Here is a 72,089-nt window from a genome sequence, read left to right on the forward strand (position 1 = left end):
CATGGATTGGAAGGATCAACATTGTAAATGTGTCCATTACAGATTCAATGCAATCCACATCAAAATTCCAACCCAGTTCTTCATTGAGTTGGAAAGATCAATGTGCAATTTCATCTGGAACAACAAAAGACCTAGAATAGTGAAATCCATCCTCAACAACAACAAAAAAACATCTACAGGAATCACTATCCCTGACCTTAAGCTATATTACAATGCAATTGTGCTAAAATCTGCATGATACTGGTACAGAGATAGGCATGTGGATCAATGGAATAGAATAGAAGATCCAGAAATGAGCCCTCACATATATGGACACCTGATTTTTGACAAAGGAGCTGTAGACATTCAGTGGAAAAAGGACAGCCTATTCAACAAATGGTGCTGGTCCAACTGACACTTAACATGCAGAAGAATGAAAATATATCCTGTCTTATCTTCTTTTACAAAGCTCAAGTGCAAGTGGATCAAAGTTCTCCACATTAAACCAGATACATTGAAACTATTAGATGAGAAAGTAGGGAATACCTTAGAACACATAGGCACAGGAGAAAACTTCCTGGACAGAACACCAATGGCTTGTGCCCTAAGGTCAAAGATTGACAAATGGGACTTAATGAGATTGCAAAGTTTCTGTAAGGCTAAGGACACTCTCAAGGAAACAAAATGTCATCCAACAGAGTGGGAAAAGATCTTTACCAACCCCACATCAGATAGAGGCCTAATATCTAAGGTATACAAAGAACTCAAGAAGCTAGACACCCAAGAACCAAAAAACCCTATTAAAAATGGGGTACAGAGCTAAACAAATGGTTCTCATTGGAGGACTATCGAATGGCTGAGAAGTATCTAAAGAAGTGCTGGACATCACTAGCCATCAGGGAAATGCAAATCAAAACAATCCTGAGATTCTACCTCACACCAATCAGATTGGCCAAGATCCAAAATTCAGATGACAGCAGATGCTTGTGAGGATGTGGAGAAAGAGGAACACTTCTCCTCTGTTGGTGGGATTGTGTAGACTGTTATAACTACTCTGGAAATCAGTCTGGCGATTCCTCAGAAAATTGGACCTAATTCATATTTTTTGTTCATTGCCTTAATTACTTTTCTTATTCTGTGAAGAAACATTTTGTTTAAGGTAATGTATATATAAAAATCAAAGCATTTAATTTGGGGCTGGCTTATAGTTTCAGAGAGTGAGTCAATGTCCATCATGTCGGGGGAGTTTGGCAGCAGACAGGCAGGTATGATAGTAGGACAGTAGTTGAGAGCTTACATCTAATGTAGAAGAGAGAGAGAGAGAGAGAGAGAGAGAGAGAGAGAGAGAGAGAGAGAGAGAGAGAGAGAGAGAGAGAGAGAGGGAGGGAGGGAGGGAGGAGGAGGGATATGGAGACTCAGAAAGATACAGAGATACAGAGACACAGAGACAGACAGAGAGGCACAGGGAAAGACACACAGAGAGACAGAGAATGCTAACCTGGAATAACATGGAATTTTGAAACTTTTGACAGTAGCAATTCTGAATTAATATTTTTGAGATGGCTGGGGGGTCTGCATTTCTCAACTAAGGGGTGATTCCTATTCACTGGGTATAAACTTTACACATCCTCTGTCCCCTTTGTTGGGTATTTTGGCTAATGCCATCCCTGTTGGGTCCTGAAACCTTTCAGGTCTCTGGCATGGGTCACATTCTAGTGGCTACCACTTCCCCACCCCCCAGTACTATACACCTCCATTCAGTCTCAGACCCTATATACTTCTCCCTGTCTCTTCCTGCATCTGATTCAGTGTCCTCTTTTCCCTTCCTCTCCTTTCTCTCTTCTAGATCCCTCCCTTCATCTACTTCCTATGCTTATTTTCTTTCCCCTTCTAAGTAGGACTGAAGCATGCACATTTTATCTTCCTTCTTGAGTTACATATAATCTGTAAGTTGTATCAAGAGTATTCTGAGTCTTTTGGGGGGGGATGGGGCCAATACCCACTTATCAGTGAGTACATACTATGTATGTTCTTTTGTGATTGGGTTAGCTCACTCGGGATATTTTCTAGTTCCATCTATTTGCTTGCAAATATCATGAAGTCATTTTTTATTGGATATTCTCTGCATTTACATTTCAGATGTTATCCCCCTCTTCCAGTCCCATTCCCCCTCCCATTGCCTCCATGAAGGTGCTCTCTCCCCCAATCACCCTCTCACACCTCAGCACCTTGGTGTTACCCTATGCTGGGAAAATGAGCCTTTGCTGAACCAAAGGGCTCTCCTCTCATTGATGCCAGAGAATGGTATCCTCTGCTGCATATGCACCTGGAGCCATGGGTCTCTCCATTCGAACTCATTGGTTGGTGTTTTAGTCCCTGGAAGCTGTGGTGGGTTTGGTTAGGAGATAATTTTGTTCTTCCCAGGGGGTTACAGACCCTTTCAGCTCCTTCAGTCCTTTCTCTAGCTCCCTCATTAGGATCCCTACGTTCAATTTGATTGTTAGCTGCAAGCATCCTCCTCTGTTAATCTTAGAGCATGACCCATTGGTGTTCTGTTCAAGAAATTCCCCCTTGTGCCAATGTGTTTAAAGTTCTTTCCCACTTTCTCTTCTTTTACATTCAGTGTATCTAATTTTATGTGGAAGTCTTTGATTGACTTGGACTTAAGCTTTGTACAAGGACATAAGAATGGATCAATTTGCATTCTTTGTCATGCTGATTGCCAGTTGAACCAGCATCATTTTTTGAAAACAGTTTCTACTAGATGATTTTGGTTTCTTTGTCAAAGTTCAAGTGACAAGGGGTATGAGTTCAGTTCTGGGACTTCAATTCTATTTCATTGGTTTACCTACCCGTCTCTGTACAGATGCCATGCAGTTTCTATTACTATTGATCTATAGTAGAGCTTGAGATCAGGAATGGTGACATCCCCAGAAGTTCTATTGTTGAGAATGTTCTTTGGTATCCTGGGCTTTTTGTTATTCCAGATATATTCAATTCAATCTCTATCAAAATCTGATTCCCAAATTTTTAAAGCCCAAAGAGAACAACATATTGGGATAGTGTAAGAAATATTTTTATTTGACCACCATCTACTTTCTGAGCAACAGGCGTTCAGAAACAGTCTATGAAATTTCAGGACCAACTTTGGAAGTTGCAGGTTCACTTCTAAAACATTATTATCCTAAGCTGTGCAGTCAACATCCACTTAGACACAGCAGGTATTTTTTTTTCATTTTTATTGAATATTCACTATATTTACATTGCAAATGTTATCCCCTTTCCTTCCACTCCCATACCCCCTCCCCTTGCTTCCATAAAGGTGCTTTCTTTCCCAACCACTCTCTCCCACTTCAGCGCCTTGGCATTCCCTTACACTTGGAAAACAAGTCCTCACTGGACCAAAGGCCTCTCCTCCAATTGATGCCAGACAATGTTATTCTCTGCTACATATGCAACTGGAGCCATATGTCACTCCTTGTGTACTCATTGGTTTGTGTTTTAGTCCCTGGGAGCTGTGGAGGGTTTGGTTGGTTGATATTGTTGTTCTTCCCGTGGGATTGCAAACCATTTCAAGCTCCTTCAGTCCTTTCTTTAGTTCCTTCATTGGGATCCCTGTTTTCATCCCGATGGCTGGCTGCAAGCATCCTCATCTGTCCAGCCCCATTGTTTTCTCTCCAGGCTTTGTCTTGCTGTTCCTTTCCCTGCATGGAAACTATGTGTGCCTCTTGTTTCTGGGCAGAACTGAGCGTAACTGAATTGCTGCCTTGTTCTTGTGTCGCTCCCCTCGGCACATCTCTGACTGACTGATTTACTGATATGGTCTTCACAGTGGCTGTCCTGGGGCCCATAAAGACTTTTAAAGGAGGGGATTATGGAGAAGGAATGGCCCAGCCATTTCCATGAGAATTTCTCTATACTCAGGAGAGGCTCTGAATTTCCTAGGATGACAGGATCAGGCAGACACAAGTTGTGGCTTTCTAGACCATAGCATTTAAGAGTCCCCAGGTCTAGCAGGGAAGTACTGAGTGGGAGCAGATTGGCCACAAGATTGCAAGCCATTGGTAGAGGCCCTCAAACAACAACACATAAGTATGATGTTTGTCTTTCAGGAGGCATAGGAAAGGGAAAAAACGGAGTTATTAAAACAATGGGTATCACAGGCAACAATAATTAAAGAATTCAGAGAGGAAAACCTTCTTCCCATAAGGTTTCAGAAAATATGATATTGCTTGGAATTTGAATGTCAGTTTTAAAACTTAAATTAACTTAACTTTAAATTAAAAATTTTAACAATAGTTTTCAATGTAAAAATCATTCCAGTGAAACAAAGCTGTAAAAATCTGTTAGGGAGCCAATGAAATGATTTCCCGTTTCAATTTTGAACTAGGCATTTCAGAGTTCTAATACAATACAAAAGCAATTTGTGTGTTGTGCTTTCACTAAATCATATTTTTAAAAATTAGATAAGGAATTTTTTCTATGTATCTCAATATGTCTTCTAACTCATGATTGTCCTGCCTCGGTTTCTCAACTGCTAGTGTTACAGGCATTGCAGTAATGTGCCTGCCTGACATTGCATGCCTTTTGTTTCATTACTTTATATTTTTATTTCTTTATTGAGATATAAGAACATTTTCTCTTTTGTTGTATATTTTAAAATGTAAACAAATGCTTGGTCATCCCTACAATGAAAGATCTGCTGAATTGGCCCAGTGGATAACTCTACCTATAGAATCCAATCGACTGTAGTTTTAAACTCATGGTGGAGGTCCCATGGCAGGTGTGATAAAAGCATCCATGGGAAACACTCATCCAGTTTGCATTTTGTTTTAACTCCACTTTCCATTTGACTTAATTTTACCCCTTTCTCTTTGGTAATCATATAACAATCGCTGTCCTCTGCAACCTTCCAGTTAAGCAAATTTGGACCTCTGGCCATATTATAAAAGGGTCCGGGGTTCATGTGGTAGAGGTGTATTGAAGAAAAGGTGACAGTCCTCAGGTGCTGTTCTTGGTGCTAGCATTTTATGTGAACAGAATGGCAGAAGCCAGTTTGTCTCCACAGGCCTGACTGGTTCACGATTCTTTCGCCTCTGCCATCTGACCTTTATTTTCTAATTTGTTGAATAGTTTTTCCTTCAGCTATGCTAATTCCACTAAGTAAGCTGATTCTTTTGTAGGCAAACTCTGATTACATTTTTTCCAGTTCTTTGCTTTTTCCCTTTGGTCTAGGAAACATCACTCCAAGACGGTTGGAGTCTGGAACAAGTACAGTCATGGGAAATTTGCTGGTAAGGACTGTAGCTATCATGGGGTGTTTTTCCATCTGCCCATATGTTTTAGGCACATTTCTCTGTTGGTTCTCTCTATGTCTCTGTCTCACACATACTTTCTCCTTCACTCTTTTTCTTGTATTGCTCAAAAAAAAAAAAAAAAAAAAAAAAAAGAGAGGATTTTTATGTGTTCAGTGCTTCCCCAGGCTCCAAATCAAGTGCCAACCCTGAGCAGAAACAATGTGATCACTGCCATTAGGAGGCTTGAGGTTGAAGTCATTCCTGCCCCCAGGAAACCTGACTTTCAGGAGTTGTGATAATTCATTGTTCATTCTGCAATAGAAATGACAGATTGCTTGCCCTGCATACATAAGACCCTAGCATTGCAAAAATAGGAGCGCACACTCACAGGCTCTAAAAGGAAAGGCTTGGTCTGGAATTTAAGAACCATTCAGAATAGTAATGGGTCTCCTTGAAATGTGATTGCTGGGATTGATAGTATTTTCCTTCCTGATTGTTTAAGATATTGCTTGGGGATACACATCTAGTTCACTGACCTGTTAGAGAGACCTCTGTTGTCCTTCAAACAGGAATCCCCCTGATCTCTGGAATAGCTTAGAAACAGTAATCAGCTGAAAGATTTGCTTCTGATTTTCTGGTCAGGTAGGAATCCATCAGCATCGTGTAGGGAGAATATAATGTGTGAACTGTTTTCAGGACAAGCAAGGGGCTTTTCATTAGGGTTCCCAGAGAACACAAAAGAAATCCCCTTGCAGGGGAGTACATCAGCTTAGCCTGGAGTTCTTCAACAATATTCAGTCAGGCACAAATACAGGTTTACCATTACATAAAATAGTAAATCATAAGGAAAATATACTTATATTCTTTCCAAATTAAGTGCCCATGGCTTCTGAGGAAGTACAACCAGTGCAGACATTTATTTTGTGAAAGTTCAAAATAAAATTTCAGTTATAAAAACAAAAAATAAATAAATAAACCAGAATAAATGCAAGGTTAATGTCTAACAAGACATACTGTATGTAATTAAACTCAATTTTATCAATTCTAACATTCATTAATGGTTTCAAAGCCTGAGGAGCTATGAAGTTCTTTAAGAAGCAATCAATAACCTATTACAATTGTGACACACACTCTGAACCTAATTACCAGCAGCAGAATACTTGTGGCCCATTTAATAAGATAGAGGTATTATTAGAGGTGAGAAGGAGCATGAGGGTTAATCAACATTGACTTGTATTTCACCCAAATCTACACATTAATTTTTTTCTTTATAATACATCTAGGAAAATGCTAATTAGAGCTGCTCATTACACATTTTTCTTCTTTCTAAAATTGAACTTCAGGCTTGTTCTTTCAGAAAACTTGGCTTTTGAAGTGCTCTGAAGAGTGGAATCTTTAATGCTCTGGTATCTTACAAGATTTTGATAGGAAGGTTCTCTTTTTAAGCGGCTTAATGAATTATAGTTAGTGTTTTTTCTTTCACTGGTCTTTAATTTGGGGCTGATGGCATCTTTTTCTCCTCCTCCAGGCATTTTTACCTCTATCTTGGTATTGGCTTGAACATCCTACATCCATTCTCCTGCCTACATGTCTTTCTAGGGGAAAACAAAACTAAAACAAAAAACAAACAAAACAACAACAAAACAGATACTAAACCAGACCACACCATATATGTAATACATACATTATATATATATATATATACATATACACATATATACATACACACACACACACACACATATATATATATATATATATATATATATATATATATACATATATGTATAATCACCATGCATCACTTGTGTGTTCACCACAAGACTCCTGAGACTAGATCAGATGTAAGTATCTCATCTGAGAGGTACAAGGAACCTCAGGTAAAAAGGAAGGAAGTAAATGTTGAAAAGAAATGTTCTTAGTTTTCATCCTGAGTGTCTGGTAGAGGAATCCTAAAACTGTTGTAATTTCCACAGTATTTGAGTCCATTTTCAACTTTTTGACAGGCTACCATAGACTGGATAAATTATAAAATTTCTAAGTTCATTCTTCTCTTCATCCTGGGGATCAACTTTCGGTCCTCGTCCTAAACAACAAATGCTGCCCCATCTCCCCAGCGTTTGTCTCCCCTCCCCAGTACCATTACACTGGCAGTAAACTTTCAACATGATCTTAAAAAGAATCAACATTGAAATTATAATACTTAGCACACTATTTTGTTATTCATCCTGAATGCTATGGAATCATATCAGAATTTTTATTATAAAAAAGCTGGGTGGATCACTTCATGTTTGGGCTAGTCACCAAAACCATGAAATGATTAGTATATTAGCATTTTCATCACCAGGTTCTGACCTTTGGAAAGGACAAAGGTGAGGCTAGTGGACACAGTGAGCAACTGGAAGAATGCTGTGCCCAGGACGGGCATGGATGTTTTGGTTCCTCTTCCTCTACACCTCTGTGTATCTCTCTTATCTTCCCATCTGGCAGTGGCTTAGTGTATCCTTTGTTTCACCCCATTGTAAAGGTTTGGGTTAAATAATGTTTCCAAATTCAAAGTAGCATGCTTAATCCAGAAGCCTCTTCTATTTGCTGCGTGACTATCACATTACATAGTAAGAACTCTTTCAAAAACCAGGGAAACTGAGTCTGCAGTAGGAGTCATTGGTCAGAGCAATCAAAAACAATAGTGAAAAACTATCTTGATGTTTGCTGACTGCCTTGAAATACTAAGAGGCTCAAGCAAACATCGAACTGAAAGATACAATCTTTCACACTGAAAGAGTAAAGAATTTATTTCAACCAAGATTTATTGAACACCTATTAGGCAAAAACAGAAAACAACAACAACACAAACAACTGAACAATGTAGGATGGATATAAGATCAATGTAAGATGAATGTGTAAAGGGTATGAAGTTTCAAAATACAAGAAAAACCAAATTATGTTAATTTCCTACAAGATTCAAAATAATACAGAGGCTGATGTTTTTTTTGATTAGCAGCCACAGGACCATTGCATATAAAATAAGTTCAGAATATACTGATGGTCCTTAAGAAGAAAAAAGAAACCAACCAACCAACCAACCAACAAACAAACAAACAAATCTGAATTAAAAGTGTTTGAAATTAGTACTGAATCAAAACAAAGCAAATTTATAGATTTAAAATGATCCACAAAATTTCATATTTGGCTGCATATGTGCAAAAAACACTGTATACTCATCTCTATGTAGATTGCAAAAGCAAGCATATGACTGTAGGGATAAATACCAGCAGTCCCAAAGACAAACAAAGGCAAATCTCATGTTAAAGGAGCTAAATCTACTTTTTTCTCACTCTTAACTCAATCTGGAAATCTGACCTCACACATGCTGATTTTCCCCCTAAAATAACACTGCTAGGGAGAAAACTGAGATCACAGAGGAGCCTCCTGGGTTATATTCAAGATAATCAGCTGAATTCTTTATGGAGTCCTTCTGTTTCTTCATTAAAATAATAGCCTTTATTTGGAGTCTTTCAGTCCTTGGAGACAATTTATGGCTTTAACATTGAACTCAAAGACTAGCGATTTAAGACAAGAAAAAGTCGGAGGACCCCTGGGTTGCAGTAAGGTGTCAAACCTAATGCAAAATAGGAACAAAATTAATTCTTCTCTCTGTCGCCAAGGTTTGCTCACATACCCTCTTGGCAAGCATGAATTCAAACACATGAATACACATAAGTATACACCCCTCGCCCAATCTAGTCTCAGGATGCCACAGGATTCTGATCGTTGTGTCCTAGCAAAAGTCAAAAAATGACTCAGTTCTGTAATGCTTTTTGGTGTTCTTGGTGAACCTTTAGGAATTTCTAGGAACTGTTGCTAGCTCCTTTTCTCCTTTCTTCACATTATAGTGCGGTTGTTGGCTCCTTCTCTTCTTATTTCACATTATTATATTCTATAACCTGTCCTGCCAAAACCTTGCCAGTTGTATTTTTCTAGTTTGCTTCAAACTCTTTTATTCAGCTACTAATAATCAAGGTAAATCTTAAATGTCTGCCAGAGTGGGCATTGCTAGGAATATAAGATTCTAAGAGAAGCCTAAAGACTTTAAGTATTAAAGGGAGTATAGCATGAAATGTTAGAAGATGACAGGCTTTGGATGCCTTCCCATACCTGCTCTTCTTGCATCTGTCCACACCAGCATGATTTTAAGTCAATTGCCAATACTGAAAGAATTCTGAGCTTTGTACACTCAGTCACCCCAGTAGCAAATCAAAACTGACAATGGGTAATTGCACAAAAGACTAACAGGAACTGGCATATAAGTTCTAGTTGTCTGGCTCCTAGGTATCATAATTCTAGGATGTATATTCTTCCTTTGTTTTTGGTTTCTGCCACTAAACTAAGTTCCAGTGGCTCATGGCACATCCATTTCTATTGGTGGACTGTCTCTGTCCTATTTTTTAGACCAGCCAATTAGCCAAACTATGGCCACTAACTAGATACCTTAAAATCTAACTACCCTAAGTAGTAGAAGCCAAGTTTGCTGCCTGAGAATTCATTGCCATATGATTGCCACCTGCCATCCCACCCTGACTCTCTTCACTTTGGAAACTCAATCACAAAAAAAAAAAAAAAAAAAAAAAAAAAAAAATAGAATTTCAGGAACTCCTGGATTCTGGTTGGCTGAATTTAAATCAGAGAATTACACAAGATGAGGGATGTTAGGGTGTGTGCTTTCCTCTCTCTCTCTTCTTTTCCTCTGCTCTCCTCTTCTCTCCTTTTTTCCTCTCCTTCTCCTCCCCTTTATTTGTGCAGGTATATGCCACATACTCTTCTTGACCATTGCCTCAGATGTCTCTTAGTCATAGATATGATTTTGCTTCCATTTCATTTTCCCATTAGTTTTTATTTCTCAAGGGACTGCAACCTTACTTTGGATTCCACTGGTGAGTTATAAATGTCAGGCTATTTGCTTAACCAGGCTATTTGTCTTGGGCAGCTATTTTCTCTGTATTGAAATATTCCTTCCTGGAAGAGTATGTGAAGGTTAAGGGAGTAAATGAAACTTGCAAGATTTAGGAAGTAAACAAAAGTTACAAACCCCAGGAAATTCATGGGGAACCATCTGATGGGTTTGCAAGTTCTGTAGGGGGCTCTAGGGATGTCCCTATAAGTCACTAGACACTGGGAGGTGAAGTTCTTATCATGTAGGGGTCTTTGGGTAGACTGTGTTCTGGTAAGCAGCCCTTAAGTGTCCTCTATAAGTAGGTTAGTAAACTCACTGTTCCACTGTCTAGATACTGGTGAAATGATTTATTTGGTCTGGTTCTGGTGCACTAACTATAGTAAGTAGATGTCTCTTCATGTCTCCTCAGGATAAGTGACACAACACTAGCTTTTTCTCCTCAGAACTGAGTTAGAAATGAATAAATGATGACCACTGCCTTGAATTGTTCTCTGAATGTATTTGTTGCCCCAAATCTCACTCCCACTATACCCGTGTTTCTATGAGGCAGTCATTTATTTTTACTGTATCATGATGATTAGATCAGCTCAGCGGTCTGCTTCCTTAGCCATAAGAATTTGTATACTTGGTTAGTTATCTATTCATTCTCTCACCGTTCTGTAGGAATTACTCTGTCCTAAGTACAATTTCAGAATAGAGAACCCTTTTCAGATGCGTACTTTAGTTTGTTTGCTACTACACTGAAAGTGAGTTATCTATCACCTAGGTTCAGCTCTTCTTCTTCAATGATTCCCATAATCCTGTCCACAATTTACTAATTTTAACACACCCTCTTCTTACTTTTGTCTTTGTGTACTCCATCTAATCTTGATGAGCACACCCTGTTGTATTTTCATATTTTCAAATTCTACATCTTATGTAGAAATTAGGGTTAATCATAGATTTTACATCTTTACTGGAACCACAAAATTATAAATGTTCATTAACTAGAAAAATGCTATTGGATACCTACAATGCATCAGGCATAGTGAGATATAGTGAACAAAAAACGACTAGTCTACCATATTTATGAAGCTTATAATTTACTTGGAATAATGCGTAGAATAGCAAGTTGATTTCCCTTTTTTCTTGGATTATATATTTGAGGTTCATCTACCCCCTAATGTTTATCTGTAGACCTCAAGCCTCAAGTCAATATTCACAGAATTTTGATGTCTGTTCTCAGCCATGCAGAGAGCAATGAAGAGTTGGAGTTGCCCAAGTTGCACATTTCCAGCTATGATTGAGGAAGACTGTACTATGCCTTCTTTTAACAGCTCTCAGATAGCAAGTGAAATTTTATGTCTTGCTTTATGTCATATTTTCTACATTTTGTGCTTTTGGGGGGCAATTTTGCAGTTTAAAATGACCCCCAGGTATAGTCCTGAACTGTTGCTACATTTTTTTAAGTGCAGGAATGCTGTGGGGTAACATATGGAGAAACTGTATGTGCTGAAATCTGTTTCACTCAGCAATGAGTTATAGAACTCCTGGCAATGATCTCAATGCTAATGAATCAATAAGTTATATTAAAGAAGTGATCTTTAAACATACACATAAAACAAGGTTATGAGCTGAGTTTAGCAACCTAACATGGGTTCCTCCTAGGAGTGTAATAAGAATGTATAACAGGAGATTAAAGAAAGGTTTGACCTCAGAATGGCACTTTAGCTGTGCTGTGAAGAGATGTCAGGATTAGTAGAGTGAGAGTGGGAGGGAGGGACATAATAAGTGAAAGGAAGAGTCAAAGGATGTCATCAGGGTCAGCATCATAGGTATCAAGGTAGGAGGTGCTAGCAATTACCAATGAGGCTACAAGGGAAAGACGGCAAGTTAGATTTAAGACTGGGCCTTGAATAGTTACTGCTTTTGGTGACAACAGTACAGTGATTTGCTCTCTACAGAGAATAAGATGGTGTTGGAATGAGTGCATAATATTGTGGGAACCAAAAGAGAACCTTCCAGGAGGAGCTACGTGCTTAACCAGAGTCTCACTGGCTAACAAAAAGTCACGTGGCTTTTAAAAGAATTCTTTTTGATTTAGAAGCATGTTTGTCCTTGGTGACTCTTTGGAGTACCTCTCCTAAGAAATTTAATTTACTTTTAACAGTGCTGACTATAATTTTAGTTTGACTCTTTTAGTTATAGCTGACATTATTCTTAAGCTTATGTATGTATTGCGCACTTTGTGATTTAGCAATGTTACTTTTGGTGTAACTCAATCTTAGGGGAAGTTAGATGAGGTCACTAAAATTACTGAAATAGTGGGTTATCATCACTACCTCTTCATCTCATCATTTTACTGTTTCAAGTTTGTGAAGGAAATAAAAAAAGCCACAACATTATTATCATTTTTGTTTCAGAAAGGGTCATGTTACATAGCCCACAGTGACCTTGAAGTTGTGATAGTTTTCTTGTCCAACCTCTAGAATGGTAGGATTATAGCCATAAGTTACTACCCTGGCTTGAAACACATTATTGCCAATTATTCTAAGTATGATAACGATTATTTTCATGATCTCGAGGTTTTCAGAGTTTATACATTTCTGAAGGTACAAACTGAAACATTAACAGAAATCATTGCTTTTTCCCATACATGTTTCAAAATAATCTGAATGAGAAGGCAGTAGATATGAATAAAATTAGTCTGTGCCTGTCACACATTGGTATTTAATACTGTAATGATGGGCAGATGATCCTTTGTCTCATCTTGCTTACTTTTTATACATATTCTATAACGGCAACCAAGATAAAAGCATGTTTTCTAGTGAAGCTTTGAGTTTTTTTTACCAGTTCTTAAAGGTGCATTGGCTTCATATTAGCTGTTTTAAAGACTCAAATTTTTTTCTATGATTTTATATTTAGCTAGAAATTGTGTTGACTAGCTTTATGTGAACTTGACATAAGCTAAAATCATTTTGGAGGAAAGAAACCCATTGAGAAAATACCCCCAACAGAGTAGCTTGTGGCCAAACTTTTGGTGCATTTTCTTGGTTGACAGTTGATGTGACCCAACTCACTGTAAGTGGTTCCATCCCTGAGAGGTGGTCCTGGGTACTATTAGGAAACAGGCTGAGCAAGCCATAAAGAGGAGGTCAATTAACAGTACTCCTCCAGGCAATGGTGTATAGGTCAATTCTTGTCTCCAGGTTCCTGCTCTGACATCTCTGGATTATGAACTGAAGTCCATAGATGAAATAAACCTTTCCCTCCCCAAGTTGCTTTTGGTCATGGGGTCTCATTACAGCAACTGAGACTCTAAGACAATATTGGACACAAATGGTCATGGATATGGAAGGAAGGTTATATTAAACTATATTCTAAAACCTATATGTGAGAAATAATTTCCCCAATTTCAATTTACTGAATAATTACCTACTGGCATTCATCATCCTCCTATAGGCTTAGAAGCATTTGTGAGATGACAATTAATTAGCATAATAGCTTTATAAAAATGCATGTTGCTTTTAATTGCTATGGCCCATTTTCCTTGTTTAATACAAACTTGGAAGCTCTTCATGTATCAGAAATCTTTCTGAATTTGCCCTTGCATGGTTTCACAGACATTTCCCCCTGGAGACATGGTAATTTTGCAACTTTTAAATATTCAACACAACTCTAATTATAAATGGTTCTCTTTCAAAAGTGGTAGCCAGACTCTTGGCTCAAACCACCTCTCGGTTCACTTGTAGGGATGACGGTATAATGAGAGATGATCAGCACTGGATTCGTTCATTTCTTTCTTCTTCTTTTTATTGAGAACTGAGGTGTAATTTTAATAAATCCATCTTTATGTTACTTGGTTTTTTTCCTTACAGGTTTTCTAAAATCATTTTTATTAGCTATTCTCTGTATTTACATTTTAAATTTTATTCCATTTTCTTATACTCCTATGCCCCTCCCCTTATTTCTATGAAGATGCTCCCATTTACAACCACCCACCCTCACCTAAGCACCTTGGCATTCCCCTATACTAGTCCAAAAGTCTTTTCTCCCATTGATGACAGACAATGCCATCCTCTACTACATATGCAACTGGACCCAGGGGTCTCTCCATGTGTGCTCATCTGAGGCTCTGCCTGAGTCATACTGATATAGATGAGGATACTTGCAGCCAATCATTGGACTGACCAGAGTGACCCCAGTGGAGGACCTAGAGAACGGATTGAAGGAGCTAAAAGGGTTTTCAACCCCATGGGCAGATCAACAATATCAACTAGCCAAACCCTGCAGAGCTCTGAGAAACTAAAACACTTTCATTTCTTTTAATTAGAATTTCTTCTGCCTTAACATCTGGCTCATTCCTGACAGCGGTTATTGCTATTAAGAAACCCATAGAAAGAACAAGAATACCAACCAACCCCAAGAGCTCCCAGGGACTAAACTACCAACCAAAGAGTACACATGGAGCCACCCATGGCTCCAGCTGCATATATAGCAGAGGATGGCCTTGTGAGACATCAGTGGGAGAAGAGGCCCTTGGTCCTGTAAAGGCTTGATACCCCAGTGTAGGGGAATGCCAGGGCAGGGAGGCAGCAGTGGGTGGGTAGGGGGAGCACCCTAATAGAAACAAGGGGAGGGGGGGATGGGATCAGAGGTTTTCAGAGGGGAAACTGGGAAAGAGGATAACAATTGAAATGTAAATAAATAAAATATGTCATTTTAAAATAAGAGAGTATGAAAAAACAAAACAAACAACAACAAAAGAACACTTTCAACTTTGAATATCATCTGTGGGAATATCCTGGTCAATCTAGGATACCCTGAACAGGCAGAGGAAAAAAACTTGTACCCAAGTTCTCCCACATTTTCCATTACACTGGAGGCTGATAAGAAAATGAGAATATGTGTTTGTCAGAATGGAGAAGAATATAAAAAAGGAAAGAAGACAGTGGCCCTAGCCTAGGAAGGCACTGGGAAGGTTTCAGAGGGTGACCATATGGAGCCATAAATCAGTGACTACCCAGGCAACAAAGTTAGCAGTCTACATCTGGCCTTTGGCTCACCAGTTATTTATTGAGCACCTGCTGTGAGCACAACCCAGCCATTGCCACTGTGAAATTCAAAAGACTCCAGGGACTTTGCCCTGCAATCCATTGTAGTCAGAGGCAGACATCTATGGTTTAATGACCTGCTGGACGACAAGCACTCATCTCTCTGGTTCCCCCTCATATCCAATTGCTTGGCACTAGAGTTAGCTGTCAACAGTAACCTTCAAAAGCTGGTTTGCTATAGGACGGATGGTTTAGTGCTGCTCTCAGTTCTCATCAGAGAATTTCCTTTGTGCAGTGGACAAGGTTAGTACAGAGACTCACAAGTGGTCAAAGCATAGAGGAGTGACTGTCGTATGCTCAGCCATGAATAGGGCATATATATTATATCTCCTTTCCTCAAGGCTCAAGGAATATTGAAAAATATTTTTGAAAGTGGATGGGACAGTAGGGGTTGGATACAGTAGAAGTGGGAGAGGAGAAGAATGAGGAATAATTAATACTGAAATAGTTTTGTATATATGTATGACATTTTCAAGAAAATGAATAAAATACTTAAAAGCATGATTAGGTGAATGAATGCAACAAATGTGGCTGTAGTTATGCACCTGCTTAATGCCAAAAGGAACTCAATCAATTTAAACCTAGAACAGAACAGTTTTGAAGGCTGAAATGTCCAAGAGCATCTTATAAGAGCACTTCTGCATTATTATTCCAAAACGAAAGCCAGACAGGCAAGAGAGAGTAAGTGCTCAAGAGTGAGAGAGCACAAGATGGAGTCCTCGGTCTTGAGCCTTGCACAACCAGCAGAGCCTTTCCACACCACATCCCAAATGTTACAACTCTGAATTTTGGAGGTCAAGTTTCCAGCACATTAACTCTGGAGGACACATTCAAAGCAAATCTCCAAGGAAAGTAAAGGCTAGGCAGTAAACAGCCATAGGTGGAAGATATAAGAAAATGTTTATTCCCTAGAGTCCCCTGAGAGCAGGAACATGACCCTTTTGATATATTGGTTTCAAACATGTAGGTTCATGTACTGTGCAATAATACATTTCAGTACCTTGAGATGCCCAGTTTCCAGTGCCATGTTACAGCATTATTTGAATATATATTCATATAAATATATTATTGTTTTTAGAACTATATAAAGGGAAGTTCAAAAAGCTAATGTTTTGAGCCACTAACTACAGGATAACAAAATATTCTTTTAGGCTAACACTGAAATGATTTAGAAATTGCCACACTAGTTAACTCAAGCTTCTTTCCATTAAGTGCAAGGTTCCCTATGAAGTGCTAAAGTGACTTGAATGGAAAGAAAAATATTAATAATTTAGAACATCACCTGTCATTGTCCAGTTGATGCTGCTGAGTTCATCTGAAGTGTGCACAGGAGTTTTATATCGCTAGCAATAGAGCAGTTGTTTAACTCATTTTACAGCTCAAGAAACAAGAGTCAGGAAAATTATGAACTGTGTGACTTGCCCTTAGTCACATAGCAAGTGAATCATAGGGTTAGCATTCTAAGTGGGGTTTCCTTGGGATGCCTTCTAAAAGATGCTAGCATTTCAGTAAATAGAGTAGGAAGTGCTTATGAGCTGTGAGAGTAAACATGATTATTTACATTACACATATTTCTAAGCATAACAGAGACACACATACACACAGAGAGAGAGAGAAGGAGAGAGAGAGAGAGAGAGAGAGAGAGAGAGAGAGAGAGAGAGAGAGAGAGAGAGAGAGAGAGAAGAAGGGAGAGACGAGAGAGAGAAACACACACAGACATAGAGACAAAGAAACACACAGAGACAGAGACAGAGAGACACACAGAGACAGAGTCAGAGAGATGCACAGAGTCAGAGACAGAGGGAAGATTGGAGGAAGGGAGAGAGGAAGGATACAGAAAGGGAGAGATTTCTGAAGGTGTGATTAAGAAATGATATGCCTGGCACAACAGCATTTTCCTGGACAAGAGTTCAAGGTGGATCTTCAGTTTCCTGCAAGGTCACCTTTTCTCCATCTTAGCTTTTCCTGCTTCCAAGAATAGATTTACCACAGCAGATGCTATCATTTGAACTGTACAGCATGTCCTGCTAAGATGCTACTCCACTTCTTCCACAGCCTCCTCTTATATGTGTGGTGGGTACTGTATAGATTAGTAATTGTATCAGTCATACTTAAAAGCCATCTTTTCTGAGATTTTCATTAAGGAATCTAAGTAAATAATAATTATTTTTTAAAGCTATCCAATGTTACCAACAAATGGTAATAATAAATAATAGGATCTACAATTTTTAAAATGGCCAAATATTAAGTACAATGCTATCAACAAAACAAACAAAAATTGTCTAGAATATTATATAGAACAATAGCAAAAAGAATGATAATCAAGTCTGCAGTGATGTCAAGAATGTACAGAATCAAGCAGGTGTATTGGTCTATAGCCTGCTTCCGGAAGCTGAGTTGTGGTATATGCAACAAGAATTGTAGCTTTATACGAGCAGTCTGAACCTTATAGGATCCAACTGACTGTGGTGAAACACATGCCTCAGGATTTTCTTGACAGGTAAGAGGATTTTGTCATTAATAAAGTAAGCAAATGATTTAGTGCTGTGGAAACTTGTCTTACTTGCAGTACAACATTCTGGGTTTTGTTCTGTTCTGTAGAGCATTAGGGATTCTATTCTCTTTTGGACCCAGTATAAAAGACCTCATCGATTAAAGGAGAACTTTTTGTTTAAAAAAATAATCAGAAGGGTTGGAGAGATTTTGTACACTGATCAATGGTTAAGGGTGTAACTACTCTTCCAGAAGACCTAGCTTCAATAGCTAGGATCAGTATGGTGGCTCACAACTGTCTGTAGCTCCAGTTTTAAGAAACCGAACAGTGTCTTCTGGTCTTGATAGTTTGGATATAGGCATTTGGTTAACAGGTATACATGCACAGAGAACACTTAGGCATATATGGTAACAACAACATAAAAGTGAGAAATCTCTTTCGAGTGCCAACTCTTGACTAACTGTATATAGAGACTTCAGCATCCTCCAGGGTCTAGACGTCAAATCAAGCACATGAGTATTTGAATGTGCTTACGTGCGAAGAATCTTATTCAAACATTATGTTATGCATCTGAGAACCCTTACTCAAAACAACATTATGACAATGGTCAATGAGAGGTGGGCCATTTAGGAAGCTCTAAAGGTAGATGACTATGCAAACAGGCCTAGGGATCACATTCACAAGGTCTCTTTCTAACCCAGGAAACCTTGTGTATATTAATCGTTTATTCCTTGGTGAATGAGTATTTTAGTTTGTGAACCTGCTTATTTATAATTTGATTATGATGTAAGTACCATCAAATTCAATGTTTTTATCTTTTAAATATAGATTACATGGTAAGTTCATGATAATTTCCTGAATTTTACAAATATATATATGGAGTTACTCATGTATTTCAATAAAATACAAAGCAGCTAATGATGTATCATCAGTTTTTAGAAAAGTGACATTCCATTCTCTTGATTTCTTTTCCTTTCTAGTCCGGAGTTTAATGCTTTTTCATTTTCTACTTGCTTGTACTTCCTGTGATCATATAGATGTCTGGGTTGGTAAACTTTATAAGCAGATTCAGATATACTCACATAGTTTGGTCCTGAGATCCAGGATACAAGAATAAGTAAAAAAAATATTTGATAACATAAAATCCTAGCATATTATCTAAAAAATTTACCAGGAGCCTTTGATCAGAGAATCATGGTGTGTTTGCCCAGCCCTTGGAAAAACTGATGTGTGTTAGGATTTTCACCTAGTGCTAACCATAGTAAGGTGAGGGGGTGAGTCTTGCCATCCTCCCTGCTTGCAAACCCTTGACTCTGCCTCTTCAGGCAGCCTCTCTAAGCCAGTTTTCAATACACATTTCTCTGTGTCTATCCATGCATACATTTAAAAGTAATCCTGTTTTAACTAACATCGCTGGTACTTTTACGTGTTATTATTAAACAGTGCTTCAGCTGTCAGCATGATGTCCTTCTCCATATGCTTCCCTGACCCTTCTGACATGCTGGCTTTCCCAGGGCCCATGAAAGACAGAGGGGGTCTGGGTTTGTAGGAAGAAGTGCCTGACGGACACAACATGGTGCAATTCTAAAGGGCATTGCTTCTCCCTTCATGCTTTTCAGACTCCCCTCTGCTGAGGAAGGAAGATGCCCTTCTATACTTCTTTGTACTTTGGGGCACGGAGCCTCCAATCTCCACTCTCATAACCCCATGCTGAAATTGCAGCTTATTCCATTTTCTTTTTGTAGCAAAATGATAGTCAGTGGGCTGACATTTTCTATCTAAGTGGGAAAGCCATCCTGCTGATTAAGCTTATAAAAATTCCTTCACTTATATAAAGCTTACACTCCACACTGTTCTATTCACCAAAGCTCACAACAACCTGCTCAGTATTCATTAACCAACTACCAAAGAGAAGGGTTATTGTCAACCATCCTACCAGGCATCATTGAGCACTTACATAGTGAACACTGGGCATTTGAGGATAGGCTCGTTGCTATTATGATTATTTGTTGAGTTAGTCATTAGTTATTTCTATTTTACATATGAGGATTAGAGTAAAAGGATTAAATGAATTTGCCCCAAGTCATCTAAATAGTGAATTAATGCAGCAAAACTGTCAAACTTGATTTTTTGATTCTAACTATAGTGTAGTCCCTTCTTCTACTCTAATTTGTTGCTGAGTTATATTTTTCAATCTTACCACTTCTGTTTTAAAAGAATTGTATTAAATTTCTGCATTAATAGAACTAATACAATAATTATATGTTGAATAACTGAAGGTTCTCATGTGCTAACATAATCAATAATCATGAATGTGAATTTGTTAACAATAAAGTTTAGATGTAGCCATTAATAATCAAGAATGGGAAGGAATGGCTTGAAGGAATGTAGCAGCTGTGGTGGCTAAGGTCACGAGTGCAGTGGTCCTATCATGTCTGGAAGACAGTTTTGTTCTCCTCCACCTCTTCCTTTCACAAACATTCTGACATATCTCTGTCCCCAGAGCCTAGGGGACTGGGTTTTGTATAAGTGATCATTTTGGAGCAAGCACTCCACATCCAGTTACCTAGTCTCTGAACTTAGTCTGCTTGTCAATTTCTGATGAGGTCTACACGTGTTTGCACACATACTCCTTCTCAAAAAATGTACCTAGAAACTTCAGAGCCCTTGAGTTCCTACCTTCCTTAGCCTGCATGTACTCTCACCTCTGAGAAATGCTATCATTTCCACCCACCCCTGGTAACCATAAAAGTTATTTTTTATGTAAGTGTATCCTCATCATATCCAGGAATAAAAAGATAGAAAGGCTATCGGACCTGAACTGGTTTGGAGTATATGATAGTTTGTATATGCTTGGCACAGGGAGTGGCACTATTAGGAGGTGTGGCCCTGTTGAAGTAGGTGTGTAATTGTGTGTGGGAGCTTAAGACCCTCACCCTAGCTGCATGAAAGTAAGTATTCAACAAGCGGCCTTCAGATGAAGATATAGAAATCTCACCTCCTCCTGGACCACACCTGCCAGGCTGCTGCTATGCTCCTGTATTGATGATAATGGACTGAGCCTCTGAACCTGAAAGCCAGCACCAATTAAATGTAGTCCTTTTCAAGGCTTGCAATGGTCATGGTATCTGTGCATAGCAGTAAAAGCCTAATTAAGACAGGGTACATGTGCAGTAAGGCAAAACTGTGTCCTTCATTAACTTTTATGTTAGAATTTTCTGTTTAGTATCTGATGTCCATCCAGAGTTGGCCATGTGTATGAACATAGTCAGATGCAATATGGAATAGGGCAGACTCAGTATAAAATGATTATATTCTGAAACTAGAATAGAGACACACTCATACTATAGCCTTTGTAGCTGTGGTCATTTGAATAAGAGTGATGACTTTGGGCTCTATAATTGAATGCTTAGTAACTAAGCAGTAGAACTCTTTGGAAGAATTAGAAGGATTAGGAGTCATGGCGTTTTTCACTAGACCTTTCTTTGAGGTTCTAAAATTCCATTGCAAGCCTAGGATCTCTCTTTATCTTAGTGGATGGATCAGGATGTAGTTTTTAGCCACTGTTCCATCACCTGCCTGCATGCTACTTATGACCCTTGCCATGAAGATATTAGATTATACCTCTGAAACTATAAAGAAACCCTCAATTAAATGCTATCTTTTATGTAAAAGTTGCCTTGGACATGGTGTCTCTTCAGAACAATAGAAAAGTGACTAAGACAGTAATCAACTCCTTCTCTTAAAGCCCATAAAATGAAGTTCTGAGAACGCAATGGCCCATCATGTAGCCTCATATATGTAGCCTAAAGTCAATGTTGACCTGTATCCCTCTTTAATGTGTAGTATGTCTTTGCTCCAAATAAAGGCATTTTACTTCTTTTCTAAATCTGTGAAAGTCTTTACTTTCGGATCTTTAGATAAGAGTCTAAGAGCCTGGAAACACTCACCCTAGACCCCAACTACCAGACACAAATTCTCTTCTTCTAAAGTTTTTATTATGTCTCAATAGCACCAAGCTGAAACCCAAGAATCTACTACATGCCTTTTGGAGGAAACTTATCAAAACACTTAGTAACTATTACTATATTTTCAAATAATAACTAATAAAATAGAGAAAAGTTTAACTTATAATATAATGATATGATATAGCTTCAATATGTCACTCGAAAGCTTTTAGAAATATTTTTATTTAAACCATATGCTGATGGTATTTCAGAGCACACACCTCTTTGAGATGTCATTAATGTTAGATGAGTTCATGACTATAGGCCCTCATGGTGATCTTAGCTTCTCAAGAAGAGAACAAAGTGTCTGAAGTCACATATGTCCCTCATCATGTAATGCCTTCAGCCATCATGGCAGACCAAGAAGGCCCTCATCATGTGATGACATCTTGATATTGGGCCTCCTAGCTCCTAGGACTGTGAAAAACACATTGCTAACACACAAGGTTGTAGACATTCAGTCATACCAACAAAAAGTTTACTAAGACCATATGCAGTCATAAGTATTAATAAGTTTCTGGTTTAAAATCAAGTTATTAATAATGGTTATGTCTTTGGGATGTAGAATTTAAGGTCACCTCAATATAACTCATTATATATATTCATATTTTCAAAATTTTTCATAAAAACTATGTGTTACACCTTTATTTTTAGAAGACAAATAAGGATTTGTCTTTTAATTAAAGGTATTATTTTATGAATGTATCAAAATGTTTAACTAACAAAACGTAATCATTAAGATTTCTTTTCTCTGTGTGTGAGCCTTATTTATCTAATATTATACAACTTACCATATTTCTACTGTGAACTTGCCATCTGATATTTATATTTTTACATTCTAATTGACATTTCTGTGGTATTAATAATAGTTAAATATTATTGCATACATTTTCTGGACATTATTATCTCTACTAAATTTGTGATATGATTCTATTGCATAAAATATTTTTCTATCGGTTTCTTTCACTATTCTTGTACCTCATAATATATTAATTATATAATAGGTGACTTTATGAAATAGCTCAGAAATATCAGCATGCAGATCTCATTTTTTGATATAGACTATGACATTTATGTTTGTGTTGTTTCTATAGTTTTAAATATATACATACATATGTTACTACTCTGTCTTATACACACACATATGTATATATGCACACGTGCACACACACATACAGATACACACACAGAATTCTTTCTGCAAGTGCCGTGCTAAATAATTTCAATCAAGATTCAGATCATCTTATGCTATTTGTGAAACATGAGTTTGAACCCAGTGAGTATCCCAGATTCTAGAACTATGGGAAGCCCACAAGTGATGATATCCAAAAGACTCATATTTCTGTTCTTAGGATTGTGGTTACTGGACATACAATGCTTAAGTGACTCAAAAAAAAAAGACAAAAAATAAAACAAAAAAATAATATTCATCCAGTAAGTGGTTGTTTGATGGAGGAATGTGAATAAAATATCCCATTTAGCCTGCAGTACTAAGGGGCTCTGTACCTGATGGGTTCTGTCTGGGAGAACACATACCAATTGTGTTCTCCTGAAGATTTCCACAGGCCATCTTTTCTTTGACCCAGTATAGTATCTTAAAATGCAAAGCCCAGAAGTAGTAACACCTGAAGATGACATCATCATCATTATCATCATCATCATCTTATTGTTGCTATTTTGTGCTATGGTACTATTGCTTCTATTGGGCAGAGACCTAGAAATCTTCTAAATAGCATGTAAATTTTAGGACAGCACTAGTAACAAATTGTTTGAGCCCAAATCTCAATTTTGTCGAGGTTGAAAGTCCCTGACCTAAAATGATAGATAACTTCTTTTATTTTAAAAGAGTCATTTAGAGGAGAGAACAATAGATGTATTTGAGAGACATTACTCATCTGCCATTGTTGCTATGAGCCTCCAACTAAAATGGCCAATAAGGAGAGAGGGGGAAGGTGGGGGAGAAGGAGACAGACAGAGAGAGAGAAAGAGAGAGAGAGAGAGAGAGAGAGAGAGAGAGAGAGAGAGAGAGAGTGAGAGAGAGAGAGAGAGAGAGAGAGAGAGAGTTTGCTATTTTCTGTGTTCAGCAGTTGTGCCCAGAGAACAGGTTTCTGTGCTTATTAGACTATCAAATTCTATAGGATCCCAGAGACTCTGTGTCTACCTGACTATATGCTATGAAGCCAGCAACCCCATTGTTCTGAGATATTTGTAGGTTAAGTAAGTTATAGCAAGGAGGTAGTGGAAACTCTAGCATCTGCTTCTTTGACTTTAAAGTGAATGCAAGACATCTGATCCTTTTGTAAAAATGCAGGTTCAAATTCTGCAGGCTTGGGCAGAATGGCAGCTTTTCTTACAAATGACAGGCTCCCACATGAAGTCAGGGCTGCTGGTCCTGATGAAACAGTGAACAGTGAGGGCAAACTAGATCATCTGCTCCCTTGATGTTAAGAGCATCAACAAGTTCACAAACTTGGTCCAAAGAGCACCGACTACACAGCAGGTACGCCCATCTTCCTTATCTTCCTGACTACTTACCATGTGTGAAGGTTGAAGATCCTTACTCCTAATAGTGAGCCCTAGGTCTGGGGCATTTTATTTTACAGACTTGTGAATCACAGCATCAATCTAGAGGGGTGAGCATTCTGACAGAACAGAGCGGGCTAGTTTTATAACTGGAAATGCAGGTCCTTTCCCTCTTTCCTCATTGGCTGAGTCATAAGGAGAGTACAAGTCATCTGGCTCTTACATGCCCTCCACTACTAATGCCTCTTGCTTAGGAAAGATGGTTCCTGAACTTATTCCTACATTTTACATCTTGTTTACTTTAAAGCTTATCAGGATTATGACCATGTTACATCTGCAGACAAGTTTGGCTACTCCTACTACTACTTTCCTACTCTAACTTTTAGATTGGAGTGAACTGTATACCTAAACAATCAGATCCCGGCAGGACAGGGGACCAACATTTTCTGATCATGTCTATGTAGACCTTAGCTGGCTCCAAGCATTGTGGGAAGTAGACCATTATCTTTTACCTCTTATGAGCAGCTTCTTGTTTTATCAGAGTCCCATTTTCTCCATTGTTTTAATGGAGTCCTAGTCTTTGTTTCCTTCATGTGCCTGGGATAAAGCTAGAAGGCAATCATTGGTGCTAAAGCAATTGAAATTGCAAATCTGTATTCACACAGAAATGCCCCATAGTGCGGAACAGAGAGGTTGGTTATTTGCTCAGTACAACTGGCTTATAGCTTAGTTTGGATTGATCAGTTGACTGACTTGTTTATAATCTTAGAACTGCACTTCACCATTCTTTGGTTCCTGACCACAAGTGGACATATAGAACGAGAAGCAGCTTCTTTTACTATCTTTCCATTTACTTGGATCGAATAAAATACAGCAATGGAATAAATGCAACTAGCTTCAAAAACTAGGCCAAAGATGTAGGTGAACCTCAGTGGTAGAGCACTTCTCTAATCTGTCCGAAGCCCTTGGTTCAATCCCCAGCACTACCACCAAATTGCTAAATTTGCTAAAAATACTCCCACTCAGAGAATTTAGAATCACTTTTCCTACTTTTGTGATTTGGTTCTAGTTTCCCTAGAGAGGCACAGTTTTCATACTGGAGAGACTATGGGCTAGCTTGTGAGCTGAATCTTCCATCCCCCTAAATATCTCCATGCATTTCTCTTGGTTGAATTTCTAACTGCCCCCTGGGGCTGTGGAATGTGACTGTGTTTGGAGGCAGAATCTTTCCAGAAGTAACTAGCTTATTTCCTAGTAAAGAAGACAGATGTCTTCATGAGAGGGAGCTCAGGAGCCTGGCCACATGGAAACACAAAAAAGTAAGTCATCTGTATGGCAAATAGAAAGCCCTTAGAAAAATCAAGCCCACTGACTCTTTGATGTCAGCTTTCAAGTTTCAATAATTGTTAGATTCATTCTCAGCTGGTTAAGCCACCAAGTCTGTGGTATTTTGTTCTGGCAGACCTTGGAATCTGATACAGATGGGCCATTTTAAGTGTTTCAGTGTGGAAAGCCACAGAACATAAAATATACATCTGGTCCTCTGACTTCAAGATCCTGAGGGTAATTTCAGCAAATAAAACTGGCTCTAGAAAGGCTTTGTGCATTCATTAACTGCTCCTCTAGGACTTTCCATGGAATCTAAGAAAGACAGCTAAACTCATATCAACTTAAAGAGAATAGTTTGAGCGAGCTGTAATAAACGTACAGAGCTTAGGTTCTAGAGGAATTCTCTTCCTGCATTCTCAGAGAACAACAGCCTTAACCTTCTGTGGACAGCATCTGACACTTCTGTGTGTGCTAAACCTTGAGACACTGTGCCCTGGTTGTTTGGAAATTTCTAACTTACACCAAATATGTGTTGTGTTGCTGATGGTGTTACAAAACAGAGACTTTAGGCTACGAATGCTTTGTGTTTTCTCGCCCAAGTTGAACAGATGAGACCTAACAGCTCTTTGTTACTCTCCCGGGATAGTGGTTTGTTAGACTCTGGGGCATCTCCCTAACACAATGCATCATGCTTGGCTTCTGCTTTCCATTTTAGGATAGTCCTCCAGGAAGGAGCATGTATATGCCGCTTGTACCTGTGTGAGATTACAAGTCCAGGACAGGGCTCTTGCTGGGGCCAGTTCACATGGGTGCACGGGTTGGCACTGTCATCTCCTGGTGCTGTAACTTTAGAAAAGTTAAATACATTTTAATCTTCCTATGCTTTAACTTCCTTACCTTTGCAAAAAGATAATCCTAATATTCTCAGCAATGAGCATGAAAGAGTAAGTACATGGCAAGCTAATCTAATGATACTTGGTAGAGTAGAAGGCTGTCAGTGAATGTTACCAGTGTAAATGGAATAGACAAGGCATTACATATGAGTTCCCCCCCACCATGTATTACAAGAAACAAAACTAACTAAGAAGACCTTGTCATGTAAACATTGCAGACTATTTGTTACCTTGGAAATGATAAAACCTCTGTTTGAGGGTTTCTATGTGGCAGACATGGTGCTAAGCAAATCTTCTGTTTTATTTTACTGAAACTTCATAACAATGCTATGGGATCAGCTTACAGACAAATCAAGGTAAGAGAGTTTGCACTGCAGTAGCAAAGCCCATGAAACTCTCAGGGGTGCATGTAATGAGGATGGACTCACCCAAAGGAGGCATAAACAAAATTCTAAGCTACAGAGGTCTGTCTGTATTAGCCAGGATAAATCAGATTGCATTGTATTAGGAGAAACACCAAAGACATACAATGAGATGTCAAGTAATAATAATGGTAGAGCCCAAAATACCAAGGAATGCCAGCAATTCCTTAAGCTAGGAAGGGTGAGCATGGCTATCTTCCTAAAGGCTCTGAAGAAAGCATGGACCTGAAAATACCAAATATGATGTGATAGCATTTTGAAAGAGGCTTAGCTGACCTCTTTAGCTGTGAGTGGTTGGTAGCACCATCTGCTGGTTCATTGTCTGGGGCTGAATCATAAGAAGACAGTGTGCAGCACATGAATACTATTCTCTCTAGGCTTCCTGATTGTGGATACTGTATAGCATTCCAACAGATAAGCCTTCCCATCAAATGATAATATACCTGCAGCCTGTGATTCAAAATAAATAGTTTTCTTAGTTTTTTTTAATCCAAATTTTTACTATGACAATAAAGAAAGTAATGCATATAGCATCTCTAGGAAACAAATGCAAATTCATCACAGAATCATGTGTTTTGAATTTTCATTTTTGCATTTTTGCTAGCCCATATGTTCCTTTAAATAAGTTTGGCCCTTCTCGGGGACTTTCTCCTTTCAGAAGTTGTGTATGACAGCTGTGCACTATGTCATGTACCTTGTAGCTGGAGTAACCTGTGCAGAAATTAATGCTGAACAGGCACTAGGTGGATGCTTTTGATGGAGCATGCTGCAGTTATGCTTAATTCCTTGTTGTGGTTTTCTCTTGTTTTGTCATCTAAACTTGGGCATCTTTACTTCCTAACAGGATAGCCTACTTATTTCAGACATTGAGAGTTCCCGAGACAGAAGGGAGCATGCAAAGCCAAGAGGAAAAATGTTTACTGCCATGGCGATGAAAATGAAGTGTTCATTATCTTATTCCACTTGGCTTCAGACTGGATAGAGTCAGTGTCCCATGTAAACCAGCTTTAATATCATTTCCTCAAAGACTTGAGAACCATCGTGGGGATTTAGAAGAAATAAATAGGAAATATACAACAGGGGAAATACAGGCAGAGAAGGATACAGAGTGAATGGAAGTACTCTAGTTCGTACAGGGCAATGTTCTCTATATCTTTTTGTTGGGAATACAATGAACTTTAAGCTCTTAGTTTAGGGCAGAAAGAGTTCATGTACAATGTTCTAGCATCAGGAGCTTTGAATGATCTACTGGTCATCTTTGTACAGCGTTGACTTCTTTGACCCTTATCTCAACCATTTCCAGTCATTCATTTAAGAATTAGCCTTTACCACTAGGATCCAGTTCTTCAGATTTGTTCTTCTCAAAATACAGTGAATATGTTTTTTTTTTTTTTTTGGAAGGCCAGAGACTTGAGCCTCCAGGTCTCTTGGTCAGTTTGGGAAGAAGAAGTCTGTGTTTGTCTAGTGGTTAGGAGACAGTTGGCAGACTGGAGCTGCTGGAGCCCACAGGAAGACCATGAAGAAAGAGCCTGGGACTAGACCAATGTAAAGAAGATTAGAGATAACATTTGGAAATAGAGTGTCCTATTACAGCTCTAGCATTTTGGCATTCTCAGAGCTAACATAACACTGAAGTTTTAAAATGATGAGGGAATAGCCCCATCAAGCTAGTGTTTAAATTTTTTCAGTTCTGAGCTAGGCTGAAAAATACGAGTTACATGTATTTCAGCTGATGTTGTGATACATGTGTACATTGAGAAATATTCCTGAGACCCAAATTTCTTCCTAGGTACTATTCCTTTTTGATATGGTAAGAGCACTCAAGGTCTCTTTCCACACTCCAAGAAGACAATAAACCATGTAGTCACCAAAATGGCCACTAAGTCTTCAGAAACTATTAATCCTATAAATCTGAATCTTTGTACCCCTGACCAAAATGTCTTATTTTCTGTAGTCCAATTCAGCTGCGGCAGGTGCACCTACTCTAGATGCTACATGAAGTAGCAACAAGCAGTACTTGCATTTCTCATTTATTCTATTTAACATAATATCTTCCATGATATTAAGACATCCTCATTCCTCTGCATTGTCACAATAATAAGTAATTTCTTTTTTTATTGCCTAAATAATATCCCCTCTGTGAGAATGTATGTTTGTAAATATGTATGCATGTATGTACTGCATTTATTTCAATCATTCATCTATAAATACTTATTTCCTGAACTTTTGATTGGTACTACTCTGATATGTCGAAGATGCTAACCCAGAAACCTATTGCCCATCCACATGCCATCTTTTGACAAATGTCTCTGTAAGTCTTTAGCCATGTATGGGAATATAACTGGATTCAGATTGTTTATATTACATGGAGTGACAAGCATCTTCCTCTGTCTTTTCTCTAACAAGAATGACAGAAATAGACTAGGGACCAACAAGTTTTCCTCTTTCTGAGTATATTAGACAAAACAAGCAAAAAAGAAATTTTTATTTTGTATCATTTAGAAAGTAAATTTTATTTTAAAAATAAAACATGCCTGAGAGCTTCTTTCTAACCTCTAGCAATTCTCAGTCCAGCTAGGGAGAGAGGCTGAGGATGTATAAAACAAAGCTTAGCTCTTATTATCCAGGGCAGAATTCTTTACCGCAGTGGGCATTGGTTTTCACCTTTTGATAAGAATGGCAGTTGACCCACAAAGCTTGTGTTTCTACAATGTTCGGCAGGCTTTTCCATCTGGGGTGAAGACTGGTGATCACCTTACCATGTTAATTAGATTTTCCAAGCCTAAGGCATAACAGAAATTAACAGAATGGTGAATTACAGTCCCTCTCATGGCCTTGTCCACAGAAATATATTTCCTTGAGGACAGATTGCTTACAATTTTGGCTTTGGGGCACTGGAATGAATCATTAGTTGCTAACATCATTTAAGAAACATTCAACAAAACCTTGAGAGGCAAAAGGAATGGCTTCATTTGGGCAAGTTAATACAATATACTAGGAGCTTTTAGTTTGGCTCCATATATAAAATAGCTACCATTTATTATATGTCACAATATGTATGCCATGCACTACATAATGTTTTTTACATGGGTCATTCTACTTAATTCTCATAGCAACTAACATTCTCCTAAGTAGATTCAAAATGTAAATGTGTTTGCCTAAAGTGATGGAGCTAACAAATGTAGCAGATTTGATTGGCAGTCAGTTCTAGAACCCAAGAGATTGCATTATTTACACTGCCTTCCCAGGAAGGGGGAGGAGCATGTAATTGAAGAAATGAGTAAAGAGCATTGCTGTGCAGAATCTGTGCACTTTCCAGACATGTAGGTTCACAGGCAGCTTGCTTTGCTTTGGAGCAGAGCAGAGAATTTCTGTTCTGTTATAATGGTCATGGAAAAGAACATGGCATGGAGAGACTTTGCAAAGGTGCATTATAGGATTTATATGCTCAGTGAAAAGAAGAAGAAAAAAATTATAATGTATGAGAGTCCATTTAAAACCCAGCTATGAAATGCCAACATCTAAAATAATAGCTGTCAGGCATGATTCCTCCTGGTCTGCAAGAGTGTATTCCCCAAATATAGTGAGGTTTTTGTAGCAGAAAGATTTGTCAAGGAATGAACTGTTTACATGCACATTTATAATAACCTCATACATCTGTTTAATGTATTTTAAAAAGTTTTAAAGACTATTCACCACAATTATGCCTAGGCATGTATACAAAAGGAAGATCAATGTTAAATTTACAAATAAATACCTGTCTCCTCCTTCATTTTATCATTTACATAAGAAAAATGAGAAATCAAAACATAAAAAAAGCTGCAAAGTGAAGTTATGCTGAAAGTGTGAAGAAAGTTTCATAGGCCCTTCTCTATCTTTTTCCTTCAAGATAAAAGCTATTTAAGCTCTCTCTCTCTCTCTCAGTTGCATTTTCATGGTGACCCACATTGTACTTATTATTTTTGAAGACAGATGCTGCACTAGATGAATAGGAAGGAGAAAAGATTGGTTTTCATCAGCCTGCAGGCTGGGATAAGGATATTACACAGAACATCCATTCAGTACCAGGGAAGAAACAGTACTCAGAGCTTGGCTGATACAGAGCACCAGCTATAAGGTTCAAAAATCAGACCAGCCCAAAGTGACAATTCTAAGTAATACAGTTTACTGCCCTTAAAATATTGAAGGCATTTAATATCTAAAGGAGTATGCTTGGCTCTCCCTAAATTCTCCTCTTCGGCCAATATAGATGCTTTGTAGCACCTTTCTCCAAACTAAAACCTCCCAATTCTGAGGGACACTCTTTAAGATGCAGAATTTAACCAGGAGGTAAAACAACAGGGTATTTTTTAGAACAACAGGGTATTTTTTAGGACTTTTAAAAGGAGGACGAACAACAATGTAATCTAAGGCAGTGGTTCTCAGCCTGTGGGTTGCGATTCCATTGGGGATCACATATCAAATATACTGCATAGCAGATATTTACATTATATTTCATAACAGTAGCAAAATTGCAGTAATGAAGAAGCAATGAAATAATTTTGCATTTAAGTGTCACCACAACATGAGGAACTAACTCTATTCAAGGGTCATGGTATTAGGAAGGTTGAAAACCGCTGCTCTAAGATGAAGTGGGTCATTCCATTCTGCATGCAAGCCATTACACTCAGGAAAGAATTTAGTAGCTTCTGAAAGTCCGTTAAACTGAGCAGATTCACTATCTGCCCAAGCATATACAAGCAGTAAGGACTGCTGTGAGATACTCTCAGCCAAGCAGAGCTTCCTAGAAAAGCCAAACCGCCTAGAAGAAGCAGAGACCAGCCAAATTTCCTGGAAGAGGCTTAGGCTAGCAGACCTACCAGGGAAAGATAGTCTTCAACATGTTTAGCTGTCTTTAGGCACATTTCCAGCTTTTGTGAGCTGTAACTCACGCTGTAGTGAATTTGAGTAATAAATCTGTCTTTGAGTAATTTCAGATCCTGTAAATAACATTGATAAAATTTGTTTCCCCAAGTTGGACTTCATTAGTGTCCTTAGTTTGGTTGATTCCATATTTGGGATAAATATGTATTTGTTCATTTCTCCACAGGATTAGTACAATAGATAATATAACTTTTGGTAGTGAAGAAAGTATGAAGGTAAAATCTGTGGTGGAGACCTAGCAAATATCTTTTTATGATGAAACTGGGGTCTCAAGTATAGATATTTATCTATTCATGTTGAATTAGATCTAGGCATCTCTTACCAAACTGTAAACAGATTTAATACCTTATACATAATGCAATATTAGTTCATCGGTTAGAGGTACAAGAGGTCAAAGCTATGGAGTTTTGTGTGGTTGCTGGATGATACAGAGCCTTGTGGAATATTACAACCTTTACCGTTGAGATTTGATTGTCTCTAAGCAGCAGGTTCAAGAATGGCTTTGTACACGGCAATATTAAGTGACTTGTGATATAATGTGTAACAACAAAATGCTCTAAGGTACATTGCAAAAAGACTTTGAGAAGTCTTTTTCTTGTGCTATACACTTTTGTCTCTCTTCAGCTGAAATGACAAGAAGATAGAATAATGTAGTTTTGACAAATCCTTGATGTGCATACGTTCTGCCTCTACTCATATCAAACACCGCTCCTGTAAATAACGGTGATAAAAACTTATTGGTTCACCAAGTTGAATGTCAATAGTGTCCACAGAGAAAATGATTTGCTGGAAAAAATGATATGATAAACTTGATGTAAAATAGGTCAGTGGTAATGGTAGATTGTGTTGGATGATATACAGTTAACACTACAAATTTTTAGTCACTCATATCTTTTATGGCATTTTTAGATAAGCTACAACAGTCACTGGTAGAATGTGATTACATTATGTTGTTTCATACAATGACAGCATATTTATATAATTTAAAAAGGAAACTTAAATTATATAGTGAAAAATTATGTTTGTTTTGAGACAGTCTTGTTATCTAGTCTGGGATGTAACTCATTCTGTAACTCTGGCTGAGCTTGAATTTTTGGTCCTAGTGCTTCAACCTCTAATGTCTTGGGATCATAGGCCTTTCTTTCTAGTCACTGGATCGTGACTTCTTGCTCTTTGGAATTGTCAAGAGATATAAATTTCCTTTATTTTTATTGTGGGCTATCAGCACTTCTGCCAACAAGGTGACTCATAGCAGTCTCTGGATAATTTTGGGATGAAGCCCAACTGTGCTGGAAAGATTATCTAAACAATTTGTGATTAAGATCTTTGAATCAGATAATTTTAACCAACTTCTGAGGATGTTGAAGACTAGGTCCAATCAAGTGGCCAGTGATCCATTCAATCACACAATGAACTTTATAAAACAGCCTGGATATTTGGCTCAGATGTGTTTTCTATTAATGAAACACATTCACATGCAGGTAGGTGCTGCATCCTAAGGACATGAAAATTTAGTGTTTAGGATTATTAATTGGTTTCATCCAATGTTATTTTATTATTTTTGCTAGGACTGATTAATTTATTTCTTAATGATTAAACTGTGGCCCCAAGTACAGTCGTCTCTCTCTCTCTCCAGATGGGATTAGATCTCAGCAACTTCCTTACTAAAATGAAAATATATTTAGTCTCTTATATTTAATACAACATTAGTTAGTTGGTCAGAAGTACAAGAGGCCAGAAAGCTGTAACATTTGTGTGTGGTGTCTGGATAACAGGAAGTCTGGTGGAGGAATTTTACCTGAATCATTGAAATTTGACTCTCTACACAAAAAGTGCAAAAATGGATTTGTAAATAGTAATGATAAATGATACAATGCATTTAAAAATGGTAAATGTACTTTCACAAAACCTGCCATTTAAGGATCCTAAGTTTCCAAAATTTGGAAAATCGTCATCTTATATGTGAGACTATACTAAGCAACTGATATAAACAGGTTAAGCCACTCATCTATTGTCTCATCATTACCAAGTGTCAGGACTGGGTGCAATCCCAAGTGATCTGGTTCTTGATTCTTTGAAACTATTTTTTTTAATATAGTGTCTTCTATTTCCCAGTGAATTTCAGTGTTTTTTATAGATGGGACTGATATTAAACTCTGGATCTTTATATGTTTGTCTACTTCATCTGTGCTAAGAGTACAGGTATGAGGTAACAGGTCTGTTAGGATGCTTATTCTATGAATGTTCCTCATTGTAGTTATAAAGTGTGTGCCTAGTACAATAACTGTGGAAAGGAACTACAGTTTTACAAAATTAAAAGAACTTAAGTCTTACAAAACTTCAAGCACACAGAAAGTAGTAAGTAAATATTAGTTTTTATAAAGATAAATTTCTCTATCAGGTAAATATAAATTCTTAAAACTAATTGCAGTTAATTAGTTTATGCCCTATAACACTGCCTAACACACACACACACACACACACACACACACACAAATACACACACAGAGATACAAACACACACACATGCTTTATCAAATACAAAATAAAAGATATCTATTTATCTAGAAGGCCAAGGACTTCTATAACATATCTTTTTAGTATGAAATAATTTCTTTTCTCTCAAGAAGTACCATTATTCTGAATATAAAGGCATTGTTTTAAAGGACTCGGCTCCTACAAGCTTTTCTTAGAATTATAAATTTATATAATTCTAGGTCACATTGTTGAAGACAATGAGAAAAGAACTTTTAGCTAACAAAGCAAAATATGGGCTTCGGGCTTCACTGGAGTGACTGCAGTGGCTGGGTTAGTTGGAATGCTCCAGACTGGTGATTTATCTTTATTTGTCAGTTCTCCAGGGTGAGTTCTCATGAAGGGCAGAAAGTGATGAGGAAGCAAAAGCAATTGCCTGCAGCTGGGGGTGAGTCTCCTTCTATTTGAGGGGGATCGGATTCTAAAATTCTTTAGTTGGACAGTTCTAAGTACATCCTAAAGTCTAACATTTCTAAGCTGTGGAATTGTTAAGGCATACATATTTTCTTTTACACAGTATATGATATCAATAATACTAGCTGTGACTATAATATGTAGATATGATAATTTTGGGGAAACAGCCAACTCTTAGAACAAAGAGGCTTTTGATACTGTAGAAGAAAACTTTTTCCTGGGCTTGGCATTCAAGGAAGTAGTACAGTCAAGGGCCCAAGCAGAAGTCACTTCCCACAGAGTAACAAAATTTCATCCTAACCTTGCAGGAACAGTAGAGGTATGGACAGGTCATTTCCCTGGCAAATTCATTAACTCTATGGATGTGGGAAGTGGCGAAGGAAGCTGCTGTGCCAGGTTTTTGAAGGGGCAAAAAAAAAAAAAAAAAAAAAAAAAAAAAAAAAAAGCCAGACTCAGTTTCACATATCAAAAGAAAGATAAAAAGGGTTATTGCCTGCCAACTCTGTCCATGGTGGTGCAGTGTACACCAGTTATGTGTATCTTTCTTTCCAGGAAGGCTGGGAGTGTGGGCCATTTAAATGCTTCCACCAGAAAAGCTATAACTCTGATATCCTGAAAGTTCCATTTTCTGTCACATCGGGAAATGGTCGATATGGTCTGCTTTAGTTCCATATTCTGAGGAACAGACGCTATCATATGCACTCTGTCATATGGCAGCTGTGCTATTTATTCATTCACTCATTCATTCATTCACTTGGCAAAAGGTTATTGAATACTTTTTAAGTACTACTCACTTTTTTAGATATAGTGGGTGTATGATGTTTGTAAATAGAGAAAAGAGACAAAACCCTATACCTTTTGGATTTTGTAATATACTAGAGGACAAATTCAATGGACAGATGAGTGCAATGAATTCAAAGAGAAAATTGTTTGAAGACAGTGAAGATGGTACTGGATCCAATACGAGTCAATCCTCGGGGAAGATCATCTGCTTGGTGTGACTATTAAGTGAAAGGTTCTAAGGTGGAAGCATGTAGACAGGTTATTAGAGCATACAAAAAAAATCTAAAGTGGAAGGAAATGTTAATAGAAAAAATAGTGAGAGAACAAAGGGGTGCTCAAAAGTCAAATATCATTAGAGCTTCGAATACTAAGGTTGAAAAGCCTGGGGCTTTGCATTGTATGTGATAGAAACCAATTAGAGGATAGAAACAGAGAGGCATGATGTGATTAATATTTAAAAAGCATTCACCTGGCATTTGTGTATGCAGCAGATTATATGACAGATATGTGAGCAAGGGGACAATGAAGAAGTTGGCCCATAAGAGCTTCCAAAAACCCAGACACAACAGACAACATGCCATTATCTTTTAAATGGATCAAATGGAGTCTGGGGTCAGACTCCTAATGTAGTGTTGTCCTAGGCATTCAGCTCTTTCCCAAGTGCTTGTTTCTGTACACTAACACATGGTTCAGTGGTCTAGGCCTCTCTGAAGGCAGCAAAATATTCAGTCTTGAAAGTTGCAAACTATAGCCAAAACCGAATATGTAGGGAAAAAACTGGGTGAAAGTATACACCTGGCAGGCAGAGAGTTTGCATGTTCATGGTAGCTCTTGTGGCTTGAGTTCATCTCCTTCCAGCCTGGTTTTATTTGTGGCTTCCTATCTGCCCACATTTGTGTGATATTTAGGGATAACAAAAGCTCCCAACTGCATTCTGGCTGAGTAGTTGAGGTTCTGTTGCAACACAGAATTCCTTTTGTTTCTGATATTAAAAGTCGATAATAGCATGGTGAATCCAGGTGTCCACATTACACTTAAAAGGAGGGAAAAAAATGAGAGGTGAAGGAGCTGTACCCGGTTCCTCTGCATATTGAGATTGGTATAAATCCAGAGAGCACGGAGAGACCTAAAATTCCAATCTAACCTTGTGGCTTTATCCTGTAGTCATACATCACAGGCTCATTTAAAAGCAAGGCAATACCTTAAGAACCATCATGTCATTGATTCATTTCTTCTGGCCTGACCCCCTGTAGAAAGTAATTTCTGCTTCCACAAACTGATGCTGTCATGGTTTAATTCCGCTGAAACACTCCATCCAGACTAATTATTTAAGCAACTGACTTTGAGATGCTTGCATTGTCATCAAATTAAATTTCATCATAGAATAATTTGGAATAAGCTTGATTTTCAAAAATTGAAAGAGTATTGGGATGGGTAGATAGCTCCATTGACAAAGTGCCTTCTGTGTAAACATAAAGATCTAATTTCAAATCCCTGGCACCAATGGAAATTGCTGATTATGGCAGCTCATGTCTGTAATCCCAGAACTAGAAGAGAAACATTTTTTGAGCTCACTGGCTAGAGTGTGAACTGGTAGGTATTTGGTTCAGTGAAAGATCTTGTCTCAGAAAATAACTTGTAGACCCCCATGGGCTACTGCTAGTGAAACCCCAGTCTGGTGCCACATGGCCTGCATGGGCAGAAAAAGCCTGGGATGACCCTTCCCTGGTACTACACAGCATGTGCAGGACATAACACTTCTGAGACAACCCCAGACATCCAGAGGCCACTGGCACCACTAAGATGAGCAAGTAAGTGGAGAGATGGAGGCAAAAAGGAAACAGAAGGATGTTTACATAATGAAAATGAAAGAACTGGGAACTTGAAAGTAGTGAGGAACACCCTAATGTGAGTAGCCAGCAATACCATCTAAGGCCATAGTGAGGTCATGGCCCCTGCTGAGATTATGGTCCATGCTGCCACCAAGAGCCACATCTGAATTCATGGCATTGCAACAGAAGGGTCTGCTACCACCAAAGACCAGGTAGACATCCTTGGTCTAAGTCTAGGATTACGTTGAAGTCTGAGGGCTTTGCAGATTGGCCCTCTCCCTTGCCTGGCCACTATGCTAAAGCTGGTCCAAAACATAAGAGCAGGAGGAGAGAAGAGCAGGCCCCACATCTCACACAGAATTCACAATAGAGCTGGCCTTAGTAGTGGCAGTGGGGGTAGAGGTTGAGGGTAGGGTTGTACATGAGCCGGCTGTGAGAGTGGGAGAATTTGCACTGTCCCTTGCCTGTTGTGGCATTCGGTAACCTAGCTCTGGGAGTACTAGAAAGCTTAGTCTAGTGTTATGGGTTGGGAAGAACTGGGAGACTGACCAGCTCAGCTACCATTCAGGCCAAGATCCAGGACTTTGAGTTAGCCCACCTCAAAAATGGAGTTAGTCTGTCTATGAACTGCTGGAGAAAATGAAGGGGCTGGCCTTACAGACCAAAAGCAGTAAGGATTGGGTTCACAAAGAATCAATAAAAGTTAAATAAAAAATAAGTTGTAGAGTAATAATAGGAAGCAAATATTATTGAAACATGGATAATACTATCAAGTAATCTATCAAGAATAGATATGCTAGTATGCTTCCTTTTGATTGACATATTAGAATCTCCTGCTGTGTAATGAGCATCACAATTTAGACACTTGAATTAGTGCCCATTTATTTTCATAAAGAGACTTAGGTAGTAAGTCTGAGAGGGCTCATCTGGATTCAGATTCTTGATTTGGTTAAGCTTACATTTGGAGGCTTTGGAGAAAAATAATTTCCAAGCTCATTCCTGTAAGAATTCAGTTTTTCATGGTTGGACTGTGGTCCTTATTTCCTGGTAGTGTCCCAGCTATTAGTTCCTGGAGGTACCCCCATTTATAATAACATAGGCGCATTCATAAGCGAGGATATACTCCTGTTGAGTCATTCCAATTTCTTCTTATGCAAAAAGTTGGGAAGAAAGATCTCAGAGAGTCTCAGGTACTAGATTCAGGGATTCTTGGAAAATCCCTTTGTATTAATTTCTTCTGTGCCATAAAATAGAACTTATTCACAGATATAATACTCATGAGATTCACCATTATGGGAATCATGCAGGACAGACAAAAATGGTATAGAAAAACTTAAGGCTTACCTTTGGACTCTGACTTATGGATTTGTTTACTGAATATTTTGTTAGTCTCTCCTCTTCCTCCTCCTCCTCCTCCTTCTCCTCCTCCTCCTCCTCCTTCTCCTCCTCCTCCTTCTCCTCCTCCTCCTTCTCCTCCTTCTTCTTCTTCTACTTCTTCGACTTCTCCTCTTCCTCTTCCTCCTCCTTCTCTTCCTCCTCCTCCTCCTTTTTCTTCTTCCTTAAATGAGTTGTCTCAGAATTTGCATACAAATAGATAACTATGAACCTGTTCCAGTAAGCACAGTAGGGGATGAGACAGGGGAAAATATGAAGTTAATATATCCTGAGTCAGTGACAGCTGGGTGTCCACCACAGGGAATCAGGATCAGGCTGCAGGAGGTTCAGCTCCCAGAACAGCTGCACGGGTGCTTTTTCACCTGGACCAGGGGTGAGCCTGGGATGCAGGCCCAGGGAGATTACACCAGGAGTTCTCAGAATGTGGAAAGCACAGTGCTTTCTGGAAGCGGGTATTTTCCAGCCCACAGAGAAGGCCCAGTCTCTATTATCAGAAATTGGGATCTCCCGTGGAAGGCTGAGCTCCCAGTATAGCTGTACAGGTGTTTTTCCACCGGGACCAAGGGTGAGCCCAATGCATAGGCTGTCCAGCTGTCCAGAAAGGGAACTCTGGAAGTTCTTGAAGCTCAGGGAGTGTGGTACTCTCTGGAAAAGTGTCCTTTTTTGGCCTAGAGAAAGAGCCATGTCTCTGCCATTAGAACTCAGGACCTGTGGGCAGAAGGCTGAGCTCCCAGAATAGCCTCAAAAGAGCTCTCACTCCTAAGCTCACAAAGTGAGAACTGAGTCACTATGATCAGAACTCACTGCTTGCCCACAACCAGCCAAACACTGAGGAGCAAACTCCCTCCTGAGACCACAGACATTCAGACCCAGAGGAGAGATATGCAACAGTCAGAAACAAAAAAGATCACTTACAATCATTGACAACAAGATGGCAAGAGGAAAGTGCAAGAACCTAAACAACAGAAACCAAGACAACCTGGCAACATCTGAGTCCAGTTCTCCCACCACAAAAAATAGGGGATTTCCCAACACTCCAGAAAAATAAGATTTAGACTTAAAATCATACCGCACAATGATGATGGAGGTCTTTGAGAAGGGCATGAGTAACTCCCATAAGCAATTACAGAAGAACCAGGAGAAATCACCCTACGGAAAACACAACTAAACAGGTGAAGGAATTGAAAATGGAAATAGATACAATAAAGAAATCACAAAAAGAAACAACCCAGGAGATAGAAAACCTATGAAAGAAATCAGAAGTCATAGATACAAGCATCACCAACAGACTACAAAAGATGAAAGAGAGGATCTCAGGGGCCAAAGGCAACATAGAAAACATTCACAAAACAGTCAGAGAAGATGCAAAATTTAAAAAGTACCTAACCCAAAATGTCCAGGAGGTTCAGGACACAATAAGAAGGCCAAACCTAAGGACAATAGGTGTAGAAGAGGCTAAAGAATATCAACCAAAAAGCTCAGTAAATATTTCAACAAATTCATAACAGAAAACTTTCCTACCCTTAAGAATGAGATGACCATGAACATATAAGAAGCCTACAGAACTCCAAATAGATTGAACCAGAAAAGAAATTCTTCCTGACACATAACAGTCAGAACCCCCAAATACCAGAGTGCTCAACAGAGATTATGAAAGCTAGAAGATTCTGGATAGACATCATACAGACTCAAAGAGAACACAAATGCCAGTCCATGTAACTTTATCCACTAAAACTGTCAACTACCATTAATGGAGTAACCAAGATATTCCAGGACAAAACTAAATTTACACAATTTCTGACCACAAATCCAGCCCTAAAAGGATAATAGGTGAATACTCCAACACAAGAAGAGAAAGGACACACTAGAAAAAAACAAGAAAATTACTATGCAAGAAAACCAAAGAAGAAAGGCACACAAACATAATTCTACCTCTAACAAAAAAAAAAAAAAAAAAAAAAAAAAAAAAAAAAGAAAGAAAAAAAAAAAAACAGGAAACAAGAGTCACTATTTCTTAATATCTGTTAAGATAAATGGACTCAATTCTCCAATAAAGAGACATAGACTATCAGACTGGATATGTAAACAGGATCCAGTATTTATCTGTATACAGGAAACTCATCTCAGAGAAAAAGACAGACACTACATTGGAGTAAAAGGCTGGGGAAAAAAACTTCCAAGCAAATGGCACCAAGAAACAAGGTAGAGTAGCCATTCTAATATCAAATAAAATAGACTTTCAAGAAAAAGTTATCAAAAAAGATAAGGAAGGACACTTTTTACTCATGACAGGAAAAATTTAACCAGATGAACTCTCAATCCTGAACATTTATGCTCCATTATACAAGTGCAACAACATTCATAAAAAAATCCCCTAGTCCAAAGCATATATTGTACCACACACAATAATAGTGGGAGATGTCAACACCCCACTCTTATGAATAGACAGATCCTGAAAGCAGAAACTGAAAAGAGATACAACAAAACCGGAAGAGGTTATGAACCAATTGGAATTAACAGAGAACTATAAAACATTTCATCCTAAAACAAAACAATATACCTTCTTCTCAGCATGTCAAGGCATGTCCAAAATGAACCATATAGTCAGACACCAAACAAGCCTCAATAGATATAAGAATATTGAAATACTCCCATGCATCCTATCAGATTACCATGGACTAAGGTCTGTCTTTAATAACAACAAAGACAACAAAAAGCCCACATGCACATGGAAGCTGAAGAATGTTCTACTCAATGATAGCATGGTCAAAGAAGAAATAAAGAAATTAAGAATTTTCTCAAATTTAATGAAAATGAAAGCATAACATACCCAAATTTATGGAATACAGTGAGCACAGTACTAAGAGGAAAACTCATAGCTCTGAGTGCCTCCAAAGAGAAACCGGAGAAAGCATACACTACCAGCCTAACAGCATAGATGGAAGCTCTAGAACAAAAAGAAGCAGATACACCCAAGAGAAGTAGACAGCAGGAAATAATCAAACTCAGAGTAGAAATAAACCAAATAGAAACAGAAAGAATCATACAAAGAATCAACAAAACCAGGAGCTTGTTCTTGGTGAAAATCAACAAGATTGGTAAACCCTTAGCCAGACTAACTAGAGGGCACAGAGAGAGTATCCAAATTAACTAAATCAAAAATGAAAGGAGAGACATAAAATTAAAAATTGAGGAAATTAAAAAATCAGCTGATCCTACTACAAAAACTTATACTCAACAAAACTGGAAACTCTGGAGGAAATGAACAAATTTTAGACAGATACCATATACCACAGTTAAATCAAGTTCAGATAAACCATCTAAACAGTTCCATAAAATCTAAAGAAATGGAATCAGTCATCAAAAGCCTCCCCTCCCCCCAAAAAAAGTCCCGGACCATATGGGTTCAGTACAGAATTCTATCAGACCTTCATAGAAGACCTAATACCAATACTCTCTGAACTATTCCACAAAAGAAAGACAGAAAGAAGACTACTCTACTGGTTCTTTGAAGCCAAAATTACTCTCATTCCTAGACCACACAAAGACCCTACAAGGAAAAAGAACTTCAGACCAATCTCCCTCATGAACACTGATGCAAAAATACTCAATAAAATTCTTGCAAACCGAATCAAAAAATACATTAAAATGATCATTCACCATGATCAAGTAGGCTTCTTACCTGGGTTACAGGAATGGTTCAATATATGAAAATTCATCAACGTAATTAAGCATATAAACAAAACTCCAGGAAAAAAAACCTCATAATCATCTCACTACATGCTGTAAAAATATTTGATAAAATTCAACACCCCTTCATGTATAAAGTCTTAGAAAGAACAGTAATACAAAGCCCATACCTAAACATAGTAAAAGCAATATACAGCAAACCAGTAGCCACCATCAAACTAAAGAGTGAGAAACTTGAAGCAATCCAACTAAAACCAGGGACTAGGCAGGGCTGCCCACTCTCTCCCTAACTATATAATATAGTATTAGAATTCCTGGCCAGAACAGTTAGACAACAAAAGGACAAAGGATACAAATTAGAAAGGAAGAAGTCGAAATATCACTATTTGCTGATGACATGATAGTATACTTAAGTGACACCAAAAATTCTATCAGAGAATTTTTACAACTGATAAGCAACTTCAGCACAGTGGCTGGATATAAAATTAATTAAACAAATCAGTAGCCTTCTTCTATTCAAAGGACAAACATACTGAGAAAGAAATTAGGGAATATACACCCTTTACAATATTCACAAACAATATGAAATACTTTGGTGTGACCCTAACTAAGCAAGTGAAATATCTGAATGACAAGAACTTCAAATATCTGAAGAAGAAAATTGAAGAAGATCTCAGAAGATGGAAAGATCTCTCATGCTCATGGATTGGATGGAACAACATTATAAAAATGACCATGTTACCAAAAGAAATCTAAAGATTCAATGCAATCCCTATCAAAATTCCAATTCAATTCTTCATAGAGTTAAAAAGAGCAATTTGCAAGTTCATCTGGGATAGCAAAAACTCCAGGATAGCAAAATCTATTCTCAACAAAAAGAAAACTTCTGCAGGAATCACCATCATTGACCTTAAGCTATATTGCAAAGTAATTGTGTTTATAACTGCATGGTATTGGTACAGAGATAGGCAGGTAGATCAAGGGACCAGAATTGAAGATCCAGAAGTGAACCCTCACACATATGGTCACTTGATCTTTGACAAAGGAGCTGAAAGCATTCATTGGAAAAAGGATGGCCTCTTCAACAAATGATGTTGGTTCAACTGGCAGTCAGCATGCAGGAAAATGCAAATTGATCCTTTCTTATCTACTTGTAGAAAGATCAAATGCAAGTGGATCAAAGATCTCCACATAAAACCAGGTACACTGAAACTATTAGAAAAGAAATTGGGGAAAAGCTTAGAACACATAAGCACAGAGGAGAATTTCCTGAACAAAACACCAATGGTTTATGCTCTAAGATTAAGAATAGATAAGTAAGACCTCATGAGATTGAAAAGTTTTTTTAGGCTCAGAACACTGTCAAGAAAACAAAACATCAGCCCCCAGACTGGGAAAGACTCTTTACCATTTCCACATCTGATATATTTCTAATATCCAATATATACAAAAACTCAAAAACTTAGACTCCAAGAATCTAATAATCCTATTTAAAAATGGTGTACAGAGCTAAATAAAGAATTTTCAATTGAGGAATATCGAATGGTTGAGAAGCACCTAAGGAAATGCTTAACTTCTCTAGTCATCAGGGAAATACAAAGCAAAACAACACTGAGATTCCACCTTACTCCAGTCAGAATGGCTAAGATTAAATACTCAGAAGACAGCAGATGCTGGGGAGGATGCAGAGAAAGAGGAACACTCCTGCAATGTTGGTGGGGTTGTAAGCTGGTACAACCACTCCAGAAATCAGTTTGGTGGTTCCTCAGAAAATTGGACAAAGTACTACCCAGCTATTCCACTTATGGACATATACCCAAAGATGCCCATATATATAATAAGGTCACATGTTCTGTCATGTTCATAGCAGCCTTATTTATAATATTCAGAAGCTGGAAGGAATCCAGATGTCCTTCAACATAGGAAGTGAAACAGAAATTGTGGTACATTTACCCAATGGAGTACTACTCAGCTATTAAAAAGAATGACTTTACTAAAACCCTAGGTAAATGGATAGAACTAGAGAATGTTATTCTGACTGAGGTACCAGTCACAAAAGAACCCACATGATATGCAGTTACTCATAATTGGATACTAGCTCTAGAGAGCTCTGAATACCCAAAAAACAACTCTCAGATTACATGAAGGTAAAAAAGAAGGAAGGCCAAAATGTGGAAGCCTCAGTCCTTCTTAGAATAAAAAGGGAAAAAGAAAAAGGAAATTGTGTATTCATCATATATTATTATGTAACAAATTTTTGAGCTATAATAATATTTTATAAAATAAATTAGTAAGAAAATAATAAAAAATATATCCTGAATCAAGGATCAATTACTGCTGCAGGTAAGTAGAGCTATTTATGCTTACTCTCTAAGAGAATGTAATCTACTTCTCAGGTCACTCCTGCTTGGTCTCCACCCTGTTATTAGGGGTACCAGTGTTCTACTATCTGTGGTTTCGTTACCAGACATCACCCTTATGCCCAGCAATTTAAATCATAGGATATTATCATTGCTACTGGCACATTGTGAAACTGAGACTTCGGAGTTTGGTGAACGTTTGAAAAGATTATTCTAGTGGTTGGTTAATGATATAGACCCTTGTTATGCATCTCACCCATGGCAACTGAAGAATATCATAAGTTACTCTTTCCTCCTGCCATAGTTCTCCATATATTTTGAGTAAATTTACAAACAACCTAACAATAAGGACAAGGGAGATCTGTGATATAGATGATCAAAAGGATAATAATTCACAAAAGTCCCCTTATCATAATTAAAAAGGAAATGCCCATTGCCTCTTGTTGACGTAAATTTCACAGTAATGATAAATTCCCATGACAACTCAGACAGCCCCATAAATTTGGTGTACTTTGATTTTTCATTATGTTTTCTAATTTGAGATGCTTTTTTCTCTTCTCATTATATATAAAGTCTATGAAAGAGTTATTAATGTTGTCATTAAGTATTTTGTTTTAGACTGGGACTGACTTGCACTTAATTCAGGCTTTGCCACTTTGTGTGTGATCTTATGTAATTTGTCAGGTTTAGTGCCCAATTTCAAAGAACACTTGTGGAGGAGAGAGTGGCAGACCAAGGCAGCCCCAGGCTGCAAGCCAAGGGGTGCTCGCATGGCGACAGCTGCAGTGCATACACTGCTCAGGACAGGGGGTCCCTGGCAACTGGAACGAAAAATAATTATGAGGCACTCGGACCATCCGTGACCAGGAAGAGCAGAGATCCAGATACACTGGACTGGAGAAAACGGGGTGAGAACTGGTTCCGACTAGCCAGGAGGCAGAGAGAACTCAGTGGAGCACACAGAAAGTGCAGCCTGCTCAATTTGATCCAGGGACCCAGAAACCCAGCATTGGACCCTCTGTTTTCAGCCGCTGCTTTTGGGGTGCACAACAGGACCATCTGCCACCAGGAACAGAGGAGATCCAGGGACAGAGCCCAGGTACAAGGGAAAGGAGAGAACCAATCATTGACAAGAAGTTGGCAAGAGGATAGCGAAAGAACATACTGCAGGGAAACCAAGAAAACCTGGCAACAATAGAACCCAGCTCTCCCATCACAACAAACAGCAGAATGCCAAACACTCCAGAAAAAGAAGACTCAGACACGAAATCCTACCTCAAGATGATGATAGAGATCCTTAAACAAAAACAGGATGAAAAGCATAAAGAATTAGAAGCATTTAAAGAAGAAACAAGCAAACAGTCAAAGAACTGAGAGAACTAGAAGAAAACAGAGCCAAAAACATGAAGGAAAGGAAGAAGGAATTTAAAATGGAAATGGACACAATAAAGAAAACACAAAAAGAGAAAACCCTAGAGGTAGAAATCTTAAAAAAGAAATCGGGAGTCACAGATGCAAGTATTTCAAATAGACTACAAGAGAGGGAAGAGAGAATCTCAGGGAACAAAGACAACATTGAAAACAGACAAAACAGTCAGAGAAGATGCAAAAACCAAAAATCTCCTAACACAAAATGTCCAGGAAACCCAGGACACAATGAGAAGACTAATCCTAAGGAAAATAGGAATAGAGGAGGGCGAAGAATATCAACTAAGAGGTACAGTAAATATCTTCAACAAAATCCTGGAATAAAACTTCCCTACCCTTAAGAATGAGATGACCACGAGCATAAAAGAAGCCTTCAGAACTCCAAATAGGTTGGACCAGAAAAGAAATTCCTCCTGACACATAATAGTCAAAACACCAAAAGCCCAAAGCAAAGAATGAATACTAAAAACAGTACAGGAAAAAGGTCATGTAACATATAAAGACAGACCAATCAGAATCACACCCGATTTCTCAACAGAGACTATGAAAGCTAGAAGAACCTGGACAGACATCATGCAGACCCTAAGAGAGCACAAGTGTCAGCCCAAGCTGCTATACCCAGCAGAACTATCAATCACTATAGATGGCAAGATGAAGATATTCCAAGACAAAACTAAATTCACACAATATATGACCACAAACCCAGCACTACAACGAATTACAGGTGGAAAACCCAATACAATGAGGGGAACCACCTCATATAAAAACAAGAAAATTTCTAAGCAAGAAAACCAAAGGAAGAAAGACACACAGGCAAAATTTAACTTACCAAAGCAATAATAGCAGGAAACAGCAACCACTATTCCTTGATATGTATTAAAATAAATGGACTCAAGTCCCCAATAAAGAGACATAGGCTATCAGACTGGATACATAAACAAAAACCCAGCATTTTGCTGCATACAGGAAACTCACCTCAGAGACAAAGACAGACACTATCTCAGAGTAGAAGGTTTGGAAAAAACCTTAGAAGCACATGGCCCCAAGAAGCAATCTGGAGTGGCCATTCTAATATCTAATAAAAGTAAAAGTTATCAAAAAAGATAAGGAAGGACACTTTTTACTTATTACAGGGGAAATCTATCAGGAGGGACTCTCAATCCTTAACATGTATTCTCCAGATACAAAAGCACCCATATTCATAAAAAAAACCCTACTATAGCTCAAAATATACATTTTACCCTACACAATAAGAGTGGGAGACTTTAATATCCCACTCTCACCAATGGACAGATCATGAAAACAGTAACTGAACTAGGACACTGTAAAACTAGCAGAAACTATGAACCAACTGGAATTAATAGATATCTACAAAACATATCATAAATATGTAAAAGAATACACCTTCTTCTCACCACCCCATGGCACCTTCTTGAAAATTGACCACATAATTGGACACAAAACAAGCCTCAATTGATACAAGAAGATCAAAATACTCCCATGCATTGTTTCAGATCACCATGGTCTAAGGCTGGTCTTTAATAACAACAAAGACAACAAAAAGCCCATATACACATGGAAACTAAACAATGCTCTATTAAACGATAGCAGGGTCAAAGAAGAAATAAAGAAATAGACCAAATAGAAACAAAAAGAACCATTGAAAGAATAAACAAAAGCAAGAGCTGGTTATTTGAGAAAATAAGCAAGATTGATAAACCCTTAACCAGACTAACTAGAAGGCAAAGAGAGAGTATCCGAATTAACAAAATCAGAAAGGAAAGTGGAGAAATAACGACTGAAACTGAGGAAATTCAAGAAATCATCAGATCCTACTACAAAAGCCTTTACTCAACAAAGCTGGAAAATCTGGAGGAAATGCATGAATTCATAGACAGATACAAGATACCAAATTTAAATCAGGAACAGGTAAACCATATAAATATTCCCATAACACATAAAGAAATAGAAGTAGTCATCAAAAGCATCCCAACCAAATAAAGACCAGGTTCAGATGGGTTCAGTTCAGAGTTTTATCAGACATTTATTGATAACATAATACCAATACTCTCCAAACTATTCCACAAAATAGAATCAGATGGAACACGACCTACTTCATGTTTTGAGGCTACAATAACCCTCATTCCTAAGCCACACAAAGACCCTACAAGGAAAAAGAACTTCAGACTAATCTCACTTATGAACAATGATGCAAAAATACTCCACAAAATCCTTGCAAACTGAATCCAAGAACACATCAAAATGAACATTCACCATGATCAAGTAGGCTTCATTCCTGGAATGCAGGGATGGTTTAATATAAGGAAATCCATCAATGTAATGCACCATATAAACAAATTCAAAGAAAAAAACCACATGGTCCTCTCACTAAATGCTGAGAAAGTATTTGACAAAATCCAATACCCCTTCATGTTAAAAGTCTTAGAAAGAACAGGAATCCAAGGCCCATACCTAATCATCATAATACCAATATACAACAAACCAACAGCCAAGATCAAACTTAACGGTGGGAACTTGATGCAATTCCTCTAAAATTAGGGACTCAACAAGGCTGCCCACACTCCCCCTACCCATTCAACATAGTACTGGAACTCCTGGCCAGAGTTATTAGACAGCAAAAGGAAATTGAAGGGATACAAATTGGAAAGGAAAAAGTAAAAACATCACTATTTGCAGATGACATGATAGTGTACTTAAGCGACCCAAGAAATTCTACCAGAGAACTCCTACAGCTGATAAATAAGTTCAGCAAAGTGGCTGGATATAAAATTAACTCAAACAAATCAGTAGCTTTCCTATATTCAAAGGGTAAACATGTGACAAAAGAAATTAGGGAAAAGATACCCTTCACAATAGTCACAAAAACTATGAAATACCTTGGTATGACTCTAACTAAGCAAGTGAAGGACCTGTATGACAAGAACTTCAAACCTCTAAAGAAGGAAATTGAGCAAAATCTCAGAAAATGTAAAGATTTCCCATGCTCATGAATTGGAAGGATCAACATTTTAAAAATGGCCATCTTACCAGAAGCAATCTACAGATTCAATGCAATCCCCATCAAAATTCTAACCCAGTTCTTCATTGAGTTGGAAAGATCAGTGTGCAATTTCATCTGGAAAAACAAAAGACCTAGAATAGCCAAAACAATCCTCAACAACAAGAAAACATCTGAGGGAATCACTATCCCTGACCTCAAGCTATAATACAAGGCCATTGTGCTGAAAACTGTATGGTACTGGTACAGAAATAAGCATGACGGTCAATGGAATAGAATAGAAGATCCAGAAATGAGCCCTCACTTATCTGGTCACCTGATTTTTGACAAAGGAGCTGTAACATTCAATTGAAAAAGGACAGCCTATTCAACAAATGATTTTGGTCCAACTGGCACTCATCATGCAGAAGAATGAAAATAGACCCTTTCTTATATCCTTGTACAAAGCTCAAGTGTAAGTGGATCAAAGATCTCCAGATTAAACCAGGTACACTGAAACTATTAGATGAGAAAGTAGGGAAAACCTTAGAACTCATAGGCACAGGAGAAAATTTCCTGAACTGAACACCAATGGCTCGAGCTCTAAGGACAAAGATTGACAAATAGAACTTAATGGGATTGCAAAGTTTCTGTTAGGCTAAGGACACTCTCAAGGAAATAAAATGTCATCCAACAGAGTGGGAAAAGATCCTTACCAACCCCACATCAGATAGAGGCCTAATATCCAAGGTATACAAAGAACTCAAAAAGCTAGACACCAGAGAATCAAACAACCCTATTAAAAATGGGGTACAGAATTAAACAAAATGTTCTCTATCGAGGAATATTGAATGGCTGATAAACATCTAATGAAGTGCTCAACATCCTTAGCCATCAAGGAAATGCAAATCAAAACAACCCTGAGATTCTACCTCACACCAGTCAGATTGGCCAAGATCCAAAACTCAGATGACAACAGATGCTGGCAAGGATGTGGAGAAAGAGGAACACTTCTCCACTGTTGGTAAGGTTGTAAACTGATACGACCACTCTGGAAATCAGTCTCGTGGTTCCTCAGAAAAATGGACATAGTACTACCTGATGATCTAGTTATTCCACTTCTGAGCATTTACCCCAGGGACACTCCAACACACAACAAAGATACATGCAGCACAATGTTCATTGCAGCTCTATTTATAATAGCCAGAAGCTGGAAAGAACCCAGATGTCCTTCAGTAGATGAATGGATACAAACATTGTGGTACATTTACACAATGAAGTACTACACAGCTATTAGAAACAATGACTTAACAAAATTCTTAAGTAAATCGATGCATCTAGAGAATATCATCCTGAGTGAGATAACCCAGTCACAAAAGAACAGACATAATATGCAGTCACTGATAATGAGATACTAACCCCAGAAAGCTCTGAACACCCCAGAAACAACTCACAGACTGTGAAGTTTAAGAAATAAAAAGAAAGAATGTATTTTAATTAAAATAAAATTGTATCACATCCCCCTTTTCTCCCTAGAGCCCCTCCCAGTTTCTCCCCTATTCACTCTAATTAATAGCCCCTTTCCCTATATTATTGTTACATATATACATATGTGTATGTATATGTACCCACAAATACTTTATTACAACCTTAAAAATGTGTTCGTGTACTTTTATACAAAAATGCTGAAAATTTGTACATTTGTCTTTGTTTTTTAAAATAAATTTTTTCAATAAAAAGAAAGAACACTTGTGAAGTCCAGGTCTGATGGCATGTTCAAAGTGCTTATATTTATTTAAAATTACTCAGCATATCAGCAGTTGCTATTATTATAAATTCAGTAATCCCCATTTTAAAGGGTTGGGTCCAAAAGTACTTTAGATTTTGTAATTTCATAGGCTTTGAAGTATTTGCAAGTATATAATGAAATGCTTTAAGGATCGGTCTAAGTTTACACACTAATCTCATTTGGACGTCATATCTGCCTCATTTACACACTCTGAAGGTAACTTATATGGTATTTTCAGTGTGCTTCTACCTTGATTGTAAACCATGAAGTCAGGTGTAAAGTCTTCCTCTAGCAATGCTATGTTAGCACATTTACAACTTTGTTATTTCTGAGCAGGGAGACTGCTTGTATCTTCATTGATAGGCAAAAAACTATGAGTTTCCTCAAATTCCTTGGGTCATTGCTGGTGGAACTAGGGTTAAAAAAATCTCCAGGCTTTGTAGTTATATCTACACTCCCTTTCTCAGAAGATAAATCTGTTCTTTTGTCTTCAAAGAACAATCACTTCTCAACTCTAAGAGCAGAAGGGAAGAAGCAGCATCTCCCTTGGGAAGTTCTTTCTTTAGTCACTCTGGCACATGACCCTCAGGGTAGAGTTTCAAGACTTCATTAATTACAAATACAGTGTTCTCAGTGGGCACTGGTATTTGGTGAATCATTTTCACAATGGATCTGAAGGTATTTTAAAGCTTTTGATTGGCAATACAGGAGACTTACCACTCAATTCATATATAAAAAGTTACCTCTGAGAAAATATCAACAGATGTTTTTCCTTGTCTAGCAATAATAGCCAAATTCAAATATTGTGGATTTACTTACACCCATCTTTCCCTCCATTGTCCCTTCACTGTCCTCTCATGTAACCAGTATGTATAAATGACTTCAGAATGGCTAGCCTTCCTTGTCAACTTGAAACTATTTTTTAAAACTCTCCATAGAAACAACCTTTGCGTGGGTCACAGTACATCTCAGAAATAAGTTTGGACTACATCCTTATAAGTAACAAAAGAGCGAATCCAAGTAGAAAGTGTTTTGTGGAGAACATTTTAAGTACTAAGCCCTAGAAAAAGACTCCAAGTGATGTTCTCTGATACCCCATGGAAACAAATTAAATTTGTGTTTATTCTGGTCTTACTTAAATTATGGATTTCTGTTTTTTAGATTGTTATTAACATAATTGGTATTTTAAATTAAGAATTGTCCCATGAAGAGAAATTTTATAAAGGACTTAAAATATGTTAGTAACTACTTTACCTTCTGATCATTGCTTCTATCACTTGCCGATGCCAATGAGCAGAGATAACAATTGAATCTTTAATTCTGCTCCTTAATCAGTCACACAGCAATTTGAGGAGACGGTGACTTATTTATCCTGAACAAAATAATAGTCTCCCATGGCATCTCTAGCCAACACACCACATAGAGGAAAGGGGGCAGGGCAAGTGTAGTCAATAACCCTGTAGTCCAGGTGGTCAGCTCCAGGGTTTTTAAGCTCCTGATATCTGCTTCTTTCATTATTATCTCTTAAACTCTTCCCTCATTCTTGGGTGTTTGTGTTCAGATGGTTTTTGAAATCCTAGGTCCTGTTAGTTTCTCTGATATCATACTCACACTATTCCATGAGTGTCTGGGTTGAGAGAGGGTTATCTCAGAACAGCAATAAAAACAGGTACAGTGTATTTGCTAAGTTAGTAATGACAAGTGTTGATTTCTCTTTACCTATGAACCTCAGTATGTCTGCATGTGTTAGTTAACCCAGGATACAAAAGTGCCCTATTACATCCAGTATCAGTCACTAACTTGAACAAGAAGAGCCAGCAATAAAATTTATATTTATCATTTTTTGGCCCAAGATCACAGGTTATTCTTTTCAGAAATTTTCTATGGCTTGAAGAACAAGCTTCCTAATGGAATCAAGCTTGTCTTTTGCTAAAATGAAAAGACATTAAGATCCAGCTGTGTAGCTCATTCTATTAAAGCTCTACAGTGCTTCTTCTGTTGTACCCCCATCATAAGAATAAACACACCATTACAACAGCTACTTGATTCTTTCTTCTCTTTCATTCTCCCTGCTTCATATTTTAGATTTCCTTAGGATTTGTCTCTTCCATACATTCTCTGTATAGTAAATGTCATCAAAGAAATATGAAGCCTCTTTTTTGGGCAATGCCAATGTAGCAGTTTATTTTGCTGGCCACTATGAGGATCTAAATCTGTATGAGAGAAAATACTGAGACAGTGCTATAACTGTTTTAAACTCTATCAGAATAACCCATGGAGCTTGCCAAACAGACATCCCTATCCCCAAACTCCAGGGCTTCTGAGTCAGTAAGTTTACATGAAGCCTGAAAAGTTATATTTCTTATGAGTTCTCAGGTGGTGGTGATGATGATGGTCATGGAGATCCTAAAATAAGAAGTTACTATATAAGGATAAGGTTCTGCAATCCTGCATCCAGTTCTAGATTTCATTCTGACTAGCTAATGTTGTCTCTCATCTGAGGTGGCCTAGATAGTGGAGCTTTCAGAGGTTTGATGTTATGTAAAAATGAAAACTTAAGTAAAGTGAGGATCCAGGATTGATCTGACCAAGGTTACAAATAAAGCTTAAGAAGTAGAAGATAGTGTTACAGTGGTTCTCAACTGCTTTGGGTCTGTGAAAACCATCCTTCTTCAGTTCATTTGGTTTTGAACTGAACTAGTTTTGAACATAGTTTTGAACACCCTTGATGACACATTTCACTCATAAAATCGCTTCTTTCATGAGGTCTCTGAGATGATTAATCTTGAGTACCATTTTAAAATGAAAGAAATAGGGATAAAAGATGTCTAAAGAATTAAATCCACTACTAGGCTTATTTGTGGGACTATGAGGGTGTTTTCAAGTAATGATTAGGTCATAAGAGCTGTGACTTAAATCAATGGTTTACATCAATTGATAGATTTTTTTAAGTCAAATATTCTATTATAAGGTGATAGAACGATGGATGGTAAGACCTTCCTGGAAAAAAGTTGGTCATTGGAGGCACACATTTGAAGGATCGATCTTGGTTCTGGCCCTTTCCCATTGTTCCTTTCTTCTTTTTATCTGTCATGAGGTGAACAGTCTGGTCATTCATGTTCATATAACTATGGCATTCTACCTGGTTTGAGCCTAAAGTCATGGATATGAACTAGCTTGGATTAAAATCTTTGTAACTGTGAGCCAAAATATACCCTTTCTTTTATAAGTTGCATAGGTTGGGTGGTCTGTGATAGTGATGGAAAACTGATTAGCATAGCCCCCTGCCTTACTATCTCAAAAAAAGCTTGGTCAAACCCTAGTCCCCAAATAGGCTCAGCCAAACCCTATTTTGTGGAAAACTCCATAAAGTAATTTCTTCCTTTTCTGAGATTTGCTTTTAGGATTTGGCAACCTAGTTTTGTTTTAATTAGTAGCAGAAATGTGTTTGTCTTCCTCTGAACAGAAACTAAAGCATGCCTTGGTTGATGCTTTGTATGTATTTATTTCAACTAGATCAAATTTCATAGATGCTATTAAACTAAATTTGAACTTTTCAAATATAAGAAAAATGATAAGTGCATGTTGAACATTTACTATAGATCAGGATTCTGAATCATCTCATTGATTCACTGTAACTGTGATTGATCCTGTGATCATCATCCTTATTATTTGAAGGAGGAAACAAAGTCTTAACAGGGCAAGGTCATGAGTAATCAGGATAGAGCTGGGTTCCTACTTCAGTCAGATTCAGAGATCATACTTCATCCTCCTAACTGATAATGAGCCAGAATCCTCCTCCAGTTCTTACCTGTTTGGCATATTCTCAGTTCTGTAAAGTATACTATATGAAGCTAGATATTCCTCTCTCTATCTCTCAACATTCTCAAAAATCACAGAAGCCACAAGAAAAATGGGATCTGGCCACTTGGAATCTGTTGACCAAAACCTTCCCCAATGACTCACCATCAAGACTTATGGAAGCCCTGACAGCAATAAAGCCATCTATCAGCTTCAAACTTACAAAAATAAAAAAATAAAAAATAACTCCAAGCTTTTATACTGGCATGAAGTGCTGGATTCAGACTGATTCTACAAAAAAAAAAAAAAAAATACATTTTAAGGTTTTAATTCCAAAGTCTCTTATAAACTGTAAATATGGGGAAAAAATCATTGGGTATAAAAAAATAAAAAATGATGCTAAATCTAAATGCTTTTTTAAAAGATTGGGATTTCAACATAATCCCTTCTCTGATAGTTCATCAAAGCTGATTAGAAGTAAATAAAACATTAAGCCAAACGATAACACACAGACACACATACACACACACACACACACACACACACACACACACACACACACACACACAAAACCCATACACACACCAAAACTAATTTTTATACTGGTAATTCCTAGTTTCTCTTTGGTAAAAAGGCTTGGCCTCATAATATTCAACCAAGTTCATTGATTAAATACTATTCATTGTATGTAAATATTAATTATATACATAAAGATAATTGAATGCTGAATAAAGATTTCAATTGTCTTTAGTATATATTAACAATGAAAAGGTTCATTCAGTTTCATCCTAATGATCCAAAGAATGCATTTTGTGCCCCAAATTAAAAATAAAGTTTCTTTTCTCTTTTTATTTTCTTTTTCACCTGCCTCAGCCCATTCTTCTTGTCTCTAGGTATATCCACGGCTAGTAAAAAACTGAATTCTTGGGGCTGGAGACATGGCTCTGCAGTTAAGTGCAACTTGTACTCTTGCCGAAGATGCAGATTTCGTCCCCACCACCTGTAATGGGCTACTCACAGCCATCTGGAACTCTAGTTTCATGTGATCCAATGCCCCTTCTGCTCCATAGACATCTTAAATAGTATGCATAGACTCTTAGAGAAATACACATATACATGAAAAAAATTAATTCTTCCTGTACTCACACATATCCATAAATATATGCAAATACCACATGTGGTATTATGCTATAAACCATTTTTCTGTGGCCTTTTATCCACCAGAAGTTTAGTTACTAAAATGTGAATACGAGTTTATATCTAAGTTAGCTTTATTAGGGTTTGAAAGGAAAAATGTCTTACTTTCTGCTGTTCATACTCTGTGGTATGATAGTTGGTATTTCCCATTCCCAACTCATAGATAAACAAATGAAGCCTTTTAAAAAGTACTTTGTGAACTGGGTGAATGACCTAGTTCAGAATGTACCTGACACAGAAGCATGGGCTCATGAGTTAGAATTCTTGATAGGTAGAAAGCTGGGAGCAGTGGTATAGGTCTGTAATCATGGTGCTGAGAAGGCCGCCACAGGAAGATCCCTGGTATTCAAGCCAGTCCTGAATCAGTGGACTCCAGTTTACCCAGAGATCTTGTCCCCGCCAATATTAGATGGAGAGTGATTGAACAAGATACCAGAGTAGATTTCTGAATTTGTCTCTCTCTATCTCTATCTCTCTCTCTCTCGCTCTCTCCCCCCCCCCTCTGTGTGTGTGTATGTGTGTGTCTCTCTCTCTCACGCATAAAAACATACATATTCACATACACTTATACACATACAACTATGCACATACATGCATGCACCTTGCCAAGCCATTTCAGTTGCTAAGACAAAAGCCCCCCTCTGAATTTAAATGTAACCTGTTTACTTTTACAGGTCTGTGTGAATTTCTGCCCCTGTCTCAAATATGATATCTACCAACTAGTTTTACCTTAACCCTAGCCCTACTGTCTGCGTTTTGGCTTCTGAACTTGCAGATCAGGAATCTTTATTGACATTTACAGTGCCCTGTCCAAAGCTGGGTCCACAGTGAACTCCCATGGCTTCCTGGGATCTGATAGACTTTTCATCACCATGCAGAATGCCACATACCTGACACCTGTTTATTCTGTGACTTGTGACTCATTATTTTCTTTACAATTTGAATATTTTGTATTGCCTAGAATGACAGATTTTTCTTCCTCATATAAAATGTCCTCTGGTGGAATTCCTGGTCCAGTGCCCATGACAGCCAGGATGAGCCCACCAATGTCTCAAGTTCTGACTGTTTAAATGATCTTGCCTATATTCTAATTTTCTTTTGTAATTTTTAAGATTTAAATTTAATTATTTACTTTTGTTTTTATTTTCTTTTTTTTTTTTTTTTTTACTTTGTATTTATTGATTGACTGATTGGTTGGTTGGTTGGTTGGTTGGTTGGTTGGTTGATTTTAGGTTTCAGGCAAAAACTTCTTTCTGTGTTTTCCAGGCTACCTTAGATTCCTAGTGTTAAATAATTCCTTTGTTTTACACCTGAATGTGTGGGTCTGGGCCTCCAGGACTGTATAGATCTGGCTGGTGTATTACTACATCATCTGCTTGTATCCAATTGTAGCAAGTGTTTTTGTACTTTTAAAAACACAGTGATAAAGCTTATTGCAACTGTCATTTATTGATACTATGATGTTTTCAGTAGGAGAGATACTTTACCATTAACATTTTATTTGGTCTGACAAAGTTTGATCTCTGTAGCTTTATTTTTTGCAAAAGGCTACTGAGTTAGACAGTTTTTTGTTGCTGTGTCAAAATGCTAGAGAACATTGTTTTAAGTGAAAAATGAAACTTGTCTTATGGCTTCAAGAAAAATAGTCTATGATCACTTGGTATAGATGCTTCTAGGCCTATGGTGAGGCAGAGCATCACAATGACAAGGCAATGCAGTGAACTACTACACAGTATGCGATAACCAGAAAGCATGTGGTAGTGTTAAAGAGGTAAGTGGAAGGGTAAATACTTCCCAATGGTTTACTAATACCTTTCTACCAGACCCCAATACTTCATTAAATCTGTGGACCAAAGATGACTTATTCATTCATTACATCAGTGTATCCATGGTCCAGTAACCTCTATGAAGCACCACCTCTGAACACCATGAACCAAACCTTCAACATGTGAGCTTTGGATGTCAGTTAAGAGGGACCACAGCAGATGTTGTACCTTAGTGATGTACTCCAGCCTATGCACATTTATACAGCTAATTAGAGAATGGCAGTGGTGCCTACTCATCTTTTGTGGGTTATAAATACCTTATGCTTCCTACTTATTATTCTTGGATGCTATAAAGATGCATTCTTTTCTGATGATGAGCTGATGCTATAGCATCTAATCTCTTCATACTGTGTAGGAAGATGGAAAAAATGATATTCATTCCCCTTAATGAAAACATGTCACCTTCTCCCCTGTCATGTAGATAGGTTTTTGTGTACCTTTAAGCCATCATTCTTTTCACTGAGAAGACTTGTTTTAGAGATCCTATGAGTCTCAACTCTTCTTTGTTCAATTGAAAACCTATTGCTTTTTGTTTCCTTGAATGTGGGGCTATGCAGGATGCTCAAGCCATGTCTGGATTTGATGGTGTATCTTTGGACATGGCCCTGGGAGAATGTTACCAGAACCAGGAAGTTACCTCCGTGGAAACCGCAAAACTGTACTACCAACATCGCAAATGATGACTCTTCTATTCATCCATGGTTCATGTTGTAATCCCATAGATGATTCTAAGAGTTCATAAAAAACTATCATAATCTTCCTTCTTACTGATCCCTACCAGGCTTCTGAAAAGAGAGAGTGCACATGGTTTGGGTAGTTTTTTGGGCTGAATGCTGCTAAGAGGGCCCCAAATGGGAACATGTTTGCTTGAAGACAAGAAACTTTGACTTCCTTACATTCTGGAGGCCTAATCTAGTTTCTAGTTTTTATTACCCTTTATTCTTCTCAGCACCCATCTAAGAAGAAAATAATTTTAATGGGAGAGACAGTAACTATAGAAATGCTAAAGGATTTCCCTTTTCTATTATCAGCCCTGCTATGTAAAAGCTAAATCCCATTTTGTCCTCAAAGGGAATTGCCTTATTTTTTAGCCTTTTAGATGCCTCTCTGCCCACTTTTTTACATATTTGAACTTTGATTGTAACTTTCATAGCATAGGAAGCCCCTAATATCACAGAGCCATGAGGTTATGTTACACATTAACAAGTACCCCATAGGCCCATCGATATAGATTCAGTGCCACATTTGCCTAGCAAACAAGCCAAACCTCAAACCAAAAAGTCATTAATCTTCATCCCATCTGTATTTATGTGATGAAATATATGTACTCAGTCTTTATTTTTTAATTTTTGCTACTTTATTTAATTTTTATTAAATTATTTTATTTATGTATATTCCAGATGTTGTTGTCCTTCCTAATCTCCTGTCCCAGAGTACTTCACTCCATCCCCTTTCCGTTTGCTTCTAAGAGGGCGCTACCTCCCAATGCACCCACTCCTAAACTACCATCACCAGCATCTCCCTTCTCTGGAGCATCAAGTTTCTATATGTTTAGGAGTCCTCTCTCCCACAAAGGCCAGCCAACACAGTCTTTTGCTACATATGTGCCGGAGGCCACAGACCAGCCCATGCATTGCTTGTTGGTTGGTGGCTTTGTCTCTGGGAGCTCTGAAGGATCTGGGTTAGTTGAAACTTTTATTCTTCCTATGGGGTTGCAATCCCCTACAGTTCCTTCAGTCCTTCCCCTAACTCTTTCACAGGGGTTTCCAACCTCAATCCAATAGATTATCTGTCAGTATCAGTATCTGTCTCAGTCAGGTGCTGGTAGAGCCCCAGGACTCAATGGAGATGACCTTTTCTGAAATGGACCACAGTGAAGAGATGGAATCTGAAGTGACAACCTCCAGGAGATAGACATAGCCTTCAGGTGAGGCATGGGGCACCCACCCATATTCAAAATTTTTGACCCAAAGTTGTTTTGTTCTAAAGCAGATGCAGGGCCAAAACCAACCAAAGACTGAAGAAAAGGGCTATCCAGTGATGGGCCCAACTTAGCTTCCATTCCATGTACAGGAACCAAACCCTGACGTTGTTGCTGATGCCATGTTGTACTTGCAGACAGGAGCCTAGCATGACTGCACTCATGCTCTTGTGTGAATTTATGTATACCATCTGTATACAGTTTTTGTGATGATGTCTCTTCCTGTGTCAGCCCTTTCCTCTGGGTTTTGTACCTGTGAGTTTGCACTTGAGACTAATGTTCCATTCATGATACAGAAGTCATAAGTTAGTACATCAGGATACTAGATCTATACTGAGTTTCCCAATTTTTTAGCATTTCAGATTTTTTTAAAAAGGAGTGAGCTGTGTACAGGGGGTTAAATGCTTTATAGACACAAACAAAAAAAAACTATGCTAGAACCAACTTATTCATCATCATCTTCTTCATCTTTGTCTTCCCCTTCTTCCTACTCCTCCTCATCCTCTTTATCCTCCTCCTCATCTTTTTCTTCCTTCTTTTTCCTGCTTTTTTTAGTCTTGACCATCCCCTTTTTTGCTACATCAGGTTTTCCTTTAGCTCTGTAGGCAGCAATGTCCTCCATAAAGCACTAGAGTCGCCCAATGCCCATCCAGTTCTTGCTTGACTTGATGCTGTCTCAATGGAGCTCAGTGTCAAGTTTCTCATTTTTGCCCTTATCCCATTTCCCCATTGCCACCTCCTGTGTTTGTCGACCCCTTCCATAGACAGTGTTGTGAGGCCTCTAAGCAGATGAAATCCCATCCTTATATACTGGAGGAGGTAGCAGCTGCAGCAGCACAGCCTCAGGGACAAAGCATGTCTAGAATGGAGGGAAACATTGCACTTAAGATACCCCATCATTTATTTCAATGGCTAAGATCACAAATGCCTGAACATTGTTTGTCCTTCAGCTCATTACAAACATTTTTTACATATTGAGCTTTGTCTCATTTTTCTGTGTTGTTAAAGTTTGCTGCGTTAGGTTCCTTGTATAATTGTGAATTGTGGGTCACTCTCTTCTGTGTTTTTTGTCTTTTATCTGTCCTGATGGTCTTTGAAGAATCCATTTTATAACATCTTTTATGCAACTTTCTTTCCTTGCCTGCCTCTGCTTCTTTCACAGCTTAGAAACTGTTCCCAAGTCCACTGTCTCTTACTCAGTGAAGGGGGTATCTGAAGATAACCTTCAGGGGAAAGACTTCTTTTGTTCCTCTGCATTCTGTTTGGCCTGAGATTTTCCTTCTCTTGAGTGTTTCCTTACTGTGATAAGATATGATTTCACTAGATAACTGTTTTTCTCTTCTGGGTTATCATACTGAGATTCTTACTGATTCATAAGCAATTATATATAAAACTTCTGAAGTTCTCAGTGAGTGCTAGACACTGGACTCAATGCATTTCCTATATGCAAAATACATATAAAAATCACACAAAATTTTTAGCTACTATGGTAATAGGCACAAAAATCATAGCCTTTTCTTAGGCAATTCTTGTGTGTCAGGTACTGCATTGAGCTCTTTCTATATATTCTCTCATTGGTTATAATGATTCTTTGGTTATTGTCACATTTATTGCATAAATAAAGAAATAATAACTCAGAGAGATTAAATTATTCATGAAGCCTGGTGAAAGGGCTTTGCCACAAATTCAGAGTTTTGTTTCCAGGACGCAGATGGTGGAAGGAGAGATCTGTGAATCCCTACACTTATCCTCTACCTTGCACATAAGCACAATGATTTGTATACAAATGCAATAGGCAGGTAGATGATAGATAGATAGATAGATAGATAGATAGATAGATAGATAGATAAAACATCAATAAAGATTATCCAAGACCATGACACCAGGAAGTAGGGCAGTAAGAATTGGAATTGAATAAATAATAAGTTCATTCCAGAAACGGCTCTTCTGCATTACAAGGATCTAGTTGTTGTTTCTTTAATAATTAGCCACTGATTATCATGACTAAATGATTCTCAGAAATATGCATCAGGATTATAGTCAAATGCCCATTTGACAAGGTGAGTGCAAGATGCAGAGGGATGAGGCAGGTGGAGGAAGAGGTACCAGGGAAAGAAAGCCAGTTCTCAGCAGAAAATGAGCACGCCTAGGAGGAGGCCTTTCAAAGACTTGTGGAGATGAAGAAGCAATAATTGAAATTAAGAAGATTATAGACCCTGTGGATACCAATGACCCTGAGCCATTCAGCAGGGAACCACAAGTGCTGACATTTCAATGGTCCATGAAATCAACAGACAATTAATGAATTTAGCCAATTTTGTGCCTTGGGAGGAGGAAATGCAGTTCAAAGTTAGTTCATCTAGAGATGCAATGTAATTAGAAAAGTTCAAAATCTGAATAAATAATCTCAGAATAAAATGATTACTCTGGTATGAATATGTGACAACTGCTTTTCAATATGCTGCTGAATTTCTTGAACATCTCCCAGTCTCAAGTTGTATAGATGTCTATTCTGTCTGGCTGAGGAATTTGGATTGAATCCTGTCAATGGCTGTCTTACATCCTTTTTCTTGACTTTTCCAACTCCAGGGTTGCAGAAAAGAGCTTAATTACTCTTGGTCTTCTGCAGTAGGGGGCTAAGAAAAAGGACACCAGATTCTTTTGAACTTAAGATTGATGAAAACCATAGAAAATAATAGATTAAAAAGACAACTTATTCCTATTGGTTGAGATAACGGTCACAGGAATTTTTCTAGCTATAAACAGGTAATTGGTCCAAGACAGAAACATACAGTTTCTTTAATCAATAGAAAACTTATTTTATGAAAAAAAATGAGCAGCTCAGAATTATATAGTTGTTTTCAGCCATCCTAACAGAAGCACTGAGCTGACCACATTTCTTACTTAATTTTCCAGTCCTTTCTCTAGCTGGTTTATTGTTTTTGCATTGAATATGGTCTTAGGGAAAAGAGACAACAAAGGTACTTGAGAATTCATGTATTGCTGATTCCATCTTTATCCATTTTTATTTTACTCTTCCTCCTAGAAATTTATGATCAATCATTTACTGGATCCAAACCCAAAGTATCCTAAATTTCTCGATTTTCTTACTCACGACATCCAGCGCACAGTTGAAGAGCATCCCACTGTCCTTAGCACTGCTACTGCTGCCCATATCTCCTGGACAAATGTGACTGCTTTGTTCCTTTCTGATTTTGTTTGTAACTTTTTCCCATCTTCAAGTTAGAGTTGAAGTTAGAATAAATGGTAATAATGCGGATGTGGAAATGTACTCTGTTACATTTAATCCTCCTTTGGCTTCTTTGTTGTTGTTGTTGTTGTTGTTGTTCTGAGGTGCAAAACCATCTTTTCTCCTTGGAAAGTCTGGCCTCTTGCTCACACACCTACCCATCCCTGCACACCCATCACTCTCCCTGCTTTCTGGCTTCTTCCTCTCTCACTGTACTTCAGCCACTGAGGCTCTTTACTTTGGACATCAATGGAACAATTTTATTCCTACGTGACAGTAATTTTTTTCTTAACATTTCTTTTTCCTTGAATGGTATTCACCTGAGATGCCTCTGAATTTTTAAAAAATGAGGTTTTGCTCCACATGTCTTTTTCAACTTTGCTGTTTGAAGTTAAACTCATCATTCAGGTCTCTGTTCTCAGTTCACCTCTTCAGTGATGAGCTTCTGACTACTCTCTCTCAAAAGGCAGCTGTGCTCCTCTGTCTCTTTTATACTGTGTTATTGTGTTTTACTTCTTTCATGACTTTGTCAGAAGTTCTCCTTTACTTGTTTGGCCATATAACATATCTCTCTATCCCACTCTCTGGATCACCAGTTCTCTGAGACCATGTCCCTATCTACTTACCTGATATCTGCTTCCCTAATGGCACAGAGTCTGGAATAGGGAAATGAAGGTAATCCATGAACCATCAAAAGCAATGCCATCACAAGTAAGGCATCTTCTGTGTTAAGTGCTAAAGATATCAAGTGTCTTTTTCATGACAATGTTCTCTTTTATTTCCTTCATTTTTCAAAATGTATGGAGTACCATGTAATAATTCAATGTAATATCTAATAGGAAACAAACAAACAAAATCATCTTGTGGATTAACTTGCAATCTCTGTATATATTAGTAGACTGATGGATAATATGCCCATTGTGGGATATGGCATGCACTAATCCAGCTGCTGCTACTGTTATTTCCTCATTATAACTTTGTGATTACACACTTTGAACTTCTGTCTTCAAGTTTTTTAAAAAATACTTGCATAGGATAGTATGAATTATGGCCTTGTCCATATTCTGAGATGCATTAGCATTTATTTCCTCTTTAGAGAAAGTATATTTATCATTCCTATTTAGAAGTATTTATGTATCTGTTAAGAGATGCCAAATTTGAAAACACATTTCTAATGTAGCAATGTGAAATATCCTGACAAGATATTCTGGATTGATATCTACCATTGTTTATGTACCCTTGATATTACATTAATTTTTTTTTCATTCATCATCTGCTGATACCTACTTTGTTTTATGCCTTCTGTTTGATGTTCTTATGTGATGATGAAGGAAATCACCATTTAGCCTTTAGGAAAATTAAAATTTAGCATGACACAGATTAAATTCTTTTGGCACCATTTATTTAATGCAGAAGAGAAGCTAGCTAGACATAGAGGAGTGCAGTGCAGGATCTCAGTAGCCTATGAGTCTGCAGGTCATTAAGACACATGGGAACAACTTCGGGGATGGTAGGAGACCTCAGACACTACACTGTAAGCAAGATGCTGTCAAATAACCTATGGGACTTATGGAAGTGTCTAATTCTAGTAGAAAGTGTAGGAAGATGCTAATTGACAGATGGGTAGGTCTAGAAATAGAAACACTAAGGCAGTGATGAGGGATACTCTTTTGTGCTGGGAGACTGTGGATATGTAGAGTAAGGTTAACAATGCTTCTGAAGTTCAAGCTGGCAGTGATAATTAACATTGTTTATAGAGAAGACGGAACCTTAGTGAGCCATCTCTGTGGAAATGGATGAACCCAGAAACCTATGTCTTGGTGACTGGGAAATTAGAAAGCCATCACACAGAAGAAGGTGTTTGGGGAATTGAAATCAAGTAGCGAGGTCATTGAATTCTGTTTATTTTACATTTCTATGAGATGCCTGCTTTGTTTATCTTTTTATATAATTATTGAAAAGTACATATAATAGAAAACTAACTATTTATAAGTCTGTATGGTCATATCTATTATCTAGTTAATGAAAAATTTCAACTCCCCCAAAGTATAAAATCATATACATTAAACACTCACTTCCAGTTCCTTTTTATATCTTCTGCCATTTACCAATTTATGTTCTATTTCTATGGATTTATCTATTCTAGGTATTTCATACACTTGGAATTCTTTTTTTTTGGGGGGATTGTCTATAAATGGTAAGATTTATTTTCTATTAGATTATGTTTTTTTTTTAAACGACTTTATTTTGCAAAACAAAGATACATGTAAAGATTTTAAACATTTTTTGCTTAAAATTATACATTTTTGTCAGTACTGTTTTTTCAGACATTAAAATAAATTTTACATAAAACCATGTGAATATGTTTTTTAGTCAGTACTTGATTTTTTTCAAGGGCTTGACAGTATGCATTGAAAACGTACTAGTTGCAATAAGCTTAAAGTACATGCAAAACAAAACGCAACATGGAAATAGTCAAAGTCTTCTTGTTTTGTGAATATATGTATATTTTTTTGTTTTCTTTATTTCTTGGACTTCATACAGTCTGTGAGTTGTTTCTGGGGGAGTGCAAGCCTCTGGGGTTAGCATCCCACTATCAGTGACTGCATATTATGTCTGTTCTTTTGTGACTGGGTTATCTCACTCAGGATGATCTTCTCTAGATGCAGCCATTTTCTTAAGAATTTGGTTAAGTCATTGTTTCTGGTGGCTGAGTAGTATTCCATTGTGTATATGTACCACAATTTTTGTATCCATTCGTCTTCTTAAGGACATCTGAGTTTTTTCCAGCTTCTGGCTATTATAAATAGAGCCGCTATGAACATTGTGGTGCATATATCTTTGTTGTGTATTAAAGTGTCTCTGGGGTATATGCCCAGAAGTGGAATAGCTGGATCTTCAGGTAGTACTATATCCAATTTTCTGAGGTATCGCCAGACAGATTTCCAGAGTGGTTGTATTAGCTTGCAACCCCACCAACAGTGGAGAAGTGTTCCTCTTTCTCCGCAGCCTCGCCAGCATCTGCTGTCATCTGAGTTTTGGATCTAGGCCAATCTGACTGGTGTGAGGTGGAATCTTAGGGTTGTTTTGATTTGCATTTCCCTGATGGCTAAGGATGTCGAGCACTTCCTCAGATGTTTTTCGGCCATTCGGTGTTCCTCAACTGAAAATGATTTGTTTAGCTCTGTACCCCATTTTTTAATAGGGTTATTTGATTCTCTGGTGTCTAGCTTTTTGAGTTCTTTGTACACCTTGGATATTAGGCCTCTATCTGATGTGGTGTTGGTAATGATCTTTTCCCATTCTGTTGGTTGCCGTTTTGTTTTCTTGACGATGTCCTTAGCCTTACAGAAACTTTGCAATCTCATTAAGTCCCATTTGTTAATCTTTGACCTTAGAGATCTTTAATCCACTTACACTTGAGCTTTGTACAAGGAGATAAGAATGGGTCTATTTTCATTCTTTTGCATGTTGAGTGCCAGTTGGACCAGCACCATTTGTTGAATAGGCTGTCCTTTTTCAATTGAATGTTTACTGCTCCTTTGTCAAAAATCAGGTGACCATATACATGAGGGCTCATTTCTGGATCTTCTATTCTATTCCATTGATCCACTTGCCTATTTCTGTACCAGTACCATGCAGTTTTCAGCACAATTGCCTTGTAATATAGCTTGAGGTCAGGGATAGTGATTCCCGCAGATGTTTTTTTGTTGTTGAGGATGGATTTCGCTATTCTAGGTCTTTTGTTATTCCATATGAAATTGCACATTGATCTTTCCAATTCCATGAAGAACTGGGTTGGAATTTTGATGGGGATTGCATTGAATCTGTAGATTGCTTTTGGGTAGGATGGCCATTTTTAAGATGTTGATCTTTCCAATCCATGAGCATGGGAGATCTTTCCATTTTCTGAGATCCTCCTCAATTTCTTTCTTTAGAGGTTTGAAGTTCTTGTCATACAGGTCCTTCACTTCCTTAGTTAGAGTCAAACCAAGGTATTTCATAGTTTTTGTAACGATTGTGAAGGGTACTTTTTCTCTAATTTCTTTCTCCACATGTTTGTCCTTTGAGTATAGGAAGGCTACTGATTTGTTTGAGTTAATTTTGTATCCGGCCACTTTGCTGAACTTGTTTATCAGCTGTAGGAGTTCTCTGGTGGAATTTTTGGGGTCACTCAAGTACACTATCATGTCATCGGCAAAGAGTGATGTTTTTATCTCTTCCTTTCCGATTTGTATCCCCTTGATCTCCTTTTGCTGTCTAATTGCTCCAGCCAGGACTTCCAGTACTATGTTGAATAGGTAGGGAGAGAGTGGGCAGCCTTGTCGAGTCCCTGATTTTAGTGGGATTGCTTCAAGTTTTTCGCCATAAATTTTGATGTTGGCTGTTGGTTTGCTGTATATTGCTTTTATTATGTTTAAATATGGGCCTTGGATTCCTGTTCTTTCCAGGACTTTTAACATGAAGGGGTGTTGGATTTTGTCGAATGCTTTCTCAGCGTCTAGTGAGATGAGCATGTGATTTTGGTCTTTAAGTTTGTTTATATGGTGGATTACATTGATGGATTTCCTTATGTTAAACCATCCCTGCATCCCAGGGATGAAGCCTACTTGGTCATGATGAATGATGGTTTTGATGTGTTCTTGGATTCGGTTTGCAAGGATTTTGTTGAGTATTTTTGCATCAATGTTCATAAGTGAGATTGGTTTGAAGTTCTCTTTCCTTGTAGGGTCTTTGTGTGGCTTAGGTACGAGGGTTATTGTAGCCTCAAAAAATGAGTGGGGTAATATTCCATCTGATTCTATCTTTTGGAATAGTTTGGCGAATATTGGTGTTATATCCCCAATAAATGTCTGATAAAATTCTGCACTGAACCCGTCTGGACCTGGGCTTTTTTTGGTTGGGAGGCTTTTGATGACTTCTTCTATTTCTTTAGGTGTTATAGGGTTATTTAGATAGTTTACTTGGTCCTGGTTAAACTTTGGGACCTTGTATCTGTCTAGGAATTCGTTCATTTCCTCCAGATTTTCCAATTTTGTGGAGTATAAGTTTTTGTAGTAGGATCTGATGATTTCTTGAATTTCCTTAGTTTCAGTTGTTATGTCCCCACTTTCCTTTCTGATTTTGTTAATTTGGATACTCTCTCTTTGCCCTTTAGTTAGTCTGGCTAGGGGTTTATCAATCTTGTTGATTTTCTCAAAGAACCAACTCTTTGTTTTGTTGATTTTTTCAATGTTTTTTTTTGTTTCTATTTGGTCTATTTCTGCCCTAATTTTGATTATTTCTTGCCGTCTCCTTTTTTTGGGGTATATCTGCTTCCTTTTGTTCTAGGGCTTTTAGCTGTGCTGTCAGGTTGCTGATGTGAGCTCTCTCCAGTTTCTTCTTGGAAGCACTTAGGGCAATGAGTTTTCCTCTCAATACTGCTTTCATTGCATCCCATAGGTTTGTGTATGTTGTGTTATCATTTTTGTTGAATTCTAGAAAGTCCTTAATTTCTTTCTTTATTTCTTCTTTGACCCTGCTATTCTTTAACAGAGCGTTGTTTAGTTTCCATGTGTATGTGGGCATTTTGTTGTCTTTGTTGTTGTTAAAGACCAGCCGTAGACCATGGTGATCTGAGAGGATGCATGGGAGTATTTCAATCTTCTTATATCAATGAAGGCTCGTTCTGTGTCCAATTATGTGGTCAATTTTCGAGAAGGTGCCATGGGGTGGTGAGAAGAAGTTGTATTCTTTTACTTTAGGATAGTATGTTCTGTATATATCTATTAATTCTAGTTGGTTCAAAGTCTCTGCTAGTTTTGCAGTGTCCTTGTTCAGTTTCTGTTTCCCTGATCTGTCCATTGGTGAGGGTGGGGTGTTAAAGTCTCCCACTATTATTGTGTGGGGTGAAATGTATTTTTTGAGCTTTAGTAGAGTTTCTTTTATGAATGTGGGTGATTTTTTATTTGCAGCATATATGTTAAGGATTGAGAGTTCCTCCTGACAGATTTCCCCGGTAATGAGTAAAAAGTGTCCTTCTTTATCTTTTTAGATAACTTTTGGTTGGAAGTTTACTTTATTCGATATTAGAATAGCCACTCCACCTTGCTTCTTGGAGCTGTTTGCTTGGAAGTTTTTTTCTCACCCTTTTACTCTGAGATAGTGTCTGTCTCTGTCTCTGAGATGAGTTTCCTGTATGCAGCAAAAGGCTGGATTTTGTTTATGTATCCAGTCTGATAGTCTATGTCTCTTTATTGGGGAGTTGAGACCATTTATGTTAATAGATATCAAGGAATAATTGTTTCTGTTTTCTGCCATTTTTGCTTTTTTGGGTTGAGTTGTGTCTGTGTTTTTTTATTCTTTTAGTTTTCTTGTTTAGTAGTTTTCTTGTTTTTATTAGGCTGTATTTTCTCTCCTTGTATTGGGTTCTCCACCTATAATTCGTTGTAGTGCTGGGTTTGTGGTCAGATATTGTGTGAATTTTGATTTGTCTTTAAATATCTTTGTCTCTCCATCGATGGTGATTGATAGTTTTGCTGGGTATAGCAGCTTGGGCTGGCACTTGTGCTCTCTTAAGGAGTGCATGATGTCTGTCCAGGCTCTTCTAGCTTTCATAGTCTCTGTTGAGAAATCAGGTGTGAGTCTGATTGGTCTGCCTTTATATGTTACCTGACCTTTTTCCCTTACTGGTTTTAGTATTCTTTCTTTACTTTGGGCACTTGATGTTTTTACTATTATGTGTCGGGAGGTATTTCTTTTCTGGTCCAACCTATTTGGAGTTCTGAAGGCTTCTTTTATGCTCGTGGTCATCTCATTCTTGAGGGTAGGGAAGTTTTCTTCTATGATTTTGTTGAAGATATTTACTGTGCCTCTTAGTTGATACTCTTCTCCCTCTTCTATTCCTATTATCCTTAGGTTCGGTCTTCTCATTGTGTCTTGTATTTCCTGGACATATTGGGTTAGGAGCTTTTTGTTTTTTGCATCTTCTCTGGCTGTTTTGTCTATGTTTGCAATGTTGTCTTCTGCCCCCGAGATTCTCTCCTCGATCTCTTGTAATCTGTTGGAAATGCTTGCTTCTGTGACTTCTGATTTCTTTTTTTAGTGTTCTGACTCTAGGGTTATCTCTTTTAGCGCTTTCTTTATTCTGTCAATTTCTGTTTTAATTTCCCTCTTCCATTCCTTTATTTCTTTGGTTCTGTTTTCCTCTCGTTCTTTGAGTTCTTTGAGTGTTTTTCTTGTTTCTTCTTTAAAAGCTTCTGAATCTTTTTGCTTTTCCTCCCTTTCTTGTTTAAGTAACTCTATCAGCGTCTTGAGGCATGATTTCAGGTCTGTGTCTTCTTTCTCTGGAGTGTTTAGAATTCCGATGTTTGCTACTATCGGAGAGCTGGGTTCTGGTGTTGCTAGATTATCTTGGTTTCCTTGGGATATACTCTTTCTCTTTCCTCTTGCCATTTTGTTGTCAGTGATATGTTCTTGCCTTTCCCTTGTATCTGGTCTGTGTCCCTGGTACACTTTCCGTGTGCACTCCGCAGAGATCTCTCTATTCCCCGGCAGCCCAGGTTCCGGGTGGCAGCTGGGCCAGGCTCTGCTCTGCGTCCTGAAGTCACCTCCGGGTGGGAACAGACGTTCCTAAGATCTGTTCCTGGTCACAGATGCTCAGCCTCTCCGAGCCACCTTTCTGGCTGGCAGGTGGGCCAGGCTCTGCTCTGTGTCCTGAAATCGTCTCAGGGTGGGAACAGAAGTTCCTAAGATCTGTTCCCGGTAACAGTTGCTCAGCCTGTTCGAGCCGCCTTTCCGGCTGGCTGTTGGGCCAGGCTCTGCTCTGTGTCCTGAAGTCGTCTCCGGGTGGGAACAGAAGTTCCTAAGATCTGTTCCCAGTCACTGGATCGGGGAGGACCGGGCAGGTCAGGGCAGGGGGTGCCCTTTCCGTGTGCACTCCGCAGAGATCCCTCTGCTCCCCCGCAGCCTAGGTCTCCCACTCACCAGTTGCTCAGCCTCTCATACACTTGGAATTCTATAACACATAATCTATCATAACTAGGTTCTTTTCCTTAACTATAGTTTCATTTCTCATCTGTATTAAAGTAATTATCTAGATTTTATGCTTTTTATGAGAAAAAATATTGGAATTTATAAATATACCACATTTTTTTTATCCATTTAGTGCTACACATTTGGGTTTATCCTACTTGGTGCTTATTTTTAATATTGCAACATTGAACATTTGTCTATAAGTAGTTGTTTCTTGTTTTCAACACTTGGAATCTATATAACATGGTAGGTGAGTCTTATGATAATCCTATATTTAGCTTATTAAGCACATGTCAAAATATTTCTTACAGCAGATGGACCATTTTATATTCTTGATGCCTTTCTTTGCCTTTAGTAAAGTGTGAACATCCATCAGTGGAGTCTGAGTAAACAAGAATCACTGTGGTTCTGGCTCATGTCAACTTTTGGATACCTTCCTGCCAGAGCAGTCTCAAATGAAACTGGAGTTCATAAACTAGGCCAGCCAAATGTTGGGATTTGGCCTAATTGATTTTAGGACAATTAGCAATTTACTGCTCTAACATTAGAAAATAATGCATGCTTAACAAAAAAGTTTTCTTTACCTAGTTGTTCCTTTGTTTTGTTTTGTTTTGTTTTGAGACAAGGTCTCATTACCTAGCCCTGGCTGGATTGAAACTCACCATGTCAACCAGAATGGTCTTGAATACACAGAGAGATCTGCCTGTCTCTATATTCTTAATCAAGGATTAAAGGCATGCACCATAACACAGGGTTGTTTTTGCTTTTTGTGTTTGTGGGTTTTTTGTTGTTTGGTTTTGTTTTTTTTGGGGGGAGGGTGATTTTTTGTTTGTTTGTTTTGCTTTGCTTTTTATATTTCAAAACAAAGAAAACAATTGGATTT

This window comes from Micromys minutus (genome assembly GCF_963924665.1).
Source record: "Micromys minutus genome assembly, chromosome: 3".
NCBI classification, from domain to species: domain Eukaryota; kingdom Metazoa; phylum Chordata; class Mammalia; order Rodentia; family Muridae; genus Micromys; species Micromys minutus.